At 35.9% G+C, this 72,089-nt stretch overlaps 1 protein-coding gene across 1 annotated transcript; it reads right to left on the bottom strand.

Moving 5' to 3' along the window:
* Positions 1-15,659: 15,659 nt before the first annotated feature.
* On the bottom strand, positions 15,660-51,568 carry LOC145674229 (uncharacterized). The gene is made up of 3 exons (XM_081744064.1): positions 51,356-51,568; positions 26,774-26,949; positions 15,660-16,174 (listed from the first exon to the last, which is right to left on the bottom strand). Exons 1-3 carry the CDS (start codon positions 51,566-51,568, stop codon positions 16,075-16,077), a joined length of 489 nt encoding a protein of 162 aa, XP_081600190.1. The 3' UTR covers positions 15,660-16,074.
* Between the last annotated feature and the right edge of the window lie 20,521 nt (positions 51,569-72,089).

Here is a 72,089-nt window from a genome sequence, read left to right as displayed (position 1 = left end):
AGCGATCGTGATTTTGTAGCTTGGGTAAATGAATGAGAATGTCATTTGGACATAGCTCTCTGACAGATATTTAATAGAAGAAAACCTCCCCGCTGGTCTAGTGGCTGGCCATATGCACCTTTGTTGTACAGGGTCATGGGTTCGATTCCCAGTGGGAGAGCCCTTTGAAACTAATATTGCATGTCGCACATTATGGACTCATTTAAAAATGTACATTCTAAATTTCGATCCGACAATATTTCACAATTGAGAATCGCAATAAACGATATTGATATGGTGAACTACAAAAAGAAGTGAAATCTGAACAAAAACACCAGAGGTGCAAAAAGTGCACCCAAGTTCGTCGGCCTCAAAAAGTGTTGAGATGAGGATGGATGAGCCAAGTTCCTTGGCCACTGTATGTGAAACTAACACTGGAACTTGGCGCGAGATGTCTAACATATTCGAATACACCAAGATGTCTATTCCTAGTTTCACGGCCGGGACATTTCAGCCCTAAGACTGCTGGTGGTTCCCCAATCCGTGACACTCACAAGTACCATCCCTAAGGCTCATCAACTTCATCCTGGAAGTCATGTAGCTAGAATGGAAGAAAGTAGGACTGGAAACTTATGATCTTCACTGCAGCGACTGCCACCCAGTATGTTGCTCAGGGCTGTCACACTCGAGACTCGCGATGATGCCAAACACGGCCCTGAATTATGCTAGATTTTTGCAAATTATTAATATATATTGGCGGATCCAGGATATGATTAAGGGAGGGGCTAAATCATAGTTTGCGGCTTTATCCAGTGTAAAGCAGGATTGAAGCCCATTTTATCCAGTGTATATCTGAACGTCAAGGGGGGAAATAGCCCCTGTAGCCCCCTTTGGATCCGCCCCTATATATATATATATATATATATATATATATATATATATATATATATATATATATATATATATATATATATATATATATATATACCTTCCCTAAGTATCCCCTAAATAAAGTTCCTGCAGACAACAACGACTTTGTGGAAACAACAACAACAAAAATCCCCTTTAGCGATCAAATTAAAAGAATGTTTTTTTCAGGTTAATATTCACAGAGAATATTTTTACAAAATTTAAGTTTCATAAGTAAATCAGTAGACTTTGAAAACATTCACATCGTATGCACTGAATTGCGAAATTGTGTACCTCCAGACATGGGCGCTCGAAGAAAATTTTCTAGGGGAGCATCTCCATGGTTGCTATATTATGTCTGGTGGTTTGCTATATACATTTTCGTGAGCAAGTGGGGCCCATTCTTATCAAACACGGAGATTACTGAACAAAATATAATAAAAACATCTAATTAGAATTTCTATCATCCCTCAGTCCAACCCAAGACTGAAACATAAGGGATGGGCTTTGTTTTTAAACAACCGTCTCCTTTAGCCTAACCGGCATAACCGTGGGACGTAAAACTCAAAGATTTCATTTGTTTTTAAACAACGTAACGTACCTAGCGAAGGCTTCACATTGTGAAGACTATATTAGTGAAAGTTATACAAATGCAATTTTACAACTTAATATACATATTACTAAATGTTGAGCTCCCTGTTGCTATGTGGTTAGAGTATGCGTCTTTTACGAACGGAGTTTGATTCCCGGTAGGAGCTCATGTGTTTCAAATCCGACATTAAGCTATAAGTTTGCGTCTTGTAGACCTTTGCTCCTGAAAGGGACGCTACACTATAATCTAATTTAATATCACTAAATATTAAAAAATAGTGACTTACCGATATGACGTGAAATGGCAGCCATCAAATTCATTTTATATTTTCACTTAATCTAGTGGATATTAATATGACAATTACAAGGCACACGTATAAATACTCAGAAACAAGCATATACACACGTACACGTACACAGATATGAACCCTTCAAATCTGTTTACATCTGGTGGACTTTCGCTGCATCAAGCACTGTTATCCTCAAACAAACTTCGTCATCATCTTTCCATGTATCTGCATTATTTGATTCATCTACAGATTTGTCATTTGCACGTATCATTGCTTCTAGCATTTTCGGAGAGGGTTCAGGGTTCTTTCTTCATTTAAAGAATCGGTTCTCTGTATTGGAAAGAGAATCAGGGGAGGAAGGGAGAATTTATATTTTATGAATGGACAACATTTTAAGAAATATATACAAAATATGCCGCTTCCGACACAGCACTGAAGCATTTCTTTTAGCGGATTATTACTAGTGGTTCCCTAACGCTCATTCCCCTTCCCTCACAAATTGTAAAGTGAGAAGGGATAGAAACATCCCAGATAACCACACACTCAGATTCCAGTTGATAGAAGTAAAACTATGGGTAAACATCTTGTGCAGAGTCACATTTTGCTAATTTTTGAACATTTCTGTAAATTCAACAATACAACAGCGGAAATACTAACTGGTTTTATTGCTCCAACCATCGCTACAAACAACTAAAAGGGATTCCGGTCGTTGAACCATTCAAACTTTCTTTTTGTTTCTGTTCTCCAGAGGAAAGAATGAAATAATGCTAGCTTTGGCCAAGATTCTAAAGTCAAGATGCTAGATGCTAAATGCGTATGAATTATGCTATATCTAGCACCAAGATGCTAGATATGGCTTCACTGATGTTGCTTAGCTTAGACCCCTCACCACAATCCCCGCGGGGAGCGTGCTAGTGATGACTGGAGCGCCACGCAGCGGCCAGTCTCATTACATTCTGGACACACTCTGTACATATTGGAAAAAACTAACAACGTTATTTGGGAAAATATTTTAATTAATAAGTTTGGCTAAAAGATTCTTTACTTCACATAAAGAAAAACCTCGAAATGAGAAAATTCATATTTTTCCTAATACTAACAAACTGACGAAACAAGATTTTTAACGTCTTACAGCATGTTTTAACAACTCAATTACTGGATAATGGAATGGTATCATATTCCTTTTTTAGCTATTGCTTTCTCCTAGTTATTCATGCAAATGGTTTGAATCTGAAATTGTTCACGAGTCCAGAATTTTTTCTTCTTTCCATAGGTGATTAACTCTGAAGGAAAATTCACATGCAATGCTAATCATGACCTCATTTTATGCGTTTTTGGTTTAAGAAGATTATCGAAATAATTTTCTGACAGTGTCTACTAAGATCCATCATGCTAATTTGTGTAATAGAAACTTTAGGTTTAATACATTTATAATATACTAGCTGAAATGTCCGCACTTCGCACGGGTCAGATAAAATACCTATGTAAACATACTGAACAACAAGAGAAAAGTTCTCTTATTTTACTAATGGATTTGACACTAATATCATTTTTACATGTTTCGGTATCCCCCTTCCCCCGGTGACCCTCGGCTCGCAGCCGAATGGGGTGAATTTGGAAGCTAACGGAGTTTCACCATTGATCTCAGCGACCGCGAAAACTATGATTTTGACACTAACAACGGACATTTTCTACTACTTTTACATGTCCCGTAAACACCTATCTGAGACCCCCAGCTGGTTCGAATTTAAAAAAAAAATCGCTTTGTCATGGTCTGGGGCCTGGACCAAGATACCTGTGACCAAAATTTGGTAACTCTTGGTCCACTCGTCTGGTTCCCTGGCCACACACAGATACACAAGCAAATTCTTTATTTTATTTTATGTTAGATTAGATTCTAATAGAAAACCTATGCTTCATTTGAAATAAATAGAAATAAATACTTAAAAAAGATTTTGTTTAGTTTTTCTGTACTTTTTAAAGAGCAACATTTCAGTTCTACAACTTTTTTGTGCTCTGTAGGTGATAGAAGATGATTCATAAAGGTCAGTGATTATGGAATAATTAGCGGCAAGGTAATGAGCAAGATAAACGGGTGAACTCCGAGGAAACCCATGCACAGGATGTCCACCACAAACTCACATTATCTAGGGTCCAACCAGAGACATCTGACACCAAAGATAAGAGATTCATCACTTTAGAAACAACTCTTTCTGTTTCATTTGCTATTTTCTGACACTTCGCGACTGCCAGATTAAACAGGAATATGAATTTTGAGGATACTTGAAAACATCCATACTCCTTAGATAGACTTGAGAACCCTCTGATATTGCTTCACGGTCGTCAGGCCCGATAATAGCACGGTCGTCAGGTCCGATAATAGCACGGTCGTCAAGCCTGATAATGGCACGATCGTCAGGTCCGATAATGGCACGGTCGTCAGGCCCGATAATGGCACGGTCGTCAAGCCTGATAATGGCACGGTCGTCAGGCCCGATAATGGCACGGTCGTCAGGCCCGATAATAGCACGGTCGTCAAGCCTGATAATGGCACGGTCGTCAGGCCCGATAATGGCACGGTCGTCAGGCCCGATAATAGCACGGTCGTCAGGCCCAATAATAGCACGGTCTTCAGGCCCGATAATTTAGTTTCAGATTCTAAGAAAAACACTATATCTTAAATATCTTTAATCAAAATTAATATGATTAACCCTTACACTTGACACCGAAAACCCGTCTTCATTGCGTGTAATACTATATATATACAGGATAGGCACAAAATTGCTTTCCCAAATACAAGTTGGGGTGATTTTGAGTTTAACGTCCCTTTCAGCAGCAAGGCTATGTGAGACGAGACCTACTGATTACTGTGGAGTCACACCACATGAGGTTTCGCCGTCAATCGAACCCTGGTCTCCCACGCCAACGGTGCGTACGCTAACCGCTTAACCACGAAAGAGCTCTTTCCTCAAAACAAGTAAGGAAAGAAAATAAATAAGCAAATTATCAGCGAGCGGTTGTTTTTGGTACTAAAACCGACACTAGTGCGAATTTTAGTGTGATTAGGACTGGTAACTGTGTTTTCGTACGTCTCTTGTTTCCTAATAAAGTTGTGCAGAGTAGTACAAATATTGATATGAATCGCAAATTAACGAAAGAACAACGTGTTTTCTTCCTACGAGCTTGGTGGAAACATAAATATGGTGAGAGGAGGAGGAGATTCCCAGATGTAGAATCACCATTACGTCAAGCCGTGAGAAATCTAGACAACGATTCGAATCTACTGTTTCTGTGTATCATCCACCGTGAAGCGAATGACCACCTAGTGTATGGAATGAAGATGTTGCTAAACTTATTGCTGAGTTGCGTATCTAGTCCGAAGAAGTCAACCAGAAGGTGTGCACGTGACCTGGAAATGAGAGGTACCTGTTTAAGGAACATATAAAAGGATTTGAAGATTATACCTTACCGGCCAAAGCTTCTGCACACGTAACATGAATGTGATGCGGACCGGCGTGCTGAGTTCTGTGAGTTATTTCTCATTCGGGACGAAGCTGATAGAGATTTCTGGAAACTAAACGGCATGACAAACATCTTGGCATTTGAAGGCGGCGCTCCAAGTTCCCTTTAAATGCTGCTAGCAAATGAGAGGCCAGCGGTATTGCCACGTTTATTTTATACACACCCATGTCTATCCTCTGCCACTGATCGTACTGTAGTTAGTCTGCTTAGCCGTAGCCACTCCCCTTAACACTCGGCAACATAGCGTCGAAGCTTGCGTTTTATTCGTTTAGGTGAAATACCAAGAAGTTTGTCACAGGCTTTAATTCCGTGGAGAGATAATTCTCATTCAAGACGAATGGCCGCATAAACAGACAATTTTGTTTATTGGGGTTATACCAATCCACAACAAATTGTAACAGAAAAGTCAAACGTCCCTGGTATCACTTTTTGAGGAGGTATCTTAAGTGATTGTGTCAAAGGACTATTCTTTTGTGAAGGAACTGTTACCAGTGACACATATTTTCAGATGTTGCAGGAAGTTGTCATTCCAGAACTTAGAAATAAACCTAATTACGAAAACATCCAGTTCACGTGGCAACACGATGCAGCATTGCCTCACTTTGGTGTTGTGAGGGATTTCTTGGGCCAGCATTTCAATGAATGGATTCACCGTCGTGCTACGACAAATAGGATTCCTCATTCACGTGATCTCAATAATGTGACTTCTCAATGGGGCTTTTACGGCGACCACAGAACCTGGATCACTTGAAACAGATCGAACAACAATTCAAGAGATCGGATGCCAATCTTCAGTTCTTCAGTTGTGTGGTGAGTGACATGTAAAAAAGTACCAAACCTTAACGTGTGGAGAATCGTCGAGGATTGAGACATGAACCTCTTCAAACTGCCGTGGTTTTTCGTGGTTTCCTCCTGCCTCACTCACTCACTCACTAATATAAATGTTTGGTATGTTCCCGACTCGTTAGAAATACGAAATTTTGCACATTGATAGGGGGTAACATGTCATCTCCATAAAATTCCAACATTTGAGATACCACTGCTAACACAGCCAAATAGCGTCATTAACCCCCAGCCAGAGCGAAATGATCATTTTCAAGACCATTGTTGAGTAATGTCAGCAACTCCAAATTACACACAGTTACTAAAGTAATTACATACAAAATCTTGCGTATGGGTAACCATGAGGAGTTGAGATATATCCCCCTCAAACTGCATTTTTAATGGTTTCTGGCTGACTCACTCACTCACTCATTGACATAAATGTTTGATATATTCCCGACTAGATAGAAATACGATGTTTTTCGCACTGATAGCGGGTAACATGTACATCTCCTGAAAACTCCAACATCTTGGATACCACAGCTAATGGAGTCAAAGAGCATTATATATCCTCCAGACTATACCCCATATGGATCGAAATTATCATTTTCAACAAGACATGTCTGCTGATTATACTACAATAATGGTAGCAATGCCAAATTACAGACAGTTAATCGCTCTTGAGTCCCACCATTAAGGGGGGAGAAATATATTTTTAAAACTACCGAAAACATATTTTCAAATCCCAAGAAAACCCACACACACGTTCTTTGTCCACCACAAAGCATATGTACTACCAGTAAGGATTGAACGAGGGACCTCATGCATGAAAAGTAACCGCGCTACAAGTGAATCCCCGTGGCCCCTCTGCTTGCTAGCAATAAAATGAACTACAAAAGTGTGATGGTTCGTGGAGGGTTGAGATACGAACTAATACAAACTGCGTCTTTTTTCTTTTTTGTTTAAACTGTGGAACAGATCAAAATAGCCATTTTGAAGAAATTATTACTATCACTGGAGAAAAAAATGAAAGAAGTGTTGAAAATCTTTAAGTTATCTTTTCCAAGACGTATTACTGAAAAAAATTATGTTCATGACTAACTAGAAATACAAAAGCTTGCACCTTAAAATGGGTAGCATTTACGTAGCCAGAATATTAGGTACAACTTCTAGGGAGGAAAGAGCGCCATCAACCTGTCAGAGTGTCCATTTAGTACAGTCAAAATAGAAAAACAGTAGCACTAATTCCGGCATAAATGATTTCTGTCTTAAAGAGAAGCCAATACTCTCCCAAACAATATATTAAAAATATGGATATAGTAATATGAAATATATTTTTCGGCTGTAATTTTAAAAAATGGCGCCAAAATTTGAGAAACATTTACTAAAAATGATGTGAAGTATCAAATTACAAGAAATTTAAGGCTGAACGCGAATGTAACATTTTTTTCGAATCTTATCTTTTATTGGACTATTTAGTTTAAAGTATACTGAAGTAGGCTATTAGGAGCGCGGCAACCAGTCAAATTACCTCTATAAAAAGTTTTGATATTTCAATCTGAAACACTCCGTGTCAGAAAGAAGCCAAATTCCTGTACTGTACTGTACTGCCAAAATCAGCACGTCTGGTTACCACTAGGTTAAATAGAATTCCTAAAATGGAGGAAGTTACAGCACGTTATAATCTGTTATGTCTATCTGCTCTCCAGCGTTTGTCTAAGTTTCAAATTGCTGTCCTATAAAATATACTTTTCCCGACTTATCGGGTTAGTGAATGGGTCCGGAGTTCGGAATGTGGCATTATTAATTTATCTTAGGTGAGTCTAGAAAATATGTACTTATGCGTTTTAGTTTCATTGAGACCTTTAATTAAATATAACAATCATTTGATGTAGAAGCGTAGTCTCTGAAATCCATACTTTTTAAATAAATTTGAAAGGGAAACCAAGGTGTAACGCGCAATTATGAATTGATGGAACAAAGATAAATGGATAATGTGCTAATTGTGAACGTAGTCTTCGATTTATATGGTTCTAAACGGTGTGACAAACATCTTGGCATTTGAAGGCGGCGCTCCAAGTTCCCTTTAAATGCTGCTAGCAAATGAGAGGCCAATGCTATTGCCACGTTTATTTTGTACACATTCACGTCTATCCTCTGCCACCTGATCGCAGTGGGGAGGCGTTACATACTGTAATATATTATCCAAAGCATCTTCTAGTTCATTCACAGCCTGTTATGCTCTAACTACTTCTCTAAATGGTATAACCTTATAATATATAGCAATATTACCATTTTATAACTAAAATACTTATGAATCGTACTCACATTGACCTCTTCTTGACAATGTATCCTGTGGGATACATAATGTTTTTGGATTTTTTTGTTATATGTTTGGATTTGGCTACACTGCTAGAGATAATATTTCGGGAAGAACCTTTTATATGTTCACCAAATCTGTGATGCCAACTCTAGGTTGAATGATGTACTGCCAGCAGCTTGTGTATTTCGTAGTATTGAGAAGATGGAAACCAACAGATAGAAATTATGTGGTGCACAGATTAGTATTGCTATCTTCTGTAGTAATGGTCTTAAATCCCTTAGTTGTCAAGTGTTTACACGACTAATTAAGGTACAAATAAAAATGTACATTGTTGGTTTTATTTATAATTCATTCTTGCTCTTAGAATTTACGTTGAAAGTGCGACGTATCCTATAACATACATCATCAAGTTTGGGTAACAGTTGGGCCCAAGGACTGTTTATCCATAGGCATAATCAGCTTACCATACTAATGCGAATGTCTAAAATTTATAGTTGCTTCTGCAAGTCGGTCCTGCCGACTGTTCAACACTTGTTGGGCCGAACTCATCCATACATTATAAGAACTGTAGCATTGTCCAATTTTACGATTTGTGGAAAGTTCTGAATTGCATAACAAAATGTATTTCTGTAAGCAACAAAGAGTTGAATGTTTGATTTATATTTGTTCTTCCTTCACGAACTGAAACGTAAGAATATATTTTTCTTATTTTCGTTTCAGAAATAACTTTCTATGCAAGAAATTCCCAAAGACTTATACGAATGTATTGTACCTTTACCAGAGGCGGATATTTTAGTACCAGTATATAGAACTTTTTTCTCAACTCATCTATGATACATGGCCATATTTTCCCAGTTACTTGGTATTTGTGTAAATAATGCTTGGCTTTGTGTATCGTCGGGACTATTCTTGTCAAATGAAGGTACAAAACCTACACATCTTTCATTGAAGGAATTCCGGGTCAAAGTAGCGATTGCACTATTGCTCAAAAACAGGAAAAAGAGGTCGTACATCAGAAGGTTCTCCTCATACCCAAAATAAACAAAAGATAAAGAAACCCAGACCGGATGACGATATAAAGCTAGATGCTGTAGGCCACCTACCAGGCTACAGTTCTGATCAAGGACGGTGTAGGTACTGTATCAAAGGGCAAACATCCATGATTTGCGTCAAGTGTGATGTGAAGTTATGTTTTACCAATAAACGAAACTGTTCCTCAGATTTCCATGCAAACAAGTGACTGTTTCCAAGATCGAAAAAACAAAACTAATGTTGATACCTGGTGCTAACAAAAAATATTCTTTTAATATGTATCTAATCTGTATTTAGTGATATACACTTAGCATGAGTGTAATTGCTTCAATTAATATTTACAAAACTTTGTGACTGCCTATTATTGGCAATGTATCCTATGGAATACATTACATCACAACCTTGTCTAAATGAAACATGTAACTAAAATGTACAACTATGTTTTATTTTACATCTATTTGACACGAAAATCGCATTCAGTATTATTTTTTTTAGCAACGCAAGCGTTCTTACCAAGGAAAGAGTGTCCTAAACCTTATTTTGTATCATATTCTTAGCTATAATACTAATTAGTACTAATTAAACTTACTAAATTTCCTAGGTACTTTAAATACTTAAATCGGGACTTAAACGAAGTTCTCGAACCAGGACAAAAGGTTCGGCTTGTAACAATGGTCTGGGGTCGAAATAATCTAAGTCAAATCAACTTTACTCCGCAATACCTTAATAGCATTGTTATAGGGAAGAAGGATAGAGCTTAAATAGTGCTTTTTAGTGTTATAAAGACACACACCCTCTGCCAATCTCGTATTGATAATCTTAGTATTTTCGCGGAAATGAATTGCTTGACACAGAAACATGTTTTATATCTGAGTTTAATAGTCTTTTATTGAAAATTTAGAGTGTTTAATGTAGTGTAGTGAATTTATATATGCAAGGAACATATTTCTCACTAACCTGCTGTAGATGGTTTCCTCTTATGAACTTGGAAACGGCTCGTCCTTATAGATTGACGAATGAGACTAGTCCACTGGATCCACTACTTATCCAGTGCAACTTAGAATGAGGATAGATGGTGACTGAGAATGTTACTTCTCATAGAATAGTTTGAGTTCAGAATTAGCGTTGCGGACTCGGCTGTTTATCTCTGAAAGGTTAAGGTGTTGGTCTGCTAGTCACGCCCATACTAGAGACCGAACTGCCTGAAACTAGTTAAGTCTTCATTTATATACCACGAAAGAGATGATACTGAAACGTGAGAAAGTACTACCTGTGGTACCTGAAATCAAAATTTCGACGTGTGCAGAAAAATGTCAGTTTGAGAGAAATACGTTCATCAGTATAAGTAACCAGAAAGTTTTTTTTTTTTGTTTTTTTTTTACAGTTTTTTGCATACACAGGTTTACATGACACAGGAGTCATACAAGGAAATAACATAATTCATATATGTAGACATAACGCTATTCTTATCCAGCTTGTCTGGACAATTTGACCAGCGGATAGAAAAAACAGAACTAAGACATTCAAATATGTGAAATAAATGTAAATATTTCGATAAATTTATAATATTTATTTTCATTTTTATTTTCTAAGTCCACAGTACAAAAACTTTAACCAAATATTTAGTTTGTAACCAAGTAAGTCGCAAATAGCTTTACCTTCTTTTTAAACACTTCCTTCATCATTCTTATCTTTGTTTTTTCTTGTTCGTAATGTTTTCCTGTTACATCATAAAAAAATCACATCAACATTTCTTCCCGATGTACACTCATGCCCAAAATTATTGTCGCATGTCTATAAATATGTTGTTGTAGGAATATAATTTGTTAACGAATTCGACCGGTATTTCTTATAATGTTAGTATGTGTATAATCGGCAAAGACATGCATGTGGCAAATTTCATGTCAAAAGAGCAATAAATAAGCACAATAAAACGAAAATAAAATTTTCTTGTACATTTAGCAACAGTTAGTTTTACTCATTCTAATTTTCGTATTTATAATTCTTTTCCTATGAAATTTACCACAAATATGGATTTCTCGATTATACACATAGTATCAGTATTAAAAGTATCCTACAGAATCATTATCAAAATTATATTCTTACAAGAAAACAGTTATAGATATGCGATAATAATTTTGTACATGAGTGTACTTTTTTTTCGTTCCAATTATTGTTTGCAACCTTCGGAACTGAAGATGACATTTCTATCTCTGAAACGTTACTATTCATGTGTAAATTGTAAATTGCTTCCATTATGTTCGGTCCCTTCTGAGGTTTACAAATTCTTTGAGACTCAACCAGCAATACAGACACAATTATACAAATAAAATTAAGTGTTTGTAAGAACAGCAAGTTTAGCTAACAATTAGAAAGCTTAAAAATATTGTTAGATGTTTAAAAAAATGATAAATTAGTAAACACATCATTAATTGTTCTTGTTTGCAAAATAGTTGTACCTTTCCTTCGAGCAGAACATATGTACCAAAATACTACTGCTATTACTACTACTACTACTAATATTACTACTACAACCACTACTACTACTAATAATAATAAATTCAACTTCGGAATTATTTCGCTCAACATCACCCTCTCGTCCTAGGTATTAGATAAAAGGGAAACTTTCTAGTAAGAAAGAAATGTTGTAAGGAGGTATCATTGTACTATAATTACTACTGCATAAGCGTATCAAACGGATTTCGATATTTCGTCAGTTGTTTTACAGAGATACAAAGTGATAGATCACATCCTCATTGAATTGGTGACTTGTTTTAATTGCCAAAATATCTGATTTTGTGATTATATTATGCTATTTTTATATTTTGTGCTTGTGACTATAGTTACTTGGATTAAGGAACTACTGTACTTTAAAAATTTACGCATACGTGTGTTTACATACATAAAAGTACTACAAAGATTGTGACAGTTAGTTTGTAAAAGAAACCTAGCTAAAATTGTAAACTGAAACATATTTCATAGTGAAATATTTTGCATTAGAGAATGTGCTTCTATATAGCAGTATGTAGAGAACAAGAATTTTAGGACTGATCCAAAACAATGGATCAAAAGATTGCTATTTGTCGAATAATTAGTTTCTGGATCAGAAGCCACAACATTTTTAAATTGCTCCTAAATCGAAGCAATTCGTTTTTTTTTTTTAACTGAGTTAAATGACAGTTTGGAGTCGGCTACACTGTATGTAGCTCTCCAGATATAAGGTGTACAAGAATATTTTTGATTGAAATATATTGGATCTTTTGATGTATTTTTTGGATCAGGAACCACAATTTTTTTGAATTGCTCCTAAATCGAGTATTCGTATTTTTTCCGGAATAGCCACATCATACTAAGTTTAGTGATAGTTTGGGTTTGGCTACACTTAATGTAATTATCCAGATATAAGGCTTACAAGAAAATTTTTATTAAAATATATTGGATCTTTTGATGCATTTTTGGATCGGGGGCTACAAAATTTGTGACCCGCACCTAAATTAAGTTTTCGTATTTTTTACGGAATAAGCACATTCTACTGAGTTAAGTGATAGTTTAGGCTCCTCTACACTATATGTAGTTCTCCAGATATAAGACCTACAAGAAATTTTTTGCCTGAAATATGTTGGATCTTTTGAGCCAAAAATCTTCTTAGCTCCAACTTACAATCAACTTTACACTGTACTGCTTAAAGTAAATTACAACTGATATGTTTGTCTTACAGCGTGCAGTGTAAAAATACGTCACGAAATATAAACCATTTTACTAAGATACTTGTGTTTCATTTACAATTCTAGCTAGGTAATCTGATTTACTTAGTGGCTTCGCAAAAATTACCTCTTTATCCACAAACTGTTTTAGAATGATCCTTATTATTGGAAGAAAGGAAAAAAAAATATGCATCCCCTCTGGTAAATTCCATATAGCTTAATATTTAGTCTCAGTTCTTTAAACGTGTTACCTTTCGAAGACCGTACATATTAAAAAAGCGACTAAGAGACACTGAAAGAGAACTTTTCCTTGTACAGGAGTCATGGAAAGGATAAGCCCAATGAAGTGTCTAATTTGATTTGATTTTACATTTACAAAGCTTTTCATCGCAGTGTCAATGTAAGAGACAATCAGTATTTCTTTAATATCATATTAAATAATTTTAACAGACATGACATATGACAATCAGGATCTTTTACAGTTTTAATAAATTATTTGTTTTATGCTACGCACAAGTGGACGAAATCTTTCCCAATCAGCACCTCAATCTTTGCTTTTATATTTTTTTTCTATTGCTAAACTGTCCCGATTCAACGGTATTTTGTGAGTCTATAACACTCCTTTAGTAACATATGGGAGCCTAGCTGCAAGAGATCTCTCTATTTTTCTCTAAGAGCTGTCAGCTTCGGTAGGTCAAAATCATGTCTAAATATTACCCTGTTTTCTTTTTATTTTCTCATTTCAGAACCACTAATATACACATTTACAAGACTAAAACACTTTAAGTTAACATACCAACCAACCTTGTGTCTTTTTTTTAAGTAATAAAGAGTAAGATTAACAGAAGCAAGTAAATCTTGTGCTTTATTGATTGTAACACAATTTTATTTTAAGCATACAATGCTAAGCCAGATGTTTTTTTATATATGTGTAAAAGTAAACTATTTTGCCATCTGGTGTTTAATTTTATTGAACAATCTTCACAAGGAATTGGGAGCTGATTTAAGTACACTATCCATTCCCATTGTTTGGATCGTTTGTGTACATTGCATATATTCAACAGGGCGGGCTGAAAGTAACACCTTATTTTGAATTGTGAATTTCTATTTATGTTATGTATAGATAGCATTGAAAGCTATCTTGTTTTATAGACCAAAATATGTTATTCGTTTCTTACTTTTTCCAAATTCTGTGAAGCTTTTATTGTTTGTTTCAAGCCGCAGTGATGCCAGGACGATTAACCATTGAGGAGAGATCTAAAATTGCTACAAGATTTCAAGTGTGGCAGTCTGTAATTCAGGTCCAACGGTGTTGAAGGGGTCAACATCGGTGGGAAGCTATTCTGGATGCAAAAACAATTAAAAATTGCCAAAGAATATTAATGACTACCGGAAGTGTCGTGGGCATTAAGAGATCAGGTAGGCTCTCGACTTTGGTATCAAAGGAAAAGGTAACACAGTGAAGGAGATGTTCGAGGGAAGTCCTTCAAAATCAACAAGGCAAGCTGAAAAAGAGTGTGGCATTACACTATTTTGTACGTGCAATTCTCCACAGAGTTATTTATAGACGATCAAAGCCTCATTATGTCCAAAAGTTGTACTCAGATGATTGCGATAAACTTGCTGAATTTTGTGAAATGATAGTTGTGTGGCAGGAAGATCATCCACACCTGTTCGCAAAAATTATCTGGAATGATGAAGCTGTCTTTCAGGTGCAGGGGTTCATTAATCGTTGTCATTATTGGGCAGAAGGTGATCCAAAAGAGACCGTTGAAAAATGCAGGGCAAGCCGAAAGTGACAGTATGGTGTGGATTAACTTCCTTCCTCATTATTGTACCGCTATCTGTTGAGAGACACTATGAATGCTAAAAGATAGCTGAAAATGTTTGAAAATTTTGTATGGCTTAAGATTTCTGAATGGGACGAGTCACATGAACTGTTATTTATGCAAGATGGAGCTCCCCTCATTACGCATTGCCTGTAAGACAATGGCTTGATGAACACTCCGCAGGACGCAGGATAGGTCACCAGGGTCCCATGGAACGACCAGCGTGAAATCCAGACCTCACTCCATGTGATTTCTTTTTATGAGAATGGGTTAAGCAAGAAGTGTATCGTGGCAAACCACAAACTCTTGGCGAACTTGAGAATAAGAGCTGTGATGTCGTAAGTGGTGTTCCTACTGAGTTCAAGGAAGGTTGAAGCAAATGTACCTGTACCTGTAGCAAATGTAGAAAATAATTGAACACACACATTGTGTTGTGACTTTCGGAAAGATAATGATATATAATGAACTGTATATATTAAAAATAGGGTGTTACTTTCCACACACCCTATATATTTTAACGGATTCATTGAATATATGTGAACCATAAATATTACGCATTTGTATTAACTAATCTTGTCAAAGTCTGCTGACATTGGTAAAGATCGAGCAAGTTTCGTCGAAAGTCTAAAATATTTTTTTAATTAATTGATTTCTGTTCAGAAAAACCAAATGAAGGACAATGAAAGAATACTCAAAATGATAAATAACAAATATTAAAATCGACTAGAGAAAACGGCGCAGGTAGAAAACCGATAAATAACATACGTTACAACACATATAAAGGGTGTTTTTCTAGAGGCGTAGAGCTTTAACCTGGCAACACTGTGAAAATTAAACCTCAAGACTATGCCATGTACGCGCCAGTCATGGTGGCCACATGTCCGAAATCATGTTCAAACATTTTTGCTATAAAATGATCTGTCAAATAAAGCCAATTTTATTGATATTAAAACATTTTTCTTTTCTATTTCAACATAAAGTTCTCCGCCTCTAAAAAACGCAGTTTATTAACATTTATTAACACTAAAACTATACATAAAGTATTACATTTATTTACAAGGTATCTAAATTACTTAATTCATCCGAAGTTTATTTAACAGCATTGCCCTTACTCTGTAATTCTTCGAATTTCCTGGATCTAAGCCTATCGCTACCGTAATGTCTCGAAGTGCCCTGAAATTTTAAAGAAATTTATTACTTTCTTTAAATAGAAAGTTCTTTAACATTTAGATCAAAAATACTAATTTGAAGTAGAAAAAATATGGTCTAACAGAAGTGAAGATAAGCTAGAGGCAAAGAAAATATATTAAACGAAGTACGTTATAAGGAGCTGCTTATTAGCATTAATGTAGCTGGACTTGGTGTACTCAAGTTTCGAGAAAGCATAATCAACAGTTCTTACTTGGCATAATTCTTCTTCATTTGGCATTCCACAACGGAGCATATTTCAACTGTCGGGCCACACTAACATTGAAAAACATCTTCCTTTGGTTCTTGTTATCAGGGACATACATACGCAGTTTTATACATAAGCACACAGGCAAATGGAGGCTGCACCGTTTCGTTAAAAATAAAAAAAAAAATAGACTATGAACCACGCTACAATGGCAAAGGGTCTAGATAGGGTTGTCAGACGTCCCGGTTTTTCGGGACAGTCCCGGATTTCAATGAAAGAATTAACTGTTCCGAAAGAGACTTTCGGGATGCCTGTTTGTCCCGGTTTTCCTTCTTCAGACTAAAAGAATAACAATCTGGAAGAACTAGTATGTCTCACCTGAAAATGGAAGATTTGTGTAGCCAATTAATTTTATTAAAGGAGTTTTACTAATGGAGTTTGAAATCACATTCATTCTTTCATAATATGGGTTGTTTAGCTTCCACAGGGGAAAAATGGATTTTAAAAATATTCAAGAGGGGGCATATGCTATGTAAATAATTTCTTGATTATCAATTTCAATGGGAAAGAACGTACTTTTCCCTGTGACGGGCTTTTTAAAAGTTATTTTAATACTTCAATTGGCAGTACAGAACTGCTTCATTGTTGGAACTTTATTCAGCATTTGCGATACTGCTCTCAATCGCTGCATGTTAACCGCATTTAAACTGCCTATTTGGTCCTGTCTGCTGTCTTCTTATGCACAATTTCTTCTGAAAACTGACAAAGGAAAATTCAAATTTAGTGAATTCAATTGCTGAAAATGATTGCTAGCAATGGATTAAGCACCAAAAGAAATAGAGCAAAAGAGGGTGTTTAGTGGCAGATTGTATATAGGGTGGAAGATAAGTAAGGGCAAAGTGCATAGATAAAACGTAGAAAATATCTAGAAATGCCATATTAATTTTGAAACGAGTAGAGGGATTGAGATCAAATGTTGAATATGAGGAATGCATGTAGAGCTCCACTGAATAGGTGTAATGTGAATCATGGCGGACATCTGAAAAGCCGCATGTTGGAATTACCGCAAGAAGAATATACGGGAAAGGGGTCAAGTGACATATGACTCTTGACGCACACCGTCTATGGAAATCAATAGTGGCCAATACAGTTTGAGACCTCTGTAACAGGAGGTGTTTCATGCTATGGCAATGTAGCAATACTGTCGCAAAGATGACGTGAATGAGAATTACCACAAACATGAATGAGGCCACTTTCCAGCCAACAGACCTCCCGATCCACCCAATATTCGTTCACATGCTGGTAGAAGTGCAAATATGACAATCTGAAAGAGTTCATGGCTAATGTTTTCTGGCCTTCTATAGACCATACAAAACTGCTGCTCGTCGTTGATTCCTGAAATAAAGATGAAGAGTTGGTGCAGAGACCGCATAACGTTGAACGTACCCGACTCCTTATCCCTGATGGTTGCACGTCACTCATACAACCGTTGCAAGTGTTGTTCTTCCGCCCGTATAAGAATTTCGTAAAAATATGTAACAGATACCGTTTTTCTGTCATCTGACTTCAAAATATGACAACGAGACAACTTCATTAACTTGCAATCACTTCACCCACTTCCAGTTTACAGCACCAAGGTTCCGATTGCAAACAGCACTTGGGGCATTCATGACACCTGTCGACTATTGCTTCAATTTCAATACCGGCAACATCTGTGACGAGCCTGATTGTCCATCTTTATTATTTTTTCAAATGTGCCCACTGTTGTCTCCATTTTTGTATTAATCATACTATCATTCTTAAGGTCCATAACAATTGCAATTAAACAGAGGTCTCAAATCGTATTGGCCACTATTGATTTCAATAGACGGTGTGCGTCAAGAGCCATGTTCATGACCCCTTTCTCGTATATTCTTCTTGCGGTAACTCCAAAATGGCGGCTTTACAGATGACCCCCATGATTCACATAACGCCTATTCAATGGAGCTGTACATGTATTCCTCGTAGCCAACATTTGATCTCAATCACTCTACTCGTTTCAAAATTAATATGGCATTTCTAGACATTTTCTACGTTCTATCTTCGCATTTTGCCCTCACCTATCTCCCACTGACAGATCTGCCACTAAACACCCTCTTTTCTCTTTTCTTTTGGTGCTGAATCCATTGCTAGCAATCATTTTCAGCAATTAAATTCACCCAATCAGAATGTTACCTTGAGAGTTGTCTTTAATACATTTTCCCGTGTGTGGATAAATATTTCTAAAGATGCTGTGCAGGCACTCAATAATTTTAGATTTATATTTTTCCTTTATCTGATAAAATTTTCAGTAATTTTCAAGCTAAAATTCCGTAACAACTTACTCTAGGACAAGAAGTGGAAGTTAAACACATAAAGGTATGCGTCTTGTTTAATTTTGATATTGGATTTAGTTTCTGCCAAACTTTTGGAGAGCCTGCGTAAGTCTCTCAAGACATTTAGTTTTTGTTTGTCGTTCTGAATGTAGTGTAAATGTATTTTTCCCCTTTTTAATGCTAAATTTGTATTTTTTAAAAAGGGTAATGTTTCTGACTCAGGTGATGACGCAACGAAGAAAGAAGTATCTCTAATCATAAATGGGATGGTGTGTCGCAATTGGCGCGGTATTTAGGACCTGTTAAAAACAACAAATCGGAATTCGGAATAAGGAACATCAGGCAACTAATCTTACATTACTTTTTCACATTCTTTATATATCCCTTGAGGGTCTTCATTTGCGTCAGGCAACTATGTGTAAGGTGAACTGGAAAGTTGTGAGTAGTGACCTGGAAAGACAGATAATTAATTTATTCTGACCAAAGAAGTAGGAAATTATGACCTTACATATAGCCTGAGTGTAGTGTCCCTGTTTTTCGTTTACAAAATCTGGCAACCCTACGTATAGAAAATAAAAGTAACTAATTAAATGCAAAGAATATATTGTGAAAAAGTCATATGGGATCAAGTTCTACAATGGTACTAACAAGTTTCGGAAGTTCACAAACAACATGAGAAGATAATACACATGCTTAAGTATAAAAAGCAAAAGGAAGTAGCCGCGGAAAAAAATTCGCTTTGCGTCGTGGAAAAACGTATCGAAAAGCAACTGATTACAATGTGTAATTTTACTTCATGTAAATTAATTTGAAGTACTTACAACGTGTGTGGCAGCTCATTGGCCCTCAATCAACTAAGAAAGTATATTAATTTGCTTTTGATTTGATACTCAAGCTTCAAAATTTAAGGATACTCTCTGTACTGTAAGAGAGAAAGATAATTAACACATTGAGTAATTTGAGAGAATTGGATTAATGAAGATAGTAGGACGAAATAGTAGAAAATGAACGGATACAATGCTGCCTACTCTACCTTTATATTTGCAAGGAATCGAAAGAAGAACCTTAGATAAGCGCTCTAATAGTTATTTTGTGAAGTTTAGAATAACTGTACCAATCTGTCTAAATGTGTTAATAGACATACGGTATCTCTACACATAACTAACTAATTCTGTGACCTATGAAACCGGGTGGTTCAATGTCGCTTTCACAAAAGTTCTCCATTCACTTCTGTCTTTAGCCAATCGGATCCAGTTTCTACTTTGTATTCCTATTTCTGCGAGATCCATCCTAAACCTCCTGGATTTGATGATTTCAACAATGTTTGGTAAGTGATATAAATTATGAAGTTCCTTGTTATGAAGTTTCCACCATTCACATAAGTGGAGAAAAATTCCAAATTAGTTTATATTTAAAAGAATAGAATAAAATATTACAAGTGCCTTATCATACAGAAAACCTTTAAATATTAAATATTTGCTAGAAATATGACACTAATGGCCGATAGTATTGCAACAGTAAGAAAGGGAATAGGTTGTAACACAAAGCGTCATATGCAAATATGTTACGGTATAAGAAATATAAACATCTTTACAAGTATTCAACATGTAATGGTGTCTAAAACTTAACTTAAGAGATTAGCATCACGTGGAGCTATCGTGGGTGTTATTATCTGCTACAACAATGCAAGACATAGAGAGAAATTGACATGTTCTCCGAGGAATCGTAACTCATGCTGTTCCGCCATGTTGCCATATCCACTGCAGCCCCAAAAGCTCTATGGTGTGACACCTAATGTAAGCTCATTGACTAGACATTTCAGTAGTTGGAAAACCAGAGGAACGTCTGGGCGAAGGACTTTTAGGAACATGGTGTTCTTAATGCTGCTCAATCTAGCTTTGGGACAAAGTGTAACTAAAATAGAAACTAAATTTGATTAAAGGGAATACTTGCTATTACTAATCTGTGTTACAGTTCCGGTAAAACGTCATTCCTTTCATAAGACACAGTATCAGATATTGTACCGATGAAGGCAATGAAATATTGCCGAAACAATAACACAAACTAGTAATAACAAATGTTCTCTTTGATCATTTTTTAATTTTAATTGTTATATCCTACTTGGCCATTGTATGTCACACGCGGTATCTTATTGCCATATTTGAAATGAGTCCTGTGAGTAACTGTGAAAGTGAGACAACTGGTTTCAACAATTCGTCAAAGTAGCGGTGGTTAGTCAATGTCATGCCAGTACTTATTAAACAACGCTAACTGTATGAGCAAGCAGTCTTTGAAATGAGACAGACAATCGTAAGGTCTAGCTGCCATTTCTCTATTCATTTTGTTATCTAACAGACTTTTTGTCACTCCCTGTAGCTTAACCCTTTCGGACCCAGTTTTTTTTTTAGCGTTTTCCTATATTTTCAGTTATTGACTTATTGCTCAAAAACTATTCATCCGATTAATATAGATGAGAGCTTGTTTCTTAGAAGAGGGACGTGGCTATTTTTGGTGTAAGTTTCATTGCAATGTTGCCGACGGGAGGGAAATTATTGAGGGAAATGCATTAATGAACATTTACAAAAAAATCTCTAACCGAAATGCAAGATTTTTTGTAGCTGGCACCACTGATACTGCATGGGTTCAAGTCACCCAAACAAATTTTCTGTGTATTGACAAGATACAGTGAAAATCTGAAATCGCTATCTGACATGCAAAGAGAGAAAGAGAAAATTCTCTGCTATCATACACATGAAATGTTGAGACGTTTTACGCCTCAGAAGTAACGCCCCTAATTACAACATATATGCCGGGGTACAGCCTCCGTAATTATCCTATTGAATCTTTTTATGGTGTATTCTGTTTACCAAAGAAGAGGGCTTTAAGATAGTAGTGCTTTTGTTCCAATGTATCCAGCAATAGGGTAATAATAGTGGTGAAAAAGGGAAAATTTTCCGAATTTTTCACCTAAAATTAGAAATTAATTTTTTGGTTAAAAACACTGCCACCAGACAGAGGAAAACTATCTGTAAATACATCGTTGCAATCCACTAATATATCCTACAAGTATAATGGCAATTCTACCTCAGAAATTCATTATTTTCTTACCACTTACAGAACATAGTTTATTATAAACCTCAACTGTACTTCCCCTAATTATTCTACCGAAACTTTTTATGGTAAGTTGTCTAGGGTAATGACGAGGCTTTCAGACAGTGGTACGTTTGTTTGAATATAGCAAACAAGAGGGACAAAAAAAAGGAATATTCCAAAATTTCCCCCTAAAATCAGAAATTTTCTGTAGCTGGCAACACTGCTACCAGACAGACAAAAACTATCTTAAAATTAACGTTGATACACCACCAATATACCCTACAAGTATCATGGCGATATTTAAGAAACAAAGTTTCTAATTACAAAAAATAGATTATGGTAAACAGAAAAATAGGGAAAAACAAGAAAAATCAAGGGTCAGAGTCTGAGTACATTTTTTGTGCGCCCTCTAATTACCCCATTGCAACTATCTGTGCCCACTTTTGCTCAGTAGGGACCAATGCTCGATTGGCGTAAGTTGGCTTGCACTCGGACATATAGGTACGGATTTATAAACAAAAATTTTGGAAATTTCGAAATTTTGCCCAGATTTAGGGAAATTTTAATTTTGGAAATTGACAACACTGCGCGCGAGCCGGTCCAATTGATGTCAACAATTAGGTATCCATCCGAGGTATCTACCTGACAAGTCTTAAGGAGATATCTTCACAACGGAAGAAGCTACAAGGAAAAAAGAACATTCGAAATTCGAAACTTCTCGAATTTTTTACTTTGGCTGAAATTTGAGAAGGAAATTCGACACCCAAAAGAAAAAGAAATTAATTTGATAAAGTATGATCCAACCATATTTGTCCAGAAAAAGTTATCCCGATTTTTTAATTATTGCCCACACAGAAGCGGATTTAAAAAAGTGACCGCTTTGGCCACCTGAGTCCGAAAGGGTTAAAGAGCAGAAACGTGAACTCAAAACTTTAAAAAGTAAAACAGTACATTACGTATTGAACAACCTTAGCTAGAACGGGACTCAATGGTATTCCATATCACAACGCGTCGTCCTCCTATCCTTTAAATGGTTGATGAGAGAGAATCTGTATTTGTTTGAGAAGACGATATCATGTAATTTGGCCCCGTTCTCTACACCATTCCAACCACAGACTTTCCAAGCGTCGTCAAATTATACCAGTGAACACTAATCACTATGCAACGTACATAAAGTCTGGAAAGACTATTTCTGATACCGTCGTGTGATCCACAATGACTAAACATACAAAATGCCTATATTCTTGGTACATATAATAACTATAACCATATCTATATCTATATCTATATCTATCTATCTATCTATCTATCTATCTATCTATCTATATATATATATATATATATATATATATATATATATATATATATATATATATATATATATATATATATATATATACTAGCCTTTGGCTAGCTGGGGGTTCCGCCCCCAGACCCCCACGTTTGCTCGCTCTACGGCCTCGCATTCTTGTGTCTTAGCATTTGCAGTAACAGTGAATTTCGTGTAATTGCTCTTCATATTTCCTGAATTTGCCCAGTTGGGGACTTCGCCCCACACCCCCGCCTTTGCTCGGCCTGCGTCCTCCCACCTCTTAAACCTACAATTCTACCAATTTTCAAGTTTCTTTTCGTATTTCAACTATCTAAAACATAAGATTTTATATCCCAAGAAAACGCCCATTTAAATAACATGGGAATTTCTTCATCCTCCTTTAGACTCCTTAAAAACTAAAAATATTCACTTTTGGCAATTTTCCTGTTGATTAGTTCTGGAAGGCTACAATCATACTAAATATCAACATTCTAATCCTGACTTAAGTGCCTAAACATTATGGGTGTAGAAGATGTCCCATATAAATAAAATGGGAAAGATTTTTCAGTTTCCCATAAAATCATTTTAAATTTGGAAAATTTTATTTTTAATGATTCACTTAGGTAACGCTAAAGAAAACGTAAAACCATATTGAATTTCAAGTTTGTATTCCAATTCCAAGTACCTAAAATATGAGATTATATGTCCAAAAAAAAAAAAAGGCCTATTTAAATAACATGGAGAATTTCTTCATTTCCTCTTTAGACCAACTAAAAATTAAAAATATTCACTTTTCGAAATTTTTCTCTCGGTTAGTCCCAAAAAGTTACAAGCATGTCAAATTTAATCATTGTAGTCCTACAGGGAGTGCCGAATAATTTTGAGGTGTAAAAGGTGTCCCATATAAATAACATTGGAAAGATTTTTCAGTTTCCCATAAAACCACTCTAAAGTTATAAATTTTGATTTTTACTGATTTACTTAGGTAATGCTAATGAAAATGTATAAACATACTGAATTTCAAATTTTTATTCTAATTCCAAGTACCTGAAACACGATATTAGTTAAAAAAAAATGCCCATTTAAATAACACGGGAAAATTCTTCATGCCCCCTTTAAACCCCCTAAAAATTAAAAATATTCACTTTTAACAATTTTCCTGTCGGTTAGTTCCGGAAAGCTACACCGGAATCATGCCAAATTTCAACTTTCCACGTCAACCGGAAGTACCCCTTTAATTTATGTCAGCTAATGTAGTTTTATATATTGTTAAGATATAACAATCATATATATTTTTGTTATATATTGTTGATTTTTAAATAAATATAAAACGTTATGATAAATATTATTCTTTTAACTTTCTACGATTATGCTCCGACAAGGATAAGAAAAAATGAAATGAAATCTTTGAGTTTTACGCCCCACGGTTATGCCGGTTAGGCTAAAGGAGACGGTGATGATGAGTAATGAATGAAATGGTGGAATGAAGAAAGTGGGAGGAAACGGGAGAACCCCGAGAAAACCCACGCACACGGTGTTTGTCCATCACAAAGCTCACTTGGCGAAGGCTGGGATCGAACCCGGGACCCCAAGCACCAGAGGTGAACGCTCTACCACTGAGCCCCCGTGGCCCCCACAAGGATAAGAGATGGCGCTATAAACACTAAGTATTTGGAAGCTTTGCTCTCAGTTTTTTTCAGTTTTTACTATTTACATTTCAATATTTTTGACAATGTTGTTATTTTTTACAATTTTAATAGACTGTGCTTCAATTTCAATATGTTCATGCGCCGTTTATCCTTCCTTATTACATTAACAGTGTGGAAAACAATTATAATTAAAACAGGCTAATTCGGCCATTTTGGCACGAGCCATCTTACTATATAATATTATTTCAAACAATTTTCATTTAAAACAAAATTAGTGAAACAGTTCACAGGGCTCTAAGGCCGGGACTTCCTTTATATAAATCTCCCGTAAGGGAGGTAACTGGAACTGGATTATGCTCCGAGGCTAATAATGAGAGTAATGATAATCATCAACAAAATGGTGGACTGGAGAAAGTGGGTGGAAACGCGAAAAATCCACATGCATTGTATTTCTCTCCTACTAATTGAACTTGCAGCGAGTTGGGATTGAACTAGAGACCCTACACACCATACGTGAACGCCCTACGACTGAGCCATCACAGACCGGGCGACACTAAAGTAATTTCAGAAATTGATAATAGTTAATATTGCGTGAGCAAAATAAATGATAAGTAAATATTTATTATTCCAGTTAAAATTGTTTTAAACTAGCGTAAATTACCGGCTTCACTGAATTAAAATAAGAAAAATTGTAATATGTTCCGTTAGTCAGTCAGCTTTTAGTATTACTGAAGCGCTTTTTTTTAAATCGATAGAAACAAACAAAATATAATTTAAAAAATCAGGAAATAATAAGTAATTTCAATAAATAAAAATTAAATATTACTATTATGGACTGAATTTGGATTTAAGCGACACCGAAAGTGTCACTGTTCATCTCAGCAACCCCGAAAACTATGCATTCAACACCAATATCGGTCATTTTCGATCATATTTAAATATCTTCTCGCCTCCCGCTCCTAAGTTCTACCGTCAAAGTGAAATGATAAAACCATCCCAGGTCCAAACTTCATTTATGTTGAAAATTAAAACGAGATCGATCGCGTGATTCAAGAGATATGAAGTCACAAACATAGTTACTTCCATTATATATATATATATATATATATATATATATATATAAGAAATAGAAAAACAATGAGAATTACTATTGAATTGATTATTGAGAAAATTATAACATCCCACTTGTTGTAATTCCTCACGCAAAATAACAAAAAATATTTACTTCTAAACTGCAATATTATAATATTACGTTTTAGTAAACTAAAGGCTTGTATAACTTGTTTCCAAGAAATCAAAGTAAAATACGATTAATTAAGTCATTACGAATACATGTAATAACACACTAATACTATAATATTACGTTTTAGTGAACTATAGGATTGTATAACTTGTTTCTAAGAAATCAAAGTAAAATACAATTAATTAAGTCATTACGAATACATGTAATAACACACTAATACTATAATATTACGTTTTAGTGAACTATAGGATTGTATAACTTGTTTCTAAGAAATCAAAGTAAAATACAATTAATTAAGTCATTACGAATACATGTAATAACACACTAATACTATAATATTACGTTTTAGTGAACTATAGGCTTGTATAACTTGTTTCCAAGAAATCAAAGTAAAATACAATTAATTAAGTCATTACGAATGAATGTAATAGCATACTATTACTATTCGTTTGAATACTTTTGCTTTGTTCACTTTTTGCATTATATTCATTTACATAACATTATTTTAAAAGATAAGAATTTACAACTTTTATACAGGGATTAACCTCTCTACAAATGGTAAAGCCACACGAACCAAATTAATAACTTAAATTCCCTATATAAATACAGAATAATTAAATCAACCAATTAAGATCAAATTAATCACCAAACTGACTTTCGACAAAATCAAGATTGAAATGCTATTTTTGAAAATATAAGTGAGTGACGCAACTTAGAATACTTACAATTTATACTTCCTCAAACGCAAGTGACACATGCATCTCAACGTAAATAGATTTACATTCTTGTGGCACACCTTCATTCCATGACTTAGGACTGCTACAGCGGTGGTATAATCCGAATTCAAACTTTTTTCATTAGCGTATAAGCAATATGCTAGTGACCTTGCAAAGCTTTTAGCCTGAAATGTAAAGACAATCAAAAATAATAAATTTATACTCTTAATAAATCGGAATCGCAGAAGTTACTTTAACTAAGTTAAGAAAACTTCCTGTCTCTTGAATTCTCAAAGGGTATACTATATCAAACGGAACATGTTTCATTGGGCGATGTAATCTGATATATCATTTACTACGTTTATTCTGCGGCTCCTCAGGGTAGGCAGGGTAGACTAAGCCTACTTTGGTTTACTTGAATAATTTATGAATTAAATCTTTAAAATATTTGTAGAGCATTGTATCAAAACTTTCCTGTATCACAGAGTTTTCGAAATGTTTAAACTTACAATTAATTATACACTCAAAAGCCTGGATGAACGAGCGCTAATCAACTTATGCATGTAGTTCATGAAGAACCCGCTTGTAGCTCTGAAATAGCTAAGAATCTGCTGGCTCTGCCAGATATTTTCAGTGTGTATTACAAGTTTTAGCTCATGAATAAGCATATTATAAAACACATGTTCCGAAGAATACAGCTCATGTGTATGAAGATTTGGCCAGCTCTTGCATACTCTGCCTACCCGAACAGATACCTCCGTGCATAAAGCATAGAGTGATTGCTGTTGTGTTCAGATGTGTTGCTGTCAGTATTGCCATTTTTTAGCGTAATTGTGCTAGACCTAGCTTCTTTCCGGGCACACTAGCACCTAGCATCTTCATACCGGCATAATAATAAATTCTAGAATATTTTTGCTTTCATATTTTCTTTCTTCCTTTTTTAAAGTTTATCGTACAACGGCTATGCTCCAAGACTAAGGAAAATGGGATGAAAATATGAATAATAATGGCGGAAACGGGAGAACCTAGAGTAAAAACACATACATTGTTTGTCCACCACAAAGACCTTTGGCGGCAGTTGGTATCCAACCAGGAACCCAAGATAGAGGTGAGCGTTCTGCAACTGTGCCACCATAGCTCCTTCATATTTGTTTCTTTGCATTGAAGCAGAGGTAGTTGAATGACTCAATGATAATTAATCTCAATATTTCTTAGAAGAAAATTAAGAAATCAATTTCAATGAAGATTTTCATTGTAGGGTAAGGTAAAATCAGTAATTTCAAAGGGTTTTCCCCTGAGGAAACTTTTAATATAGAGGCTGAAAACAAGGGCACCGATTCTGGGGGTACGGGGGCCCGGAGCCTCCAATTCTCAAGTGAGCCCCATATAATTTTATGAATATGTATTTTTATTGTTATATGTATTTTTTATGAATATACAATATTTGACATAATTTGAATTCGTCTTAAAATTCTTATATATGCCTTCTTAGACACACTAATACTATACCCTTGTCTGCAACCAAACACACATCCGAAATCTCCCCCTCCCAAAGCTACAGATAAATCGGCGCCCTTGGCTGAAAGTAGTTCTAAGAAGATATTCGCTATCAACACTTAATCACGATCGGATATATGGCCCAGGCCTTATTATGTTAGTTTGTTGATTCAATTTTGAGTTGGGCATCCTTTTTCAGCACCGAAGGTATATAAGACATGGACTTACGGGTTAGGGTAGGATCCAATCTACATGGACTCTGATTGGAAATTGAACACAGGTCTCTCGCGCGCCGAAAGGGGGTTATTTCGTGGTTCTAGGGAGAAATTCCACCCCAGGCGACTCCTAAAATCATCACTGAGTGAAATATTATAGCTGTATATGGAAAATCAATTTAGTTTATTAAATGAATTCAATTCAATGATGATGTAGTAATAATAATTATTATTTTAAGAATAATATTTTATGATTATTATGTCTAGCATATTTTGCTGATAAATAATACAATTCAGACAGAACTAGCGTAATACACCGTGAATTAGTCGGCAACGCTAGTTGGTGTTTGTAATGTGTGCATCTTAACAAAGTAGTTACTTTATAACGTTTTGCTTTTTTTAAGAAGAGACATCAAAATTTTATTATGCAACTGTAAGTAATTGCATTACCTGAAGCTAGAAGTTTAAATGTTTTTGTGCAGTTTATTTTTTAAAACATATATATATATATATATATATATATATATATATATATATATATATATATATATATATATATATATATATATATATATATATGACATGTATAGTGAGTGATCTTTTGCGTTAATCAATTTTCGCGCAGTATTGTTGTAGAAAAACTGAAAATTTTGGGTAATGGGCGACAAACTTCTTTATTAAACACAGTTATTCATACAGTTAATGGCAAAAATACAAGAAAATTCAATAATTCGTGGTATGAAACACACAAACAGGAGATTTTCAAGTTTGAAGAGAGTAAAATTGTATTTAAGGAGCACCATGGGACAAGATAGAACTTTAGCGTTTGCTACAGAGTCTATTGAACGTCAACTTCTGGATAAGTTCGGAAAATAAGAATTTTGGTTTGAGAATATCGTTAAACGTTATGCTACTAGGAAGGATGGACGCACAGATTTGCTCTACAGGTAAAGGTAAGCTGCTAAATTTAGTTTTATTGTGTACTAGATTATATACCTTATACTTTATTATAGTTTGCCTACACAGAGCATTTTGGCACGAGCGCCACTGTTATTCTGGCTTTCTAGACCTATGTATGTTACCTTTTTACCGTATCAGATCAAAAATGCCCTTGCCAATACTGACAATTCTGTAGTCTCATTATGAATCAATTCTGTAACAACACACACTACCATTTAGTTACATGAGAACACTAATTAAACGAATTAGACAACATTGTACAGAAAGAAAACATAATAACATGTACGATACATAAGATTCTTGTGAAGTAACAACGAAAGACTCAGTAGAACTACACGTTAAGATCCTACGTAAAAGTTGCTATTCTCATTGTTGCAAAGGGACTAGAATTCAAGATAAAAGATACTTACACTTGAGACAAACGTAATTAAAAATAAATATAAAGGTTTCAGATAAACTTCATTTTGAGAGTATTTTTAATGGTTCAACCTTTCTGTAACCGAATGCTATTTACAGTAATTCATTAAATCCTTCCTAATGCAAAGTTTTGCTGGTCGTAATTGTCTTATTCATATGAGTTATATTATATTTCCAATTTGATAGGCATAGATAGTACCTGAGCATTTGAATTCATCTTTCTCACCTGGAAAGTGCAGTAGATAAAAAGGGTGTAGCGTTCCCATCCGCTATCAGGACAAGAGCCGATGTTAAAAGGACAACATTCATGGATACCAAAGCTCATGCAATGTTGACCAATCAACACTACCCAAGTCCGACCTCAGAGGGATCTACGAAGAAGAACGCAATTCCGAGTCATACGGCAGGTACAGATGGATAATTCAGCATAATCAACAATAAGTAAATGTAAATATCAATTGCCAGTCATAAATATATGTAAATATATATAAATAAATAATAACAACAACAACAATTCAAGTGTATATAATTTATTATAATAATATACAATATTATTTCGGGTAAAATATATGTCGAGCAACAAACAATTCTTTATTCCTTCGACGTCTGTTCGTAATATAGATTCAACGATAATATTCAGTCATTGATCATATTATAGTTCAACTCTCATCGGAGTAATAAGCCTATCCAGGAACAATAACAATTTAACCTCAATATGAATTTCGTAAATAATATTTATAATTCCTTTTTCTTTTTATCAATTTCAATTTACTTGACCAGAGTAGAGAGAATAAATTCCTTAAATCGAATTTCAGAATCTTAAATTAAAGTTCTCAGGAGAAAAAAAAATCTAGAAAAACGATCAAGAAAAATCCTTTTTGGGGGGGGAATCTCCAATATCGAGAGATCCGTTAGGTTTATGTTGAAAACAACAATAATAATTAAATTAACAAGTATGTCAAAATCTTTCAGCAAATTTGGAGTGCCGTGCCTCACCGCACCATTCGCCTACAATAGCAAGCAATAGGATAAATCTCAAAATTGTTCAAAAACTATTTGGCTCAATTTAAATACTAATCGCATTAATATATGCTGAAAATGAAGCAGATTATAAACAATTACTATATGCATCGGGTTTTAGCCCGCTTACCAAAAATACAATGCTGAATTATCAATCGAAATTCACGTAATTATCAACGCGGTCCAGAGAAATAATCTATTAATCGACTCTATTTTGGAATCAAGAATGACGACCCACAAACATAGAACACAAACAAAAGACAATCAACTATAATATATATTAATGAACACTCACCTCTTATATTCTTCTTTTTTTATTACCTTTCTTTGGTATTTACTACCTCGCTCTCAGTCTGCTTGTCGTCTGTTCTTTATCAGATTACAAGAATAAACGTGCTTAGGCTGTGATCGAAAAAGTAACTCAAAGACCAATGCTTAGGTTTGAAAACCGAGAACGTCCGAATGTAACTAGTTCTATCACTGATTCAGTCGGCTCTCTCGGACCACAAACATCGAGAGTCACTAAAGAAATCAGTGATACTACGAGACAAACCCAAGATAAGGTATGGTGTCTCTTACCAAACGACATTCACCACTACTCTCACCTCAATCTTCAACATTCTCATTCCACCATTCAGCCAAGCTAATTTCCATTCAAAGATCAAAAGTCACGCTCTGTTTCCAGGTTCGCTAAAACCACTATGACCAAACTTAGGTCTGGTTTCAACACATTGAAATGCTCTCCCTCGTTTTCCACATTATCATTCCACCAATCCGTCAGACAATTGAACCCAGAGAGTGGTCGTTACTACGATTGCAGGGAATATTACACTATTGCAAGACCACGCGTTACAACGGGCAATGGGGAGTAGATCTCTGTTCTCACTCGAAATATCCCACTTTATCATTCCACCAACATAGAAAAACCACCTCAGATTCTGGATATTACGAGTATTAATGCATGCATAACATGCTATTTTTAAGGCAACAGCCAAGAACAGATTTATTTTACTCACTAGCACATCTACTCTTCTTGCCGTAAGGAACCCACATAGAAATTCACCATTTAACACTCTCGATAAAATACGATAGATTTTGTCGCCGAAAGAAATAGCGACTTATTGACCAAGACTTAGGTCAACTATACAGATTTCTACGTCACTGATTGAATTCATCAAATGCCCCTGCACACCTGAACACGAAATAAATCTTGTCTGACGTAAAAGTATGGAAATTTAAACAAATACAAATTCCACTCAATACTTCGAGCACCATTCAGACACTGGATAATCACAGAGCATAATCTAACCTCTTCAATTTTACTCAGACAGCACCAATGCACATGGTCAAACACCAACCTTCCGTTTGCAATTTGTCGTATCACTATTTTTCTTCCTTTCTTTTCAAAAAGAAAGAAAATCACGAAACACAACACAACTTGCACTTTTATTCTTGTATATTGAATCAACTCCTTCCAGATATAACTAATGCAAAAAATAGCAGACACTACAAACTAAGTCAAACGAACAAGACACGCGTCCCATTTTCTAACATCGACGATAAATTATCCGCCTGCTAGGAGACTGCAGGAAAACGTCCTCCTTCCTTCCAAATTCATAGGTCAGTTCGCAGCCGGAAAGGCTGCGAGCTCCCACGAAGGACAGCGGCGCTACGATCGCGATAAGGCACGTCACCTACCGCGCAAGCGACCTTGAATTGACCAAACAGAAAAAGGAATGTATTTCTCTCTCTCTCTCACTCACCACAATCGTAGATTCACATTATTTTTTGCTTTTTTTTAAAAAAAAGAAGCAAACGAGGAAAGGTTACTAATTCTTGTTAGTTTTTACAGATCAGAGAAAGTTAATCATCGATATTACATAATTATAAACATTTTCTTTCTTCTTTTTTTTTACTTAGTTTTTCCATTATTTCTTCGTCTCCAACTCATAGTAACGGGATCGTTACAGGCTGGCCTTCGTCGAAAAAAGAAAAATTCTCCACCAAGAAATTTTTCGTTACCAGACTGGATAGCTACGGAATATATAAATATCATAAGTAACGTTCATAACAATACAAACAACAACAAATGCAAAATAAATGATAATAGCAAATGCTAAAACAACAATAAATACTCAATTATTTACATTTTTTGTTCATTATGGCCATAATGAATAAATAAGTATATAACAAACAACAATATATTAACAAATGCTCAACCAATATCACAGTTAATACATTTAAAATGTTCTTATATCATAACTACATGTACCAAGAAACCAACACTATTTTTCAAGACCAGGATAACTAAGTTCTGACAATATTAATCTTAATCTCTCCTACTCCTATATACCTTCAATTCTGAGACATGCGAACGGCGATATGAGTCTGGCGTGTCGTTCTCATCAGAAACTAAGACGGTATTCGGGGTCAAAAATTTCCTAATCACAAATGGACCATACCACTTGTCGCTTAAAGATTTCGCTACCTTATCTCTTAACGATGATTTAACGTGTGCCTTTAAGAGGACACTTTGTCCTATGTCTAAATTAATGGGATTTCTTCTTCTTAACATCAACTTACGCCTTGTTGCCCAACTTTTCTCCATATTCTGAATAGCTTCTTTCCATATCTGAGCAGATGATTTTCCACCAAAATCAGAATCATTGATGCTCCATCGGTTTCCTAACGGTGTATTGTATGGACGTCCAAAATATACTTCGATGGGCGACATCTTTAATCCTGAGTGCTCGCTTATATTTAAGGTGAATTGGAGCTCCGGCACAAGAGTTGACCACAGATGTTGCTTCGTCGAGATGTAAGCTCTAAGGGATGCCTTCAGGGTTTTTATAAATCTTTCAGCCGCATTACCACCAGGGTGATAGGGGCTCAGCCGTATGTGCTTGATACCCAAACTAAACAGAAATTTCTTGAAGTGTTCGGAAACAAAAATTGAAGCATTGTCAGTGGACAGGGCCTCCGGAAAACCTAGTCGACTGAATATTTCCATCATCTTGTTAGCAACCACACTGGAACTTATGGTTCTCAAACGCTCCAAAACCACAAATCGGCTGGCGTTATCAACACCTATAAGTATAAATTTAAATCCATTCGAATTTGGTAATGCACCTACTATGTCAAACATCCAATGAGAATTAACTCTCTTACTGAAATCAGAAATTAAATGTCCCATTTTCTTTTGATTCGATTCCTTAACCTTCTGGCACACATCACACGTACTTACGAAATTTTTGACGTCTTCTTTCAATCCTTCCCAGGTAAATTTCTTCATCAGTTTAGCTAACGTTCTTGACACACCAGCATGACCACCAATCAACGCATCTTCATGATGATATTCTATAAGCACCTTCCTCAAATCTTTCGGGATTACTATCTTATAGGGGTTAATCGCCGAATTAGTTCTTTTTAGCAGAATATTCTTATTAAGGAGATACCCTTGAACATCGTCACCGTTCTCAATTCTTCTGATAATATTATCTAAATCTGGATCTTCTCGTTGTAATTTATCGATAGGATCCTTAATTAATGGCAAATTCCAAAGATGCATTATATTCATATTTCTTCTAAATGCAGCTAATCCTACCGGGCCATCCAACATACTGAATTCAAACGGATCGTAGATTCGTGTCAAGAAATCCGCTACTATATTCTCCGCTGACTTTATATGGCGTATCTTAAAATTAAACTGACAAAGCGTTTCGACGAAAGGACCGTACTTTAAGAGCCTTTTACTGTTATTAAGTATCCAGGACAAGGCTGTATTGTCTGTTAACACGTCAAACTCATTAACCAAGTAGTGTCTATAGCGAGATATTGTTTTTACAAGACTTATAAATTCTATCTCATAAATACTGCGGTGTTTATCCGCCTCTGAGAGTTTCTTGCTATAGAAGCACACAGGTTGAAGGTCCCCATTCGCATTCCTTTGGGAAATACATCCGGCAATACTTTTTCCACTGCCGTCGACGTGGACTACAAAACGTTTGTTAAGGTCTGGAGTCTTTAAAACTATGTTATCTATCAAAATATTTTTAATTTATCTAGAATTTGTTGATGTTCTTGAGTCCAAACAAATTTAATCTTAGGAGATTTCAAGGCACTAAGGGGAGCCACTAGCTGTTGGAGCTCCGACGCAAACTTAGAATAATAACTAAATACTCCTAGTATTTTCAACAATCCACGCCTATTACGAGGTGGAGGAATATTTCGTATAGCAGATACTCTGCCTGGGTCAATTTCCATCTGGTCTCCTTGAATAATATACCCCAGATAATTGATCTTTTTATAAAACATGAAGCATTTGTCAAGAGATACAGTTATGTTATAATCTTTGAACCTCTGTAACACCTTTTCAACCATTAACATGTGTTCTTCAATTTTATCGCTAGCTACCAGGACGTCGTCAAAATAAATTTTGACACCCTTATCTGTTAGATCACCTAATACCTTTTCCATCGCCCTTGACAAAATGTTGCTCCCAGTTTTTATTCCGACCGGAACTCGGGTGTACTGATAACATCCCTTGGGAGTAACCAAGGTAGTAATCTCACGTGATGATTTATCAAGGTAGATTTGGTTGTAGGCCCGCTTTAAATCAAATTTAGAGTACAGTTTCTTATCCGCAAGGCCTGTCAGACACGCTTCTAAATTCGGGGATGGATATACGTCATTCACAATTAAGCTATTAGCCTTAATGTAATTTCCTACTATTCGATATGTATTGTTCTTATTTTTCACTAGAAAACAACTACTGCCATAGTTAGCATGGTCAACCTCTTCTAAAATCCCCTCCTTAACAAGTTCTTCAATTTGATCATAAAAAATTTTCTCCTTATTTTTAGGAACTGGAAAGGGGGTATCCTTGAAAGGTTTATTCTCCTTTAAATGGAGTCGACCAACGAACCCTTTTACACATCCAACCCTATCGGAAATTACATCGGAATATTTAGTTTTCATTGAGTCGATGAAAGCAACAATCTCAGGGTTATCGAACTTCCACGAGTCTTGCCCTAAATTCTGATTTTTCACCTGTATGTTAGGTTGATTCTTCACCCGTGTGTTATTCTGAGCCATTACCCGTTGATTAGATGAAAGGTCAGGAGGCTGAAACTTCCGATTCCGCTGAATTAATTTATGGAAATTTTCAGACTGTTCTAGGTCAACGTCAGACGCTTCAGAACCACTACTATGGTTTAACACCGCATCCTTACGTTCATTGTCGTTCGACGAACAATTCACTCCCGAAGGACTAACATCATCTAGTTTTTCCAAGACACTAACATTTTTCGAGGATTCTGTCACATTATCCACCCTTTTCTTCTTTCTTCTACGATTCCTATTTCTTTTGCGAGTACTGTTCTTCTTAACACTCTCAGATTCTGGAATCTCAATTGCCGATGGATCCTCATTCTGAACAAGATCTAAATTGTCTTTTGTAGTAACAGTTTTGCTAGATGACTGATTAACACCATCACTAAGTTCCGAAACATTCATATTACTAGGTCTTTCACTATTTAAAACTAATTTCGAAGTGTCTCCATCAGCGACTATCCGATGACCAAAGTACATTTCATTCGCACCACTATCATAATCCTGAAAAGATTCTCTCAAATTACAACATCTCGCGTCGAATTCAGAATTCACTATTTGTCCCATGGACGAATTATTCTCAAAGGGCATATCACTCGCACCATCAGATCTTCTATTACAACACGTTCGAGTCGGAAAAGAAGAGTCTTCCCATGTAGATGTCACTAAAGTTCTACTAGACGGATTCACAAAAAAACGGACATTGCATTCGCACCACCTAAAGTCTCAACAGATCGACAATTGATAGTATCTCTGTTCATTAACGATGTCATCTCTCCCAAGTTCTGATCAGAAGGCAAACGAGGAATGGAATTCCCCCTTTCACCATCTGAACCACTAGCACAAGCAGCTGTTCCAGACGAACAACCAAATCTCGATGACGAAGTCACCAAGTTCACGTAAGATGGATGCTGGTCACAAGAGTTTCCAATCACACCACCAGTCTTGCACGAATTAAACTGCGATGAATCGTTATTCTGCTTCGAAGTCCCAGAAACTAAGTTTCGGTTCGGAGACAAATGACAGTTGGACCTTTCTATCGCACCATGCACACTACTAACTGGTTGAACCCTCGCATAACTATCAACCATGGAAGATAAAGTATTTTCTATATGATGACCCGAATCGATTTCTGAATCAATCATCGCTCTGAGTTGACCAAGCTGTAAGCTATTCGGAGCACGAATCTCCAAAATTCTAGATTCGGCATCAACTAGATCCAAATCGCACTGAATTCCTTCATCTCGCAAACCATAATCAAAGAAATCTTCGTATATAAAGATCGAAGCCATTTTATCTTGATCCCGAGAATCCCGAGTCTGTATTCTCTGTTGATTTCCATTCTTCCCCTTCAACTGGCCGGCATGAGGACCAGACTTAAACCCTTTAGATTGAAAACCAAAATGCCGAACTGTTTTCTTAAAGTTCAATGCAATTCTTTTCTTGCCACCACGGAGAACTAAGGTATTATTAGAATAGTCAACTATCGAATTGGTGGAACGCAAAAACGGAGTTCCCAGCAAACACTTACAAGGTAACTCATCTACCACCTTGAAACTAACTCTTTCAAAGTGTCCTGAAAAATTGACGGTCAACACAATTTCCTTGTTCCTGGAAAAATTCAATCCTGAAGGAGCATTTACTAATTTCTCTTGTGTTGTAGTAATATTTCTCGAGACCACAAGCACGAACCAAATCTGCACGAACAATGTTGAAGCTTGAACCACCGTCGACGCAAATGTCCGTCAACTGACTATTAATTTTTCCGACAACGAAAGACGCCACAGTTTTGTCCATCTCTGAAGGAATAAACGATGAAGTTGTTCTAGGATTCCCTCGAGGCTCAGATAAATTACTTGGACCCCTAGAATTCCGAAAATCCCGAGAGCCACCTATCGATCGACTCAATTTATTTTCGTAAAGGGTTGATCTACATTTATTTTCTAACAAAGTATTATTCACCGAGGTTTCATTCGGACCCAATTTATTATTATGATAGCTCGATACTAGAACACTAGACTTTTTTCTATTATCACTCATTTCTCTATTATAATCTAACTGGTTTCTAAAACTCAACACGTGTTTTTGAGCTATTTCCAATAATTCCAAACGTGATGCAGGCAAATAGTTATTCAACATCCTGTACTTTTGATTGGGATTTAAACCACTCATAATTATACTCACTAATTCCGATTCCGGACCATCAAATCCTAGAACATTCATAGCTACAATAACAGACCTTACATAATCATTAACTTGCTCAGACAACTTCTGTCTTCTATAAACATATTCTGATACAAAAAAATGCCTACTCACTGGAGTAACAAAAGTACTTAGTAAATTCCCTCGTAGATTATACCAACTTACATTGTTGTTCATGGCAAATAAGATTTCTCTTAATAAAGCACCAGTACATTTAGTGACAAGAACGGTTAATACCATCCCGAGTGAATAACTAGTTTCTAATAATGTTTCTTCTATTTTCAACAATAAATTGAAAACTTGATGACTATTACTCCCATCTGTTAATTTTACATCCTTAAATCTCAACTCAAGAGATTCACTGTTTCTTTTGAATGCATATTTTACCATTAAGTTATGTTCGATCCCACCAGAATCTAATCTATTAACTCCAGCATGTACACCAGATTCCGCACTATTCCTAGCTTCATATCTATTTATAGGTTGCAGAAAAGGAGAACTCAAAGGAGCCTTCGGAGTAGAATTCCTTATCTGAGAAACTCTTCGATAATAGTCACGAAGATTAAGGTATCTGTTAGTATTTTGACCTTGAATATTTCCAGCAACGCTAGCGTTTGAAGAATCCCGATTTACAAACCCTGTCTGATCAGGCTGCCTTAATGGAGCTTCAAAAGCGACTTGCCTTACATCTCGCTGAGACTCTCCTAAACTAGTGGCATTGACTTGCCTACTAAACCCATAACTAACAGAATGCACACTATCATTATTTCCAATAGTACTCCGATTGACTTCATTTGAAACCCGTCTGGCGTAAAGACTTCCCTGAGTGGGAGGAGTTAATGACATATTGAATTGCCCAAAATCAGAACGTGAATCAGCATCACAACAACCAGTTCTATCCCGTGTTACAAGTTTGGAATACCCGTCGGGTATATTAATACTCACAAACTCAGATCGATTATCCATCATAAAGTGGCAAATTCACAAAAATTTTTTTAACACGCTTTTTTTTAACAAGAGAAATAATACACAAGAAAATATATAACAGGTTAGCATAAACAAATTAATAACTACACTAACTACGGATACTACAACAACCAAGGAGAACCAGCATGGAACAACCCTATATACCAAAACCTAGTCTTGAAAAATATTTGTTTGTTATATTCAATCGACTTGATTACAATCTTAAATTTCACTTAATATTCAATATTCTCAATTTAATTCAATTTAATCCAAAATATTTTACCCTCTGTTATGATTAAACTATCTCACGATTATAGTTTTTACTTACAATAAACTTCGAATGTAAATTCATATATGACTAGAAGCAAAAAAAAGGTTCGAAAAAAAATGAAACTAAAAAAAAAGAATGGAACTGACCTATGAACCATTTTGTAGCGTTCCCATCCGCTATCAGGACAAGAGCCGATGTTAAAAGGACAACATTCATGGATACCAAAGCTCATGCAATGTTGACCAATCAACACTACCCAAGTCCGACCTCAGAGGGATCTACGAAGAAGAACGCAATTCCGAGTCATACGGCAGGTACAGATGGATAATTCAGCATAATCAACAATAAGTAAATGTAAATATCAATTGCCAGTCATAAATATATGTAAATATATATAAATAAATAATAACAACAACAACAATTCAAGTGTATATAATTTATTATAATAATATACAATATTATTTCGGGTAAAATATATGTCGAGCAGCAAACAATTCTTTATTCCTTCGACGTCTGTTCGTAATATAGATTCAACGATAATATTCAGTCATTGATCATATTATAGTTCAACTCTCATCGGAGTAATAAGCCTATCCAGGAACAATAACAATTTAACCTCAATATGAATTTCGTAAATAATATTTATAATTCCTTTTTCTTTTTATCAATTTCAATTTACTTGACCAGAGTAGAGAGAATAAATTCCTTAAATCGAATTTCAGAATCTTAAATTAAAGTTCTCAGGAGAAAAAAAATCTAGAAAAACGATCAAGAAAAATCCTTTTTTTTGTGGGGGGGGAATCTCCAATATCGAGAGATCCGTTAGGTTTATGTTGAAAACAACAATAATAATTAAATTAACAAGTATGTCAAAATCTTTCAGCAAATTTGGAGTGCCGTGCCTCACCGCACCATTCGCCTACAATAGCAAGCAATAGGATAAATCTCAAAATTGTTCAAAAACTATTTGGCTCAATTTAAATACTAATCGCATTAATATATGCTGAAAATGAAGCAGATTATAAACAATTACTATATGCATCGGGTTTTAGCCCGCTTACCAAAAATACAATGCTGAATTATCAATCGAAATTCACGTAATTATCAACGCGGTCCAGAGAAATAATCTATTAATCGACTCTATTTTGGAATCAAGAATGACGACCCACAAACATAGAACACAAACAAAAGACAATCAACTATAATATATATTAATGAACACTCACCTCTTATATTCTTCTTTTTTTATTACCTTTCTTTGGTATTTACTACCTCGCTCTCAGTCTGCTTGTCGTCTGTTCTTTATCAGATTACAAGAATAAACGTGCTTAGGCTGTGATCGAAAAAGTAACTCAAAGACCAATGCTTAGGTTTGAAAACCGAGAACGTCCGAATGTAACTAGTTCTATCACTGATTCAGTCGGCTCTCTCGGACCACAAACATCGAGAGTCATTAAAGAAATCAGTGATACTACGAGACAAACCCAAGATAAGGTATGGTGTCTCTTACCAAACGACATTCACCACTACTCTCACCTCAATCTTCAACATTCTCATTCCACCATTCAGCCAAGCTAATTTCCATTCAAAGATCAAAAGTCACGCTCTGTTTCCAGGTTCGCTAAAACCACTATGACCAAACTTAGGTCTGGTTTCAACACATTGAAATGCTCTCCCTCGTTTTCCACATTATCATTCCACCAATCCGTTAGACAATTGAACCCAGAGAGTGGTCGTTACTACGATTGCAGGGAATATTACACTATTGCAAGACCACGCGTTACAACGGGCAATGGGGAGTAGATCTCTGTTCTCACTCGAAATATCCCACTTTATCATTCCACCAACATAGAAAAACCACCTCAGATTCTGGATATTACGAGTATTAATGCATGCATAACATGCTATTTTTAAGGCAACAGCCAAGAACAGATTTATTTTACTCACTAGCACATCTACTCTTCTTGCCGTAAGGAACCCACATAGAAATTCACCATTTAACACTCTCGATAAAATACGATAGATTTTGTCGCCGAAAGAAATAGCGACTTATTGACCAAGACTTAGGTCAACTATACAGATTTCTACGTCACTGATTGAATTCATCAAATGCCCCTGCACACCTGAACACGAAATAAATCTTGTCTGACGTAAAAGTATGGAAATTTAAACAAATACAAATTCCACTCAATACTTCGAGCACCATTCAGACACTGGATAATCACAGAGCATAATCTAACCTCTTCAATTTTACTCAGACAGCACCAATGCACATGGTCAAACACCAACCTTCCGTTTGCAATTTGTCGTATCACTATTTTTCTTCCTTTCTTTTCAAAAAGAAAGAAAATCACGAAACACAACACAACTTGCACTTTTATTCTTGTATATTGAATCAACTCCTTCCAGATATAACTAATGCAAAAAATAGCAGACACTACAAACTAAGTCAAACGAACAAGACACGCGTCCCATTTTCTAACATCGACGATAAATTATCCGCCTGCTAGGAGACTGCAGGAAAACGTCCTCCTTCCTTCCAAATTCATAGGTCAGTTCGCAGCCGGAAAGGCTGCGATCTCCCACGAAGGACAGCGGCGCTACGATCGCGATAAGGCACGTCACCTACCGCGCAAGCGACCTTGAATTGACCAAACAGAAAAAGGAATGTATTTCTCTCTCTCTCTCACTCACCACAATCGTAGATTCACATTATTTTTTGCTTTTTTTTTAAAAAAAAGAAGCAAACGAGGAAAGGTTACTAATTCTTGTTAGTTTTTACAGATCAGAGAAAGTTAATCATCGATATTACATAATTATAAACATTTTCTTTCTTCTTTTTTTTTTTTACTTAGTTTTTCCATTATTTCTTCGTCTCCAACTCATAGTAACGGGATCGTTACAAGGGTTGAAAAATATAAATAATCGATATTTTTCAATAATTAATTCCGGAAATTGATGTACAGTGGAGTCCCGCTAATCCGAACTAATTGGGACTGAACTCTGTTTGGATTAGCCGGAATAACAGTAAAATTGCGGTTTGAAGCAGGTAAACGGGTCTACTGTGTTGTAATATATAGCGTATAGTATTTCAAAACACGTTTTCTGACTACAATAAATATGTACTGTACTGGAAAAATATTTAAAATGTTGGAAAAAACTTGATGCCTTTATTTTTCCACGTACAGTACAAACAGTAGTTACGCAGACAGAGCAGCAACGCTTGACCTAGCACTACGATACCTAGAACAACAGGCTACTGCTACACCTGCTGATATAAATTTTATGAGACGCTGGCGAAACTACGCGTCGTCCAATAGATTTTCTTCACTGAGACAAAAGGCAATAACTGAGTTCGTGTCTTGTAACAAGTAATACTAGTACGGTACTACAGTAGATACTCGTACAATACTAGTACTGTACATTACGAGTATTGCACGTTCAGTTTTATGTTACAGTACAGTACTTATTTTACTACATTACTGTATTTAAACCAATAACTTTCAATATAGTACAGTACGTACACTGTATTCTATTTCAAACTATGTGTAATTGTGGTAATAAGGCTTACGGGTTAGATACAGGCATTAAAGAAAAACTGTATTTAATGAAACTTTACTTTGCCTTCTACGAAAACATACACCCATTTTCATCCTTTTAGTTATTAATTTTCTAAAACTGCGTATTGTCGCAGCAATAAATAAATAAACAAATAAAGTTTTCCTCTCGGACTTGTTCGGATTACCGGGACTCCACTGTACTATAAAGTTATATACTCAAAATGATTTCGGCTTATTTACCAGATATAATGCCAATCATATCTTAATTTTTTGTATGTTTTATCCGCTTCTATTATCATCCATTACATGGCTTCCAAGAGAACAATTATAATATTGTCGCCTCACTTCTCGAACACAAGCACAGACTGCAATTGGCTTACGGAACAATAAATTTAAAGTACGTACGTATAATGTAAACATCATCCAGAGTCAGTGGCGTAGCACACTTTTGCGGGGCACCCTGCAAAGTATAGAGAAGGGGCCCTAGTTGTAAAGCCGATAGAAGTAAGGTTGAAGTTCTACTTCTTTAAATCTTTATTCATCGCAAGACTTCGGGGCCCCCTATACCTCGGGGCCCCCCGCACTGCGGGGGTTGCGGGGGCAGCTGCTACGCCACTGTCCAGAGCAGCATACAGTGGTAATTGCGTTGCATGATTACGTGTTTTATGGCGGATAATTATACTTCTTCTTCCTTAAATCACATGAGAAATATACACTGGAATCTTCGTGAGAAAAAAGCCAATTATTAGCTCCCAAAGTAAGCCTACTTTAGCTTATAGTTTCACGCCAGATGTATGCTCGTGTATATGTGGTACTTTATTTTTCGATAACTACCGGTTAAATCTCAACGAAACTCGGTGGGCAAGTAGCCCATTATCTAGCAAATAAAGATCATTATATTTTGTAGCTGGGCTGAGCTAAAGACAGGTTCGGCTTGGCTTCCCTTGTATGTAGTATTGTTTTTCTTAGTAACTACCGACTGGATCTAAACAAAATTTATAAGCAAATATCCCATGATCTAGGAAAAAATTGGTATATTCGGCAGCTGGCCTCCGCTCGACTCGACTAGCCTTGTGTATGATACTTTATTTCTTGGTAACGGCTCGTTGGATCTGACGGAAATTCAGTGGAAAGTAACCCATTGTCAAAAGACTAAAAATCGCTATACTTTTAGCTGGGTTCGGCCATGGACAAATTCAATTCGCTTTCTCTGTGATCCATTAACTACGTGCTGAATCTGAACGAAATAGGTCGGCAAATATCTCATTACATAAAAAGAAAAGATCGTTATACGCGTATTTGATAGCCACAAACAGGCTCGGCTACACAAAAGAGATTATGTTTCACAGCTTTGAATGCAGGAAGTTTCTGAGATAGGTTCACCTCGGCCTGCATATAGTAAATTTATTCTACCATAAGAGGGTAGTTTTTCCTTATATTTCCATGTTTGCTCTTTTACTGTAAAATAGAATCATTTAGTAGTGCCTAAGTAATGTGCCTTAATACAAGGTTGGCATTTCAAACCTGGTTGGTAATACAAATTTTACGATTCTAAAGCAAGTGGAAATGTCTTCGATTTTGTGTCTTATAGATGTAATAACATCCAAGAGATAAACCCAGATATTAAAGAGTCATTAGTTTTAGTATGATTTTGAATATGATCCGCTCTACCATAAGCGTCAGTTTTCACGTTATATACTCTTAATTTGTGATCTGTTTTAGCTGTAATCCAACAGCTAGAAGCTACACCTAAGTCTGATAACCGTAACAATTACAACCAAAGGTATTTGAAAATCATCCGTTTCTTCTGAAAAGGGTAGCACTAATTATCCGAAAAACAACGAAACAATGGCAACAATAGTTATAATTCGAAATAGATCTAGTGATAATTCAAATGTTATTGTTAAGAGAAAAAGAAAAAAATCCACCACGTAGGAATAAAAGAAGAAATTTGAACAATGATAACAATTCTTATTGACAGGAGAAGTAAATATATGATCGTAGCCATGAAACTGGTATTAATGGTAGCAGTAGTAGAACCAATCAGCTGAGTCATTTAAAAAATGTTAGTAAAAAACCTGTGAACAACGGTTCAGATGTTAGTGTTACACCACATAACAGTAAAATGATTAAAAATTTTTTAAAAAGGCAAACTTTTAACAATCCAACTGATTTTATACCTCCATGACCTACTTTAGTGAACGCTCCATCTAGTAATATTAATTTCTCATACGGATTTCCTTCCCCTAACTAGTTTTGCTTCTTGCATCATGAGTATACATGTCAGAAAACAAGTTCAGGATTGTATCAGTTCTAGTAATGCATTCGAGCCAGAACGTTAGACTGTTTTTGTCAAGTTGGATAAAAATATAGTAGTTCAGTGGGATAGCAATATTTTATCTGATGAAGGAGAAGCGAAAGAGTTTAGTAAGGGTATTGTACTGGTACATACCACTGCTGAAATTAGTATTAAATTATGAACGGAGAGACATGTTTACTTATATATATAAAAATATAACTGCTTTCATCAACATACGTTTCCTACAAAATTTAACTCTTCATAAGAGTACTTAATTTTCGTTCCTTTCCACATTGGGGTGTACTGCTGTTTCGATTTTTGCTGTAGCTATTTAATATCACATTAGTGGTAGCACAACAAATAATTTTAATAAATTCTTTCAAATCATGCACCTTACTACATGGGATACCATGTAACAACATACCATACTTCTCAATAACATACCTTTCAGCAAGACACATAACTACACCTCTTTGATTATTAACTTTCAAGAAAGCTTCGTTATGTTCTGCAATGAGTTTTGGAATAATGCAATACAATATTAACAATTTCACTTGGATATGATTGACTCCCACGATCTAAACTTGCAATAAGTGAAGTCCCGTTTCTCCCACTTGCATAAGTTTATCTACTAACACTACATCACTACATTCATCACAACGTAATCTTCTTGTAACTTGCCTAGAACAGTACCCAGCTATGTATGTTAGAACAGGAAGATCTTCATTTTTAGATTTTATGAGATCATCTTCACTCAATGACAGAATATTTAAGAAGAAATTAATATCGGACAAAATTTCACTTCCGTCATCTAAAGACATACCGTTCTCTTCAGAACAAACGATGAATATAGTTTTATCTTTTAATTTCAAACGAAAAATGCTTGCCAAACGCAACTTCTTTTCTACTTCTACGATTTGGCGCAGTGATACGTTATAATTTTCACCAGCTAATTGCCGATATTTTCTTAATCGTGCTTCTAGGAAGTCAGTCTTAAATTTACCCGATAGAATGCAGCTCCTAGCTCACCGCAACAGTACCTAAAAATATCCAGGATTCCTTTTGTTTTATGTCGTAGAGCTTCCAGTGTTTCCTTGGTAAGTCCACGCCCATGCGCCGCCTAGTGATCTAGCCAAAGCACAAACTCTTCTAAGAAATTTTTTCTCTCATCTTCAGGATGAACTGTTAGAGGCTCTTCCATTTTATTATTCAAACGTTACCCTTTGGATGGAGATTTAACATTAACTATTTTCCACCACGTAAGAATGTGGAAAATGAAGTTCGCAGTGGTCTCACTGTGGGGTACATTGTGATTGACACATAAGGTTTTTAATGCCTCAACCACAAACTTACTGAACACTTGCAAAACCAATTTTATATTCTGACCCTCCAAATTGGAAGGCCACAGAGATTTTACAGATAGCCCATATCCATATTTAACTAATTTATTTTCCTCTAAGCTGTACAAAAATCGCACAAAAGATGCAAAATGAATAGCATCACCACTAAAATCAGGGAACATCATACTGGTTTCACTGTCCTTAGCATTCAACCAATTGTCTCTTAGGCATGTCAATATGTGGACAGAATCAATGAGGAAAAACAGAGCTCTTGTACTTGCATGGATGAGGATATACAATAGTCATAGTTCGTTTGCTGAAAAAATATGACATAGGTTTCCTATTAATAGCATTATTATCAGTAATTACACACACTACTTTAAACACTATTGCCTCCAACCCTACAATTACTTTACAAATAACATGATACAGACCATCAGCTTCGATCTTATGGACAAGTAAAATATGTATAACATCCTTGAATTTAAAGAACACACTTTGAACCATAAATGTTTGTGCACTACATGCAATGTCACTTCCATTAAATGATGTACCTATTATATTTCCTCCCTTGTAGTCTATTAAAGGCTTAATGTGAATTTCGTCCTCCATAAGTGTAACATGCTTGTCACTTTCTTGGAAACTTCTCTTCAACATATTTTAAAAAGAAATCATCTAGCTTTTCGTTACCGGGATTCACAACCTCACTCGACTATTGAAAATATCGTGAAAAATACTGACACCTAACCTAATCTAGAGCTAACCAATCTAAATTAAACTAAAAACACGATCTCTACGGAAGAGTTAATTATGTTCTAATTACTCCAAATGGGGACCAGCGTTCTAAATTCAGGAACTAAATTCCGAATTTACCTCTACCAACATGTGCAAATAGTTCGACATTTACAATCACCAGAGTTTTCAATACAAAACATCTGAAAGAGTAAAATATTCTATTTCTGTAATTACGTAAAGTAGGCTACAAGGGCAATAATTAAATAACCTAAGTTTTTCATTTCAAGAAATTAAAACCAAAATTGCAAGTATTTTACCCAACATGGCAGAAGTTGAGCAGCAGAAAATCTATGCAAGTACGCAGATAATAAGGTACAAAATAAAAGTCCTCCACATTTTAATCGTAATAGGGTGAGTATTGATTATACGGATCCACATAATTATAAAATTTACAGAAGATGTTTGTAATAATATTTTAATAGAGTAGTGCGTAAATAATCTAAATATGGCGTGTTCATACCTGTGAGATGCGTATATACACACATCTTTGTAGCTTTGTATTGTAATCACATATGTTTGTATTGTAAAAGCAGTGATTTTCCACAAGCCTCTTTTACACGTATACCCACCATCGCTGACGCGCTTGCTCCTTACGGAGGCACCCCGCAATGCCGCGTGACCCCCTGCTAAGCTCCTGCTCTGACTCGGTTAGATATCATTCGTACTTTTTAGTGGCCACGTAGGCCAGGTTTTTTGGTGTTTTGTAGAAGACCTCTTAAAGTGAGTTTGCACGAGGGAATGCAAATGCACACCTCAGCAATGATTGCTGAAGGTACAAAAAGTGAATTCACAGAGAAGAAAGTATATATTCCATGAATTTATGTATGAATCCGTATAATCATTATGCACGCGTAATAGTACCATCTTTTTCTTTCTAACTATTCTCTGATCATGCTCGTGACACTTTCCACATAAGTGGGTACATACAAAATGCATGCACTATCCATGTACATTATAATAGCGCTGCCTGAAAATATTCAAGCAAGGGTTTAGATAACTGGTCCACTTACATAGAATATAAGGAAGTTATTATTTCCTTGTATACATTGTGTTACAAAATAGCAGACATCACACTGTAAGACCATTTTTTCATTTCTAAAACAATCTAATCTAAAGTCTTTAAAATGTAAGGTGGATTTGTTGTCTGCACCATTCCTTCCCAACGTAGTAAATATTCAATTATCTAGGTAAGCCTAATTGTAAAATTTTCTTTACCTTATACTATTTAATACTTTTGAAATTTAGCACCTATTAATGCATGCAATAATTTAATACTGGAAGAGAAAATGGAGCTTGAATTTGATGTTGATAAGTTTTAAGTTACAGCTTTCATTCAATCTGAACCTTTCACTTGCCAAATTTTGATATCATGTGAATTCTGTTGACATCCTATCAATTCTATTGATTGAATGATAATAATAATAATAATAATAATAATAATAATAATAATAATAATAATAATAATAATAATAATAATAATAAGAACTGTTGATACTTACCCTTGAATGCTTCCCGCGAAGTTCGTCTTCTCGAGGGAATGAAAACAAATGTACCCTCAGTCCTCCTTGATAGTTTCCTCTACACCAAGGAACTCTCCACTTTCCTCTACACTTATAAACTATTTTGTTTTACTTCAATTACGAGAAGTAGAATCATATTTTACATTGCAAAAGCAATCTGCCTTGATGACCTACAGTATATGACGTCACGCGCTCAGATGACGTAGATGTAGGACCTTGTATCCAGATGACGTTGGCCAAACGCCAATATAACTTCTGTGGTTTCCACAAGGTTCTTTAGCTTGTGAAACAACGATTTTGTAAACATTAACTTCTCTTAAATGTCTTTGAATGACTTGCTCCATGTTAGTGTTCTGTTTCCATCTGGTGCAATGCTTAAAGTGAGCCGGTTATGTTTGCGAAAGTTCGAAAATCTGCAGGTATGGCATACCGGTAAAAATAACTGATTTAAATTGTAATTTGCATGCAGAAAATAACAGATTTTACACATAGGAATAAGTACGACTTAGCATTGAGTCAACAAATATGTACTATCAAAGATTTCGTTACTGCTGCTGCGAAAGTAAATATCAGTCCCCTATCATCCTATTCAGTGACAGAATTTGTGCTCCTTTTTTTCAACATTTGGGCTAGCAATTCCACTTTTACCCCTCAAAATATTCTAACTATCATACTACTCACCTAAAAGGTTTAACCTGGATTAGCCCCTGGCATTCACAGGACTCTTTTTTTTTTAATTCAAAATTATTCTTTTCACATTGTCTGGACTCCTGTGTTTAGAATTATAAGAACATTACCACGACCACGAGACTACGTGACAAGACGAGACCAGAAGAAGGTTTTGAAAATGGAAGTGAGATTGGAAAGAGTCATTAAATGCTAGTGGAAGACAATACAATACAATGAAATACAACGGAAACAAATATTCATTGAATACTATGCTGATGATAGTGGGGAGTGAAAGAGTTACATGTTAGTCATCACTCTCTGTCTTTCTTTCACTCTAGATTTTCACGTCAAAAATTGTGCAAAAATGTCAAGAGTAGAGATGCTCTTTAGGGTTCTGTCAAAATAAGTGCTCTAAGTGGTCATATTTGTTCCATACCGTCACCTCATCTGATGTCAATTTAAGCACTGATCTGGCGGCATTGAGACTAAACATTAGAAAAAGAAGAAAAAGATAGGAGAGCAGTGGAGCTCCTTGTCAGTGCATTGGTCTTGGGAAGCAATTGTTCTGGAAATTTGAAAAACTTAAAAATCACGCAGGAAGAAGTAGTATGTATCCTACACTTTATACTCGATGAAACATTACAGCCTTCTATTTTTCGATAGTTGTTTGAATCCTAAGGGGATCATAAATGACACATCTAGTTGTTTCCTAATATACATCTCCGTTACTACTGCCAGTGCAAATAAATAATAAGTCCAAAGCGCGGGCCTGAGTGTTTCAATGTATCTGTAGCTACTTCAATAATTAACTTATTACATATATGATTATATAGGAATTCTTACTAAAAGTCGTTCCATTATGAGGATCCACATCATCATCAATAGCATCAGCTCATAAAGCTCAAGTCAAAAATATTTAGCATTTACTTTTATTCTCGAACTATTTCTCTCGTATTTAAATATTACGATTAGCTAAACAAGAACCATTTACAAAGCTACAGCGTATCTTTTATTTAACAGTCAGCAATGATATTCTACTGAATTGTCATGGCATCTACTGGAAACAACTTGACTGGCACTAGCATCACGAGATTCAACGGAGCATATCGACTTCAAACGGTAAGCAATAATATCTCGTGGAAGGGAGATGAAAATTAAACTACTCATTACACAAAGTAAAATTTTCTTCGCCTACCAAGAAGATAACACGTAGAGCATGTGACGACATATCTTGGTAACCATGGCTGTACTTATGCAAGTTAATAAAACATTGTTTATGTTGCAAAATACGTTTAAGAGTAACTGTGAATGTTTATGTGATAATGTGTAGTGTTTGAACTACAATAAGACATGATGAATATTAGATATAATGTAAATATATGAAAATTAGAGAATAATCGCATTTACTAAACACAAATACCAGGTGTTTAGCTTGTAACTGTAATGCGCATAAAGAACAATAAATTTCATGCAGAACCAAGGTACTCAGAATTACAATATGACATCAGTTAGTAAAGTAAATCGAGGACATTACTTAACTGAGTTTTAGAGATCGTAAAGACAAGCTTGTTCAATTGTATTAAACATTTCGTAACACACACATATAAAGAGATGTGCTAGTTCATTTAAACATTAATACAGTAAAGTTGACAATAGTTCGGAACTGACCATGTTTATTTCTTAAAGACAGACTATAGAAAAGATAATACAGAAATAAAAACAATGTTAAGGTTATGGAAACTGTTACGTACCTCGGCCTTTTCCTTCAGCCTCCTCAACTGACAATCTTGGCATATTGTTCCTCTGCAGAAAGGGATATGGTTTGATTCTGCTACTACTATCCCTGGTGGCATATATTCTGGTGGGGGTAGAAATTGTACTTCTGCTGTATCGTAAACCCTTTCTGGATTCAGTATCTGAAGAACATTGACAGGTACACGATAGATCAAGTGGACAACTTCCATGCTGACAGCGCCAATCTAGAAACATTGATACTAATGAGATTATTTACCATTTGCTTTTTTGCTATAAATATAAATAATACTAACACATTATGTAGAAGTAATTATACACTCCCGAAGTTATAAATTATGTAATCTGTAGTATGTAATACATATAAAGCTTGAAAGTTGATTGATACATTTAAATCTAACGTCTCCTTTCAGCACCGAGGTTATATAAGACATAATCTAGTATCTAAACTGAGGCCCTACCTCGGGTTGTATTCGATGCAACTATTAGCACCAGAGGTCAAACGCAAACAAAGTAGATACGTTAACCACCCGGAAGCACAAGGTTTAAAAGTATATACGTAAATCTGGCCAACGCTGTCACTTGTGCAAATTAGTAGAAAAAAAAGAAACGCACAGTCATAGTAGATGCTTCCTAACAGCACATGTACTAGCAAACTTGGGTATGCTGGATGTTGAGTGGCATAAAGATTAGGTGGTGTATGTCTAAAGAGAACAGTATATATATATCTAAAGTCACTTGTTCATAGATGGAAGCTTAAAACTGTTTTGGTTGTGGAAAAAACATTTTAAGTGAAAACAAATTGTAAAATAATATCATATTGTTTATTTGTCATAAGTATAATTCAAGCATGATATCACAGGTAGTTGTTACACTAGGGTCAAACTATGAGCATCTTCACTCGCCAGTCGGAAATGTTAGTTATACTTTCCAATTATAATCAACAGTGCCTACCTAACGGTAAAACACTCTTTTTACTTAAGTGAATTACTCTCAAATATGACCACTGTATCGTTTACCACAGAAGTGCCTATGTTACAGAAAAGTTTAATGAATATTAAATTATTAATCCATATTGTGACTTAGACCGTATTCATAGACTTAATTTACTCTGGTTTATACTTACTTGATCGAACGAGAAGTCACATAGTCAAATCACTTCTACTCGAAACAAATATTTGGAATTAGCTATCCCTTGTAGTAGTGTAATATTAATTTTTAAAAGTATACATTTCTCTAATTCAAGCCCGTATATTATATTGCATTTTTGTCATCACCATATTATCAGATGAATGAAGGCAACTGATATGTGAACTATTCCTTAAGATGTTCTGTACTCCTATTTTTCCTAACGCATGCCTGGCGTACAAATTGATAATATACGTGCATACCATAAAAACGAATATTCATGCGAGAAACACACACAAACTTGTGCTTTGTAGCTCTTTCAATCAAGAATTGCATGTATTTCACGTTGGGCAGAGTTAGAGTAGTGGATCTGTGTGATCTAGCGTAGCTGCGTCCTTTGGGAGTAGGCGCAAAACAATGGCGTATATAAGCGAAAACTATTGTTTATGCGAAAACACCCATCAAATTTCGTGTGGGGCCGCGGCGGATCAGTGGTAGAGTGTTCACCTCTGGTGCATGAGGTCGTTGGTTCGATCCCAACTCGCGCCAATTGATCTTTTGTTTTGGACAAACAGCGTGTGCGTGGGTTTTCTCGGGGTTCTCCCGTTTCCTCCCACTTTCTTCATTCTATAATTTCATTCATTTCTAAACATCACCGTCTCCTTTAGCTGTCAAAACTATGGGACGTAAAACTTAAAGATTCATTTCATTTTTCAGGCATCAAATTTCGCTACATGTCCACTTCAAACAGGAGCTCGATAGTGCATGTGTGTTGTATTTACAATTTTACGTGTATGATATATAGGCAGTACCGGATTTACATATAAGCTAAAAAGCTAGCTTAGGGCCCCACTCGCTTGCAGGCCCAAAAAATTTAAAGAAGAACTGATTGTAGTGTAATTTCCAAATAACAAGAAAAAACAAATAACATAAAACGCACATACAACAATTGTGTTTTGTATTGTTATGTATTAGGCTTTTATGAAGTAAGTAATATTGCTCGATTTCTCAGCCGCACTTGTAATGAGGTCCCTGTTATCGAACCCAGCTTATAATGGAGCCCCCGTTTCCCAGCTCTGCTTGTAATGGGTCCTTGTTTCCATTTAGATATCCATATTATGTCCATAAATTAGCATATAGCATATATTCAAACCTAAAAAACGGCGATATTTTGTCACTGAAAAAGAAAGCTTGACGTATAAAGGGCCTCTTTCAATAGCTTAGGCACCCATCAAATCTAAATCCGACATGCATATAGGGAATAACCCTCGAAATAGAAGCATACAGTCTGCGGCAAATAATACTACAGGTACACTGAATTATCGACAGGTATAAGACTTCCTATAATACTTGTAATGGTTTCACTCTAGTAAACCTACTCCTATAAACAAGAAATATAACTTAATTACACGCATATTTACCGAAATGTTCTGCCCGAAGAAATTAATATCTAATAGGGTCCTCTTTTATATGTAGTCACTCATTTTAACCTAAAATTACCATTTTCAGACGAACTGTTGTAAACCTTCATTATATCTACTAGCCTTACATTCTGTATCGCAAAATGACGAAAATAATTACCTTATGTAATATATGAATCACTACATAGTACATGGGTAGAAACCTGTCTTTAGGTATATATATTGAAAAACAGTTGGTTAATCTTCCGAAGATGGCAGCCCTTAATTAGATGCACATGAAACTGTTTCAAACGTTGTATTATTATTTATTTTTGTTATTTTAATATATTTTACCTGGAATTACTTCTTTTTCATTTCCTCGCTCCTTTCTAGATACATATTAATTTGTATTGTATTACTGGGAAAAATTAGTTCCTTTCAACTGCTAATTGTTGCAAATTACGCAGTATTTAGAAATAACGAAAACAATGAATCTTTACTTTCTCACGTTTCCAACCAGCACTACAAACAGCACCCTCCTACAGTATTAAGTTAGTAAACATTTACATGGGAGTTGAGGCTTAGCCTCCTATCCCTGGGAGATCAGGTACGAAAACACTTATTTCATGTGCTACATTGCCAGACCAAGGGATACTTATATTCATAAATATTAACTTCTCGTAGCAAGATATTCACTCTTAATGCCTTACAAAGTGTTTCTTAAGGGAAGAGTTGCATAAATAGGTGCAGAATGACTTTAGGAGGGCTCTGTATAACTACAGTGTGTGCGCGTATGCCATAAATACTGCAGTGCATGAAACACGAATTAAAAAGCACAAATAAACTTCTGATATACGTCCAATAAAAGGTAGGAATGCTACTAACCGACTTAGTGGAGGAATGCAGCAGAGGAGGCCGAACAATAGAGACAGAGATTTCGTCCGTCGGGAGCAGGCATGTTAGCAACGGCGGGTATGCGTGTAAAGAGGATAGTGGGAAAAATATATGACATAAAAGCACGTGTCTTGCATGTCACACAGCTTTTGCGACACACCTATGATTACTTTATACAATTTCTTCACATAACATTTTACTTCATGTCTTTCTTATAGAGTACTACGTAGTAAAAGACACACTTTTTATTTAGTATTTCCACTTTATTATACATATTCGAGGTAAGATCCAAATATATTTTGATTACTTGCACAATCCTATTGTGAAATCAATTAGTCTATTACTTCTGTGGATTTTGCAAATTTATTCCCAATAAAATGCGATAGCATACAATATTTTGCCCCATTTCACCACATTTGGGTCTGATGCAACTCCCCGCTTTTTAGCTTCTGCTCTACATTTCTGTATTTCCCGCCATCACTGCACCCTACATATCCGAGGTTAGTTAAACACAGCAGATTTCAAACACTGCCATATTATGCACTGGTGCAGGTTTACTTAATATCGCATCAACACGAGGATTTATAAAGTGCAAAATTTAATGTCGTTTTTCTCCCCAATTAATCACCCTACACTTATAACGTATATTATGTTTTTAGGGATGGCGTTTAGATTCTCCCCCAAATCTATCGACAGCTCTGAAGCCGGTACTAAGACTTGTAGTGAACCGCTGTAAAAGAACCTGGAATCAAAGTTAACCTAACCTAATCATCAATGACTACATCACAGTTACAGATAACGAACCGTAATCACTACCAAGTGAGCCATAGGCACAACCAAGTGACTTAGGGGAGAAATTAAAAAATACCTTTTTTTTTTTTGTTAGCCTCATGCTGACATTCCGTCGAATTGTGTTAATTCTTACGTAAATTTTGTATTTTGGATCCGCCATCTGCGGCAGTTAACCCAAACAGATTTTGTGCGCACCGATACTTCATCGGTTTATAAGTAATGTGCACAATTAACCAACATACTTCAGCGTACATGGATTTTAATATGTGTGGACATTTGTTATTATTTAAATGTAATTACCGTTTTCAGAACGGACTATCGTAAACCTGCACTGTTTACTAGGCCTATGTTCTGTGTTGCAAAACAACAAAAACATCTGGATTTATGTTCAATATAAATCATTACACAGGACAAGGTTACAGAGCTGTTCTTTAATTATATATATTGAAGAAAATTTTCGGCCCTTGTATAGCATAATTATATGTCATCCTTTTAGTATTAATCCGTGCAAATAATCAAAAAAAAAATTAACGTGCATGAATTTTAATACGAATTTAAAGACAGCAATTTATAGAGGACTTTTATGAATGTGGATTTGAACCTACAGATCTAGTATATCATATGTATCAAGCCTAAACAAGAGTCTGTTTCTTACATTTGCTTTGCATATTTCACTAAATAATTTCTGAATAAATCTATATCTGTACTAATTGTACACTAAACGCTGAGTCGAACTAAAGTTTAACTTAGTTTACTATTAAAAGTTACCTCGTGTGTACACAAATTTAATAGAGTTTTAAAATGAACTGACCGTTGCTTTTCCGCCAAGAAAGTTTCCACAGACTAAAGCTGTAGTTTTTGTTCTGATCTCAGAAAAAGGTTCCAGTCATTAATCCTCTGAGCAGCAAGTATCTTTTTAAAATCACGCTCGACCCTAGCTATAGGAGCTAAATACTCTGTTCTGATTGGTTGAAGTTATCCGTTTCTCGCCACGTAGCATAGCAGAAATCAAAGACTGGCTGTTGTCTGTTCTCGTAGCCGAGTGTGCTAGCGCAACAGCTATTAATCCTAATAACTTTTGGCGTGGGTTCAAACTCAGCCCAAGGAATGATTCTTTAATTTAAAAAACAAGTTCGTAACACTTTTTTCATTAAAATAAGATGAAAATAATAATCAAAAAAGTGATTTACTTACGTTACGTGTGCAGTTTTGCTATACGAATCCATAGTATAGGTAGTAGTAGTAGTAGTAGTAATAGTAGTAGTGGAAGAAAGAGTTGAGTTTATTGTAGTTTACCACCCCTTTCAGCTGCGCGGCTATGTGAGACGTGGACCTACTGATTACGTGGAATCCGAACCACATGAGGTCCCGCCGGTAATTGAACCCGAGTCTCCCACGCCAAAGGTGCATACGCTAACCGCTTAGCCACGAGGGAGCTCGAGTAGTACTGGTAGTAGTGGTAGTAGTAGTAGTAGCAGTACAAGTAGTAGTAGTAGTGGTAGTAGTAGTAGTAGTAATAGGAACAGGTTAGAAGAACCGCAGTGCTCGTTTTGTCCCACTTTGACCCCATGCAACCAATCACAAACGTGTATTTATTTCCTATGGCTAATGTCGAGCGGGAAAAAAATATGCGAGCAGCAAATGTGTAGTAACGTTATATTAATAATATAGGAATTTGAAAAAAAAATATCAAAGGAAAATAAATAATAAAGTATATATAATATAGTGAATAATTATTTAAGGTTTGTCAGATATTAACGTAGAGATTTACAATACACTGTGAAATTTAAAACACTATTTTCTTCACTTTTTTGTGCTCTAAATAATTCCTTAAGATATTCAGCACCTTTATTTCTTTGGTGCTTGCCCAGGTATTTGTGTACAGATTGCTAATATGCGTGCGAATTGATGTGACCCCCAACAGGTATAAGTAGGCGTCCAAACGAATGACATAAAACTATTGTAAAAATAACTCCAATCCTGGGCAGTAACTTGTGGGGACAGGGGGCAACTGCCCCCAAGGGAAGCTCCCCGCCTTTTGATAGGGCCCACTTTAACACAAAATTTTCTTATTCCGAACGAACGAATATGAAATTATAAATGAAGCATGAAACGGGTTCACTACATTACATAAACAAAACAGCACACAAAAGGCAAATAAATGAAAAAGAGTCATATGCCCATTTAAGTAAATAAAATGTCTACTATTAGAGTCTCTAGAAATCATATTTATTCATATGGCTTTGGGATTTGTGAATAATGTCCCTTTAATTTATTTGTCACGTATGGAACAGGTTCATTGGCGTGCGGGATGACCCAAAACAAAGTTTTCTATGGGGCCCAAATATTAATGCTTGCCCCCTCCCCTTCCTCAGGAAAATCGAAGTTATGGTGCTACTCCAATCAGTGCAGAAAACCTAATCAGGCTGTGCTGGGTGACCACTTAAAGCACAATCTGATCGAGTCATGGCGGAACGCAGCATGTGGGACCGCACGGAAGTGTGTGAATGCGTCCATATAGAGCAGGCTCTTCAGCGACACATGATATGCGCACAGACGAAGATGGTGAAAACATATTTTATATCGCACATAACCAGCAAACCTGTGTAGATTAAAGCACTTGTCTCGGAATCACACTAGTAAAAATGTACTTATAAAGATAAAATACAATTTCCCTGCGTTGTGCAGAAACACTCCACTGGTAGAAATTAATATGTTACACAGTTGCTGTTCAAGTACTCTCACTCATTTTAAGTGTAGCACACCACCAGGGGCGTCATTTAGGGGGACAGGAGGGTCAATTGCCCCTCCAAGATTTTGAGGAATACATATACTTTAATCGATTTTCTACTGATATACTACACTGTAAAAATCGTTGTGTTATTTCAACGACATGCCTATTTGTTAACACGATTGTGTTAAAATATAACATAAACAGGTGGTTAGAACAACGCACTCTCCATTTGGAGTTGTGTGTCAAATGCCGGTAGTTGAAATGACACACAGCCTGATTAACACAAGTGTAGAATCTTCGGTGTTGTTTTCTGCGTGATTGCAAAATATGTTGGGCATCTAATTAAAAGGCTTATATACTAAAGCTACAGGAAAAAAAAAAAACAGAAGAATGAAATAGTTGAACAAATCCAGCTATTTGCAAAATTTCAAGTGCAAACCGTACGATGTGTTCTCAATTGAAGGGTAAGGGGAAAAAAGAAGGAATGTCACAAAAATACATTTTTGAGAAAAGGACGTTTTAATATTGAAAACCGCGTAAAAAGAATAGGGTTAGTTAAATCATTGCCCCTTTTTACATGGGCATTTCTACACTTACGCATGCATGGCATATACAGTCAAATAGTATCAAGAGTCACCAGCAGATAAGACAAAGCGCCCAAAAAAGGACATACATGGACATTCCCTGTTTTTCCCCGTACTCTTCAATTGTTTTACATAATATTTCTGAAGAAATACGTCAACTGCTAGAAACAACACCGTATTACTGTGTCACTTATACACTGCACTAGAGCTCACCAGTCAACACCGGAGACTGTTTCAAAATGGCGGAAAACAAGTAGAAACACGATTAAGAGGCAAACATACTATAAGGATATAGGTAAGAGTTTCCTATCATTCTTGAATAAGATGTTGGTGAAGGTTGTGTTTCGCAGCATCAAGAAATACTTCACAATAAATGTTGCAAAAGACGACAAAAAGTTTGTGAAGGTTTTCTAAATGAAGTGTTCTATAGTTTACTATTCTTATTTTAAAATAAGAATCTTCTATAAGTGTAAGCATGCACACTACAAGCTTTTCCAACACAGAAAAATGGTTACATCAACATCGCACATGGAGTTATTTCAACACTTAAAGAGTTGTCGTAGTAACACAGATGTAGAATCGAATTAACACCAAAAACGGTGTTAATATGGTGGTATGACCTTGAATTTTAACACATGAAGTGTTGAATTAACACCAAAATGGTGTTACTTAACCGGTTTTGACCTTGAATATGACACAGATTGTGTGTTGAAATAAGAAAATAATGTTGAAATAACACAGGGACTGTGTTATATTGATACTTGACATGGTGTAATATTAACACAAAATAATTAACACACTACACATTGTGTTACTTTCTTTGTGTTGGTGCAACACCACATAAATAACACTCAACACTTTTTCCCACATTAACAACCCTGATATGGTGTCGAATCAACACCGAAAATACTAACACAGATCTGAATTTAACACCGGTTGTGTGTTGAAACCGTAACACACACCCTGTGTTAAACGTCAACACCGCGGGGACTGTGTTGAATTAACAATGCATAGTGCTAGTTACGCTAAAACCACTGTCCTGTGTTAAAATTGAGTAGAATTAACACAACCATTTATTACTGTGTAGTACAAAACGAGAAAGTCTTATGTCGGTGGTGCTCTTGCCTCCTTCAAGCGAAGTCTGAAGTGACGTCCCTGCATACCACTTGTAACGACTTGATGTTTGTAACCTTACAATTGAAAACATAAAAAGACTGGATTATCTACTTAGTGCTGAAAAGCTCCACCATTGGAAAATATTATCTTAGAAAGTCCTCTTTCAAATGCACTAACTAATTTTAACCGTAAAATTATTATTTTTATAACAGTGTATTATAAATCTACGCCGAAGTTAGTGATAAAAACTTTCAATTTTCTAACTATGAACGAAATAAATTCTGGTGGTAAATGTATACCGTCAAGCGGACAACGTCTCCTGGATTTTGACACGTTATAGTGTACTCAAGAAAATATGTGGAGATTGACAACTCTAAAAGCACACACGATAACCATGCTGTTCTTTCTAATATACAGGGTGTGAAGAACAGCGTTTTTTCAGAAACTATGTTCCGGGGGGCACACTTAGCATTCCGGGTGGCACTGCTGGTAATATTCTATTTATTATTATATTATAAACGTATTATTTTAGTCTCTTCCAGGGGCACCCACAGAGCTCCGAGGGGCAGTGCCCCCAAAAAAACATGTCTGAAAGAAACACTGGTAAAGAAAAAGTCGTTACAAACTTCGGGATTTGATTCCTGAGATCAAAACAAGAGAAAAAAGTCCTCTTGAAGCTTCTTGATTTCAGCTTCGGTTTCGAGATACAGGGTTGCCAACTTGGAATCCAAAATCGACTCCTAAAATGAGTGTACTGTAAAAAAGGACAACAATGAATCTCTGACTACAGATTCTTTGGTCAGCAGACCGAAAGCGTTGGGCTCTGTTTTGAAACCTGCTTTTCCGTCTGTCTGTAATGCAGACTAGCTCCTGAACTTAAGTAGATGCATCGAAACTGATTTGGATGTGTGGGCAACATGCTCGTGCGATAGTGAAGACGGCAGGTTGTTTCTATTTACTAAGGTTTGTTCTTGATGTAGACGCTATTGCCTTAAAAATGAAAGAAGAAAGAGCAAACATGCTTTCCGATTTAGCCGCAATGACTCGAATATATTGGTCGTTTCAGTATGTTAGTTCGATCAGTGTAAGGAATGCACGTTACTTTTAGTACGTACTGCAGTAAAACTGCCCTAACGTAAAATCCGCCAGTACTTAAACTGATCTGTACGTGTGATCTAGAACAGGATGAAGTACAGAAATGCGTTTGTTGTGTTGTGTAGTAAAATAGGGCTAACTGCGAGGCTGAATTACGGAAAATAAAAAGAAAATGAATGTCAGTACCTAGAATGATTCTAGAGAGCACCGCTGGGGAGCGCTCTGCTATATTGTCGAGCGTGAGCAGCAGCACAGCTCATAGACAGCACAGCGTGGGTAGTGAACACTTATTCAGTCAAGCAGTTGTAGTAAGACAACTAGATAGTCAAACAGTGCATACTGTGTCCCCACAGTACAAAAACTAGAACATCCAAATTTATTTCTTTGTTTATTTGAATAGTACAAAATGTACATAAATACTGAGCCATTTAAAATGGACCTTCTTCGCTTTTTTCTGCTTGGTACAGAACTGAATAGGTCTCTCAAATTTAACCCTTCGTTTATTTGAATAGCACAAAAAGGTACAAAATGCTGAGCTACCTAAAATTAACCTCCTTTGCTTAAGCCACTAAAATTTATTCCTTCGTTCATTTGAATAGCACAAAAAGGTACAAAATGCTGAGCTACCTAAAATGGACCTTCTTTGCTTAAGCCACTCAAATTTATTCCTTCGTTTATTTGAATACCACAAAAAGGTTTAAAATTCTGAGCTAGTTAAAATGGTCCTTCTCTGGTTTCTCTGCTTGATACAAATTTATTCCTTCGTTTATTTGAATAGCACAAAAAGGTATAAAATTCTGAGCTAGTTAAACTGGTCCTTCTTCGCTTTTCTTCCCGTTGCTACAAAAATAAATAAGCGACTCAAATTTAATGCATAGTTTATTTGAATAACACAAAAAGGTCTCAAATGCTGAGTTAGTTAAAATTATCCTTCTTAGCCTTTTCTGGTTAGTACAAATTTATTCTTTTACTTATTTAAATGATAGAAAAAAGTATAAAATACTGAGCTACTTAAAATGGCTCTTCTTCACTTTTTCTGCTGAGTACTAATTTATTTGACTAGTACAAAAGGTACATAAATTCTGAGCTAGTAAAAATGGACTTTCTTCGCTTTTTTCTCGTTAATACAAAAGTAAAGAAAACAACGAAATTTATTCTTTCTTCGCTTATTTTTCTGCTTGGTACACTTCTCCAAAATATAATTGCGTGTCCGATTTTTTCTAAGTTACTTAACATGCTAAGTTTGGCAACAACGCATTCTGAGTGAGAGGAGGGGAAGGAATGGAAAAAGAAACGCGACCTATGAACACAGCTCACAGTTTGCTGTTTGAAATTCACAGTTCTTCTTTTGTTATTTCTAATAACGATACTTCTAGTACAAAACAGTACCTTAGCATTAATGCAACAAACTTTTTTTATTTTTTAAAAAAGAAAACACGCACACTTCTCAACGAAAAACAAAGATCGTCATAAAAACAAGGGTAGTTACGGAGTTCGTTATCTATCAATGCAACTGAAGGAGCTTTCTGTTTGTTCCGATAGCCATGTGTGTTAAGTAGTCTATTTTTGTGTTGATGCAATACTTTTTTAAGCTGGATCGAATCCCACTCGATGTATTTATTTTTTTTATTTCGTAATTTTTCAGTCATTCTTGCCGTACATTTTTATAGTATATGTATTACACGGATTTGATGGACAACTTTCTAATTTATACAAAAATAAGTGTAGAGGCGTAGAACCTTTCCTATATATCCCAATGTGAGTTCCCCTTAGTACAAATAACTTCTTGCGTCGATCCATAAAATTTTCAAAAACCTGTAAGTAAATCCGGAGATCTAGTGTTCAGAAAATCAGTATCAGATCTAATACCTCCTTCATCACTACCAGAACGCAATTCGTATTATTATTATTATTATTATTATTATTATTATTAATGTCTTTGGCGTGGAAGACTTGGCTTCGATTCCCGACTTGAGTTCATATGATTCGGGGTCTACGTTAAGCTGTATGTTCACTTCTCATATAGCCTCGCTGCTGAAAGGGGCGCTAAACTTAGAATCAAATATACTATTATATTATTATTATTATTATTATTATTATTATTATTATTATTATTATTATTATTATTATACGCATCTTTGGCATGGAAGACTCGGGTTCGATTGCCAACGGGTGCTCATGTGTTTCAGAACCTACGTTAAGCTATAGGTTTACTTCTTATATAGCCTCACTGCTGAAAAGGCCGCTAAACTCAAAATCTCTTATTATTATTATTATTATTATTATTATTATTATTATTATTATTATTATTATTATTATTATTATTATTATTATTATTATAAGTATAAAATAGAAAAAAGGTTTTAGGGTACTAAATTTGGTAAGATATTATATTTGTTCTCAGTATGGACTTTATTGTTGTCTTGGTGTATCAGAACAATTTTAGATAGGTTTTCACGACAATCTCACATTTTTTTTCACTTAAAAGTCTTAATAGCTCTCAATAGTATCACCGCTTGCTAGAGTCAATTGCATCGTACAAGAATGCACTTAGTTACATAATACCTTGGCCATCACCTTACTCCGAACATTTTCACTTAGTATTTTACGAGAGGAGATGAGGTGTGTTCTCTACTGATTTCAAATCGGTTTTCCCTCAGGGTCAAACTAGTGGATGTAAGCCATACATTGAATTATGATATTTTTTAAAAACCTGGTTGTATCCTCTTTTTAAAGATAAATGGTGTGCTCAAAAGTGAGATCTCTTTCACATTTTCCTATAGAAAAGCTTGTTAGAAGAGAAATGAAAGTGAGTTGAGGCCATGGTTGGACACTATTTAGTATATCTTAGAACCTGCGCAGGGCGAGGTTTTAGCTTCGAGGGGAAACGTACACTTAGAAACAACGCTGAACTCGCTGCCAACTGTGCTCAGCATTCAGATTTGGGAACCTGCCTCGTCAATACTTTCCTCATGCTCTGCCACATATTTGTATCTTCAAGACTTCATCAGAGGATTATGTAACTAATGATACAAAATGCCTATAATTTCTATAGCACACCAAAGGTTATGATTTTGCAAAACTGTCATGGATAACATCAATGTTTTCTGGGTCAGTATTATTGAAGGTGCACTGCAGCGAAGTTAATTAAAAATACTTTTGACCTTTTAGAAATCTGCAACGCAAATTCTCTCAGTAGCATTAGAAGTTGCACGGTTCCTCAACAATTGACACATATCTAGTTGGATTTTTGTGTTGATATCCTTCTAGTAGAGGTATCCAATAAAAGCTCGGTAATGCGCACCACAGAGCCGGTTAGGTTGCAATGAGCTATCCACTCTGTTCGACTCGGCTCAGATGAGCCATCCTCTCGATTCGGCTCGGTAGACGTGATATATGAGCGGTATTTCTGAGCTCGGCTCTGTAACGAACAAGCCGCGAGCCGACCAATTTAAACCAATTGCATAATTAGAGTCGGCACGTTTCATTCAGTTCATTCAAGTAGACCGAGTTTAGTCGCTAGAAGTTAGATCGGTTGTCGCTTTATGGAAGTGACTGTATGTCCGACTTAGTGAGTCTTCCTGTATCTGATTTCTCCTTAAAGACATAGTTTTTATTGGATATTTGAAAAACAAACACTAAAAAGAACGATGTTTTTTTATTATTGAAAATAAAACTTCACCGGTTTTGTTTACAACACCATGTTTTGCATCCATACAGCACCGCAGGATTTTCATTGGAGAAAAGATATTCGAGTGACAATTAGCTCACATTTTCTTTACTGTTTATGCACTTTGCAGTTCTGTTGGAGATATCAGTAAAAGTGTTTAATGAGTATCAATTTTGGCAACAACGACACACTGATGTTCTCTCATGCTTCGCAGCCTAAGCGTGAAGATTCATGAATTATCGGAAATGAATTTTCTAGAAGATAGTCCAAATTTTTGAATATATATAGGGTAATTTTGACTAGGCCTAATGTAGGCACATTAAAAGCAAACTGATGATATAGACATATAATTCGACAGAAACGTGAAATATCTTGTCTAGAGTTCAATCTGTTGGTTAAGTTACTTCTAAACTGTATCGCGTTACTTTGTCGTCAACTTTTTCTTATATACAGTATATGACACAAGTTATACTAGGTGATAGTTGTTACTTATATAACTCGCAGCCACTGGCGGATCCACGGGGAGGGCGGAAGGGGCGACCGCCCCCTCCAAAGGGTTTTTTGAACTTTCAGCATTTATCATTGGGAAATACTAATATGGTCTTTTTCCCGACCGATCAACCTGTGTGACAAGCAAGCAGAGTCTAATAAAAATGTGTAGTACTTAATAGTACTTAATACAGACATATTTGAATTGTGAATACTTCTCTCCCTAGTTCCTTGGGGCGGTCACCATAAGCCCCAAAGTAGCGAGAATATGATTCATTCGTTGGACGAACAACTGTAATAAGGAGCGTAAGACGGCTCACTCTTTGTACTAAAAATGTGTTATTGTGTCCTAGAAAAAGGATATGAAATGGATTTCGGAATTCCGGATTATAACCTCAATCACCTTTACCTTTAATAAAGAGAAATATAGAATCTTCAGCGCTCCTTACCGAAAAGCTCTCTGAATCTAAGAGGAGACTTTTCGGTTGGTTGATTGATTGATATGTATTTACGTTGTTTGTCAAATGCGATGCTTTACAGAATGAGAACTAGACTTTAAAGTTGGATCTGACCCACTGTAGTGCGTTCGATGCTCACTTACCAGGAATTAAACCACAGAACCTCATGCATCAAAGATCAAAGATACGTTCGCTACCTACTAGACCAACAAAGAGAGCCGTGACTTTTGGGGTTCAACACGGAAACATTAGGAAAGGACCAGGGATTTATTGTGACTTCAAATGACATTCCATCTTTCCTTGAGAAATAACACAAGCTTGTTATTGTAATTCACACTTAAAAGACGAAATCCTGAGTTAGTAACTTCGCATAGGCCAAACCAATTAAGCTAGAAACTTGAAATTAGGACAGTATATAAGATTTGTTACGTAGGGTATCACTAAGGACGGATATTTTTTAATTCGAAGAAAGGAAGGGAGAATGGGGTGGAAATTACTTTAATAAGATGTTCATCTTTTCGAATCAGTAAAGACTAGAGACTTGAAATTTGGCATTTGGATTTCTCATTTAAAATAATTTGACACGTGTTTCAACTTTTTTTATATTATAGTAAAACGGAGAAAAAAGAGATGGAAAGAAAAAGTGGCGGCGATTGCAAATATTATAATAAGATATCAATATCTAAGAATCTTTGAAAGTTAGAAACATGAAATGTCGTATGTGGACTTTCCACTTAAAATAATTCAATACGTAGAGCAGCATTTTTGATATTTTACCTAGAAGGGAAGAAAAGAGGTGGGATTATTATTATTATTATTATTATTATTATTATTATTATTATTATTATTATTATTATTATTATTATTATTATTATTATTATTATTATTATTATAAAATGCCATATCTCGGGATCCCTTGCGGTTAGAAACATGAAAGTTGGTAGTTTGATTTTTCATTTAAAATAATTCAACATGTATTTGAACGTTTTTATTTTCACTTAGCGTAGAAGAGAAGGAAACAAGGTGGGGGTGGTTCATTAAAATGCCTTACGAGGTGTTGGAATTTCGTGACACAGTTTTAGCTCAATCCAATTCTATATGAAAAACAGAAGGAAGAACGCGAAATATTGTGCCACAGTACCACGTAGGAGCATTTGCTATATTGTGCAAGGCCGTATGTCGAGCAGATTGAGGATCTGGGGGCGAGCCCCACCTAGACGAAGGCTAGTATAAAACACTTAGGTAATTTAATTGTTGTTGTAAGCATAACTATAGTTATATTATGTTTCGTGGACCCCACACAAATATAGAGATAGATTAATTTTGTATTAATTTTTGTAACTGCTGTCCCGCAACTGTTACTCAAAATATAAATGATCAGAGCAAATTGTACACTCTTTCGTTAAAATGAATGATATCGTCAATACAGTATTTTCTTTTGTGCAAGTACTGTGCCAGACAGTGCATTTCATATGTTGCGGTGACTGTGTGTGAAGTGAATCATGAAACTGTCACGCCTCCGAAACGTAAGTATGTATTTAATTTAAATCTACAGAGAAAATACTACCATTACAAAAAAAAAAAAAAAAAAAAAAAAGTTCGGGTCCCAAAGTGGAATCTGGGAATCATTTTTACACACACACCCCTCCAGCCCCGTATTCATATGAGTCCCATTCTTGTAAATTAAAATTCTGGTCACCTTGAAGCTACGCTCATCTTCGAGAAAGCAAACCGCCCCTCCCAAACGATCCTTCTGGATCCGCTAGTGCTCGCAGCCGGTTCGGAAGTAGCGCGTTATTTGTAGCGAAGCTACAATAGCTACCTACAAAGTTTGTAGCTCTAGATGTAGTGACGCTACAAGTCTAAACCTGTAGCTTGTAGCTGTAGCTGAGCTACATATTTTTATATTGTGTAGCGAATTTTGCACTAAAGCTACAAATAAACCTTTTCCAAGACGCAAAAATATTTTGTAACTCCAACATTTCCTCACAATTTTTAGTAAATTTTTATATGATGATAGGGAGAAAATACGATTGTTTTCTGATTTCTATCTCCAATTATTTTGCAACAATATTACAAGAAAATTTTCTGAAATAAATTGCGTACTGACGATTGATCAAAAGAATAGTAATGACTCTTAAAATAGACCTACATGCCATTCTAGCAGCGACAGCATATACATTTTTGGGGGTGGGGGTAATAAATAAATAAATATATGTACTTTAAAAAGAGCAGACAAAATGCATACTTTACTGTATTGTATATGTAATATTTTAACCAAACTTTTAAGTTCAGTTACGCATGTAGATGCCATGACATATATTATAATGTATGATGCCAAGTAAACTGTATTTGTGACAAGAGCTTAAGTAGCGAATGCGTTTCTGGAAAACTAGCTAATATTTGTAGCGAGCTACAATTTTTATCGTGTAGCTGTAGAACAGCTACTTTTGAAAAGTAACTTTCCGATCACTGCTCATACTAAAATAATGTTGGCAAATGGTGAATATACTATATTCTTGCCTTCTACGTGTGCCTATCGGGTCTACTCTAGGCGATCTTGCTTTCCTCGATTTCAACAAGAGATAGAATTAAATTTATCACCTTTCTCAGTTGGCTTTCTGTATGCTCAGAAAACTGTTAAAGTTAAGGATATGGTTTAGAATACTCGGATCATAACTAAAGAAGGGGCATGAAAATCAAGGCCCTACTCACCTGAACCGATGAAAACCACTGAACACTGCTTAAATCGATTAATTCTTAACGACAGCTATGCAAAAACTTTATCGAGTTGTAAATAGTGGTGTCAACGGGCTCGGCTCGAGCCCTGAGCCACCGGCAGCTTGAACTCCGGCTCGGTTCAACTAAGCCAACAGCTTGAGTAGGGATGATTGAAATGAGCCATTGGCTCGGTTCGGCTTGGCTCAGGTGAGCAATTGGCTAGAATCGGGTCGGTTGAGATAAGCTACCTGCTTGGTTCGGCTCAGTTCAGGTAAGCCATTGGCTCGAGCAGATTCAGTTGGAATGAACCATTAGATCGAGCCGGCACGGATGGATGAGCTGCTAGCTCGGTCCACTTCTCAGTTCGGCTCGGTGGTGACTGAGCCGGAAGCCGAGCTGCTCTAGCCGTTGAAAACACTACTGCTTGGAACCTGAAAAATACCGATTTGAAAGCCGTAGAGAAAACACCTCATCTCCACTCACAAAATATTCATGGGAAATTGTTCGGGGTAAGATGAGGACCAATGCTTCATGAAACTGAGGGCATTCTTGTGAGATAGAATCTAGCAAAAGTGATACTATTGAGAGCTATTAAGACGTTCAAGTAAAAAATGTGAGATCGTCGTGAAAACCTATCTAAAATGGTTCTGATGCACCAAGATAACAACATACAGTCCATAGGTGTAACCAGCGACGTAAATTAGTTTTTTTTTTCGAGGGGGGAGCAAGCATTAAGACGCGTATTAGGATCCCATAGAAAAGTTGTTTTTCTAATTCTTGGGCCCCCTCTCTCCATCTTTCTCTTACTTTTTATGGACCCCCGGAGTCTGTGGGCCCTCCCGCACGGCAAGGTCTGCGGTTCCATTAGTTGCGCCCCTGAGCCCGTTTCATACATGACAAATTAATTAAGGGGACAATATTGACAAATCTCAAAGCTATACTAATACATGTTATTTCTAGAGCACCTAATAGTAGATTTTTTATTGAAATGTGCCCCAGACTCATTTTTGTTTCATTTACCTTTTGTGTGCTGTTTTGTTTATATAATGTAGTGAATCTGTTTGATGCTTCATTTATAATTTTATCTTCGTATCGTATATGGAGTAAAAAAAAAATTGTCTTAACATAGGCCTCCATCGAACGGGGGGGAGCTTCTCTGGAAGTGGCAGTTGCCCGATGCCCCCCACAAGTTACGACCCTGGGTGTAACAACAAACTGGGAGGAAATAAAGTGTCTCACCAAATTTAATACCCTAACACTTTTTTCTATTTCCTACTTATAATAATAATAGGCCTAATAATAATAATAATAATAATAATAATAATAATAATAATAATAATAATAATATGAACTGCGTTCTGGTAGTGATGAAGGAGGTATTAAGGCTGATAGTGATCTTCCGGACACTAGAACTCAGGATTTATAAGTCTTCTCCTCCGAAAAAAAAACTTCAAAGATGTCTCATTTGCTGGCAAAGTGTTGTTGACATTCTCTCTCACCCTGCATAGTCCAGATCTTGCGCCCTGCCATTTTAGGCTCTTCCCCAAACTTAACGATCATGTTAAGGGTCAACGCTACAGTTATGACGCAGAGGTGGAAGCAGCAGTGAGGTAAAGGTTCCGCCAGCAGTCACCATAATTCTTCCCCCGACGGAATGAAAAACCTTGTTTCGTGTTGGCGCAAGTGTGTTACCCTAATGGGGACTATGTTGAAAAATGATGTCAACAAGGTGCGTGAACTTGCCCTTCCCGGCCTGAAGCACAAACTATGAAGTTAGTGTCATTGGTTAGTGCTTCGTTTGTGCTTGTTTGTGCACGAAACCTCATCGTTTATGTTTTATTAGTTCCGGAGATATGAGCGAAAAACTGGTAGGGGGAGCAAGTTCACGCTGGTGCCCCGACTTCAAGCACAAACGATGAAAATGGTGTCATTCGTTAATATCGTCTGTGCACGAAACACCATCGTTTGTGCTTTATTAGTTCCAGAGATATAACAAAAAAAAAAAAAAAAAAAAAAAAAAAAAAAAAAAAAAAACCTGGTAGCAGGGCCAAGTTCACGCTGGCCTCCGAACTTCAAGCACAAATGATGAATGCAGTGTCGTTCGTCAGTGCATTGTTTGTGCTCGTTCGTGGACGAAATCCCATCGTTTGTGCTTCAATAGTTCCTGAGTTATAAGACAGAAACTGAAAACAGACTTGGAAACTGAATACAAATTTTCGCAATAAAATGCTTTCATTTCTCCCACATGTGAAGCACAAACGATGGAATTAGTGCACAAACAATGGTTTGACTTGCAAAGATTTTACCAAAGTTCTCTTCATAACAAGACAACTACAGTTAATTTTAGGTTAGGTAACTTAGTTGAGATACAGTGAAGTTAGGAATCTAAAAACATCAATATGTTATTGCTACGATAAGTTCTAATTTTCCTGGTCATGTCCTCTTTTCGGACCCTGTAAGTTGCGTCCGCGTGGGATTTCTGTGCAGATAAAAATTATAATCATCGAATGCTATTGCCACTAACATACAAACCAAACGGGGCCGCGGTGGCTCAGTGGTAGAGCGTTCACCTCTGGTGCTGGGTTCGATCCCAGCTTGCGCCAAGTGAGCTTTGTGGTGGACAAACGCCGTGTGCGTTGGTCTTCTCGGCGTTCTCCCGTTTCCTCCCACTTTCTTCATTCCAGCATTTCATTCATTTCTCATCATCATCGTCTCCTTTAGCCTATCTGGGGGACGTAAAACTTAAAGATTTCATTTCATATACAACTAGATACAAAATGTAAAAAGGGCTTAGGTCACTGATTCAAGTCCATTCTGCGTAGAATAATCAAAGTTTACATCTATTAGAACCTGAGTGTGTGAGAGATTTACGTGTGATAAAAAGCACTACACTGTGAAAAATCCGTTCTCCGGACAGCGGTATAATGTATACACGACTCCAAAAGTGCATTACCACCTCCTATTCTCTTTTTCCTGCAATAGCAGGCAACCCAGAAAGCTCGGCGGTCAGGTTGGTTGCGAATTCGAAAGGCGTTGGACCAAACCTCAATCTTGTAACAAATATAACAGTGTAGCAAAGTCCAAAATAAGAGAATAAAACAAATTGTTAAGAATGAGAATTTCATTATCGTGACGGAGTTGGATGACATCAAAAGTTACAAAATGATCTTATTTAAGCAGTTCAAACAAAATGAATGGTAACAAACAGATACCAGAGAAAAGGATTTCTCTTTCCCCCCAAAAAAAATAATCACATAAAAAAGAAAAAAGTTACATAATGTAAAGTTTTAATATAAAACCCAAACAAAAATTTAGAAAGTTAACCCGATAGGCGAGAACAACTGAAACGAAGTGAATGAAATAGTGCACAGATATTGGTAACATAAAATGAGGAAATACGGGTTTCGTATTTTCTTGAAAAGAAAACGGTTGGGTGAGGCACGGACCTCTCCAAACATTTAATCACGAAATATCGAAAGTACCAGTAACGGTATGTCAGATGTGTGTAAAGGACAGTAAGAATTGCAACGAAACTTTACGTATGGACAATATGAAAAAAATAAACGAATACGGCTTTTTTTATTTTCCGCGAAAAAACGGTTTTACGGGCCAAAAGCCCCACCTACAGTTTTGAAAGTTGACGCCAGAAAGG

The sequence above is a fragment of the Thermobia domestica genome, chromosome 17 (genome assembly GCF_964235325.1).
Source record: "Thermobia domestica chromosome 17, izTheDome1.hap1.1, whole genome shotgun sequence".
Taxonomy (NCBI): Eukaryota; Metazoa; Arthropoda; class Insecta; order Zygentoma; family Lepismatidae; genus Thermobia; species Thermobia domestica.
Note: the sequence above shows the minus strand (reverse complement) of the source record. Positions and strands in the feature narration are given on the sequence as shown.

Excerpts from the sequence above, each read along its gene's own strand:
- LOC145674229 (XM_081744064.1), bottom strand. The coding sequence starts at position 51,568 with ATGGAAGTTGTCCACTTGATCTATCGTGTACCTGTCAATGTTCTTCAG. Across the intron at positions 26,950-51,355 it reads GGCTGAAGGAAAAGGCCGAG|GCTAAAAGCTTTGCAAGGTC; the intron begins GTACGTAACAGT and ends TTTACATTTCAG. Across the intron at positions 16,175-26,773 it reads CGTTTGAGGAAGTATAAATT|GGCACTTCGAGACATTACGG; the intron begins GTAAGTATTCTA and ends TTAAAATTTCAG.